Here is a 72,089-nt window from a genome sequence, read left to right on the forward strand (position 1 = left end):
TCTGACCTGGCTTGTTAAACGGGTCAGAGTGCAAAGCAGCAGATGTGCACAGTGGAGTATGTCCTCTCCAAGCATCTTGCAGAAAACCGCAATGTCATGGGATTGTGCAGACAGCTCCCCTTTCTTCCCTCAAATAAAAGCAGTGTGCACATTTCCTCTGGGACGGACACTGCTTCCCTCCTTTCCCTGTGTGAGCTGAAAACTCACCTCTGGGAGTCAAATATAATCAATTACACAAAACTATTTTACCAGACGGGGGTTGTGAGTTGCAGGTAAGGCTCAGTTCCATTTCTGAAGGAGTCCACAAGATTTGCTTCTCAGAGAAGAAATGAAAGTTAATGATAGGCCAGGTGCAATGTCTCACGCCTGTAATCCCAGCACTTTGGGAGGCTGAGGCAGGAGGATCACCTCAGGTCAGGAGTTCGAGACCAGCCTCACCAAAATGGAGAAACCCCGTCTCTACTAAAAATACAAAAATTAGCCATGCATGGCAGTGCATGCCTGTAATCCCAGATACTCTGGGGGGTGAAGCAGGAGAATCACTTGAACCTGGAAGGCGGAGGTTGCAGTGAGCTGACGTCGTGACATTGTGCTTCAGCCTGGGCAACAAGAGCAAAACTCAGTCTCAAAACAAACAAACAAAAAAATTAGCTGGGTGTTGTGGTGTGCACCTGTAATCCCAGCTCCTCTGAGACTGAGGCAGGAGCATCGCTTGAACCCAGGAAGCAGAGGTTACAGGGAGCCGAGATCGTGCCACTGCACTCCAGCCTGGGCAACAAGAAGGAAACTGTGTCCAAAAAATACAATAAAATAAAAATAAAGATAACGATACACAAATTTAAAGGCAAAAAACAAAAATCTAATAGAGTTACGTTTCTCTTGTTTCAGTTGGAGAGGAAAAGGAAGTAATAAAGATTCCTTGAAATCTATTTCAGAGCTGTTCCTTTGGGGCTATGAAATAAAAGGCAAGACTGGTAGAAATGACTTAAAATGCAAAAATGGCAAAGGTAATGATCACTGTGGGTAGGTTATAAACGACTGTGGAGATTTGGGGACGCTAAATCATCCAGCCAACGGAAAAGTAGTCATTTGAATCTGAAGACGGTGAGCCTCTGCCTGAGTCTGTCTCATGGATTGGAATATCCTCTTATTAAATTACAGTGTTTTATAACTTGTGAATAAAATTGGTATCATGTTTACTATGCAAAATCCCCGCTATTTTTCAAATGGATATATATTTAATACGAAATTGAAATGTAATATCTAAAGCACCAAGCAATAAAACCAATCCGCCTAGTTTCAAACCCTGCTTAAGTTATTTTTTTGAATTCTGTATCTAATAACATAGTACAATAACACTGAAACAAGATTAACACTATGATACTATTTGTTTAGGAGACCAAGAGTGTTGCTATGGAAACCGACCTTCAGTGTATCTATGGAAACAGTGACAGTGTTGTAAATAAAGGTACTGAAAAGAGGAACCTAGTAAACTTAGCATATGAATTCTAAGAAAAAGGATAAAGAATGAGGACCCGCGGGGAGAACATTTTTGTATTTTCTTGTAAGAAAAAAAGCATTGTGACGTATTTTATTAATCGCATGATAGAACTTTTAAGCTAAGTTTTCAAAACCTTCATTGTATCTTCTACTATCTTTTGTTAGTTTCTGTCTTCTTCTTAACTGTCCAAATCATAACCTATTTATAATTAACAAGAACATTTATTGAACATTGTTTTATATGACTCAACTTCACTATGATAGCATTTTAAAGGCCAACTTACTTTTTCTAAAAATGTTAACATGAAAAAAAAAATACAGAAAGCATATGTTTAACTCAGTTATGTTTTGAAGTTAAAAAGTAATTTTTTTAAAAGACTCATCCATAATATTTACCAAACACAATTTTAAACGGGGGACTATCGAAAGAAAGTTAGTTGGTTTTTTGTTTGTTTTTGTTGTTGTTGTTGTTTTTAACGTTGCAACCCTTTGAAATCATTATTAAAAGACACACAAACATTTATTGAGTTGTACTTTCAATCTTCTGGCTTCACTGTGTCCTGCTGGAAGGAAACAACTATGTCTTCCCTTTGCATCTCCTGATATTGATGAGACTGTTGTGCACATAGGGGAGAGCCACACATGGTGGAATGAAGGGATGAAGCTGTTAAAGGAATCGAATATGGTAAAACAAACAAATACACAAAAAGACAACAGAATGTAATGTAATGTCAAGTCCCTGGCAATAATTACATGAGCTGGCTCAGTTATGTGAAAACTGATCTCATCTCATTAGAAAAGGTGACGGTTGTACACCAAGTAAAGCAATGCAGAGGAAGGGAGGGATGCAGATTGGGGCCCGCAGCACAGGAGAGAGGCGCAGGGCCAACCTCGCCCGCACTCTCCAGAGCCACCCCCTCCTCCTCTCTCATGTCTCCGGCTATCAATCAAGTCACACAGAGATGGACAGAGCAGCCTTTTTGGAGCCAAGAGCCATGTTTCTCCTGAGCTGTTGGTTCCCGGATTCTTAAAAGATTTTGGTAAGTAAATATTTCATGTTAATATAGGACTATGTATTCTGGCCTTTTAAAAACTCTAGAATAGTGCTTTTTTCTTGTTTAAATGTGGAATTCTGTCATTTTTTAAGATCCCCCTCAGAAGGTAACAAATAAACATTTTGAATGAGGAGTTTAGACTAGATCCTTAGTCTTCAAATTCTGTTTCAGGCATGGGGGACCCCTGGGGGATGGCTCTAGTGAGGCTGCCTCCTTCCCTCGTGAGAACAGCTCTGCTCCCCTCGTCTAAACTTCTTCAAATGCTTTCGTTAAAGTTTTGGCTTCATCGCTCACAACAATCGACAACACCCTTGAACACTTCTGGAGAGGAAATCCCTTTCAGCTTTCTATTTCTGCGATTCTCTGGTTACTTTTCAAGGAATAGTAAATGATAAAAGAACTACTAAGAAAGCATTCCCAACCAGAGGACTTGTGGACCCACTTCAACGTCGAGCTAAGGGTCTCTCAATTACATATCAAGGCACATTTAACAGCTGGGGACATCTACTGAACATTTATCAGTTGCCCAGAGCAGTTGTTGGCAGGCGTCAAGGCTGAGCAAGGCTCCGGTGCTCAGCTCAGAAAGGAACCAAGAAACCGTCCAGAGCCTGGGTGGTTTCCCAGGTGAGTGGCCTCTGAGATCGTGGGAGCCCACGCTCGGGGATCCCCATGCTGGGCTTCGGGCTCTGCCACCTCCATATTGAATTCCCAAATTATTTTCTCATGGAATTTGGGTTTTTAAGTGAAGTCTGTGGCAACAAGGAAGCATATGTGTGATCAGAGGAGAGAGAAGGATGGGGGACAAAGGAGAAGATCTTTATGCACAGTGAGATTGTCTTAGGCAGCTCCGGCAGCCATGGCAAATACTGCAGACTGAACATCATTCAGATAGTCACCTGCAGAGCTGGTAGCTCTGCTCCAACAACGGCAATGTCCACGGTACAGTCTGGAGGTGGCCAGTCCAAGCTCAAGGTGCCAACCGTTCACTTTCTGGTGAGGGCTCTCTTCAGGTTGGTAGACGCCGCCTTCTTGCTGTGTCGTTGTATGACAGGTGGATCTGGGGGGAGACACAGAGAGAGAGAGGAACGGAGGGAAGCTCCTTCTCTGGAGTCTCTTCTTATAAGGACACTAATCCTATTGCGTCAGGACCCTGCCATTATGACCTCATTCTGAATTACTTTCTTACCCCAAATACAGCAACACCGGGGGCTAGGGATTTTGGCAGGGGTTGGGGAAACAACTTGGTTCCTAGCAATACTAGTCCAGCTTGGTTTTTTAGCAGTAAAATAAAATCGAAAACAGAAAAGAGGTTGTTAGTTAAAAACTGGTATAACCACTTTGTGGAAGCTTACATAGTCATTCAATATTATATTTTCCAAGGTTATTCCATGACATAGAGAAGGCCTTGAGTATAGGATAAGTGCAAATGGTCACATGAAATTTGACACATGAAGTGCAAATGGTACATTGAAATTGTACGTACACAGTTTATCGTAAACTACGTAGAGAAAGAGACAACTGCCTAGAAAAAAATGCTGAAAGGTGATACATAAAAATACTGATACAGGTATGTTTAGGTAGTAGGTGTATTTTATATATTTTTTTCTGTTATTCTGTATTTTCCAATATTCCTTCATGAACATGTACTGCTTTTTACTAAAAAAAAAAAAAAAACAGTTTGAATTATCCTATTACATTTATGGTCATGATTTTTAAGGATAAAATAAATATGTAATAGAACAATTTACACACTACTAAATTGATAAGTTAACATTTTCCTTGAGTTTATAAACTCAAATTGGATCAAATTATTAAAATTCAAACTTGAAAATTCTAAACGAAGGTTAATTTTTGAACTTCTGTTCTCAAATGTAATTTGAACCTATTAACATCCACCACTAGCAACAAAAATATCCATCACAAGCGAGAGTCGTTTGCAAGCTTTTGCTTTAGCAAAATAATCCCTTTTCAAGTGGAACCTTACACAGAATTCTGGTATAAAATTCAGACTGAAATGAAGCCCCTCTAGTGAACACCGATTTGGGGCCCTGTCCATGCCCATCCTCCTGGAGGCTCGCAGGGAACCTTTGTGGAACCTGGGCTTCCGTGAACCACAGTTCCAATGCTCTTGGACAGAGTACAGTGTGAGCCCCGGGTTTTAAGTCCCAGCTCTACAGGTAGCTATTTGCATGATATTCAGAAAGTTGTAGCATGATGTTGATGAATTACATTAACTCTGGGGTCTCCTCTGAGTCTGTAATTCTTGGAAACTGTTTGACTAGAGTGGACCATGCCAGTATGCATTTTTGTTTTCTTTTTTTTGAGATGGAGTGTCACTCTGTCACCCAGGCTGGAGTGCAGCGGCGCTCACCACAAACTCTGTCTCCCAGGTTGAAGTGATTCTCCTGTCTTAGTCTACCAAGTAGCTGGGATCACAGGTGCCTAACATTACGCCTGACTGATTTTTATATTTTTAGCAGTGATGGGGTTTCACCATGTTGGCCAGGCTGGTCTCAAACTCCTGATCTCAGGTGGTCCACCTGCCTCAGCCTCCCAAAGTGCTGGGATTACAGGCGCGAGCCACCGCGTCTGACCGCTAGTATGCATTTTTTAAACTATCAAATGGGAATCTGAAATATGGCAATGCGAATGAAGAAAAATCATCTTTCTTTATTTAGAAGTATCTTCAAACACGAGCCCTGGCGGTTGAACACGTTACTCCACTATGAATATAACCTGCACTTACTTCTGTGTCCTCAGCCAAATGCCTTTGTAAATTTTTTTTTTCAGCTCTTGTAACAAAAGAAAGCAGTCACACCGCTAGTTTGATGGTTAATTTTATGTGTCAACTTGGCTGGGCCATGGTGCCCAGATATGTGGTCAACCTTTATTCTGGATATTTCCGTGAGGGTATTTTTGGATGAGGTTTCCCTGATGTGGGTGAGCCCCGTCCGATCTGTTGAAGGCCTGAAGAGCACAAAAAACGGACCTCCTGCAAGTGAGAGAGAATTCGGCAGCAAACAGCCTTCAGACTTCATCTGCAACCTCAGCCCTTTCTGGCTCTGCACCAAACTGTCTTTACACTCAAACAGCAGCTCTTTCCTGAGTCTCCAGCCTGTTTACCACCCCCATCAGATTTTGGACTCAGCAAACCTCCACTGCCCCGTGAGCAAATTCTTTAAAATATCTACCTATCTATCTCCTGTTGGTTTGTTTCTCTGGGAACCCTGACTAATACAACCACCTTTATCATAAACTCGGAAGAGAATTCTCCATGAGTCTCACATTTCTGTACATCTTCTGAGTGGAGGCAGTGAGGGTCTTTGTCCTGGAGTATCTTGTCAAAGATAGTTAAATAGTGGACAGCTTTGGAAGACAGAGACTGTGTATCCTTCAAAGCAAAGGGCAGCTATGCCTACTGCTTCTTGTGAAAGGCGGCCTCCCATCCTCCAAGTTTAGGTTCACCTCCTGAAATGCAATCCACTGCATGTGCAAATGTCGCCTGACCCCCCTGCAGTCACCCCGTGGGAGTCGGGAGTAGGAGAACTAAAATTGCTGACACTCTGCCTACTGCTATTGCTTGAGTCATAAAGTCCTTTTGGTCTTTGACCCACAGCACTCATGTCTTCTGTCAGCATTCACAAACTGGGACAGGTTGACTTGGAAGCTTACAAATAGGGTAAAACATTAGATCCTTCCCAGTTTCTTACAGTCCACATAAAATCTGCCAAACGGTCTATAATCAGAATCTCATCAAATGCATTGTGTGGTGTCTTGAACATACATCTACAAATCCTTTGACAATCCTGCTTTGAAAAGGTGGGGTTCAATTCTGCTCCCCTGAGTGTTAGCTGGAACTTTGTATCTTGCTTCTAAAGAAATAGAATGTGGCAGAATGGGAAGCCAAGGTGGAAGGATCCCTTGAAGCCAGAAGTTTGAGACCAGCCTGGGGAACAGAGCAAGAACCTGTCTCCACAAAAAAGTTTAAAATTGGCCAGGCATGGTGTCTCACGCCTATAATCCCAGAACTTTGGGCGGCCAAGGTGAGCCGAATCATTGGAGGTCAGGAGTTCGAGACTAGCCTGGCCAACATGGTGAAACCTTGTCTCTACTAAAAATACAAAAATTAGCCAGGCGTGGTGGTGGGCGCCTGTAATCCCAGCTACTCAGGAGGCTGAGGCAAGATAGTCACTTGAACCCAGGAGGCAGAGGTTGCAGTGAACCGAGTGTGCCTTTGCACTCCAGCCTAGATGACAGAGTAAGACTCTGTCTAAAAAAAAAAAAAAAAAAAAAATTGAAAATTAGCTGGGCTCAGTGGGGTGTGTGCACCTGTAGTCCCAGCAACTCAAGTGGCTGAGGCGAGATGATAGCTTGGGCCCAGGTGTTGAAGACCGCAGTGAGTCATGATTGCACCACTTCACTCCAGCCTGGGTGACGGTGAGACTGTGTCTAAAAACAAACAAACAAAAGCAGAAAACAAGACACATGAGCCATTCTATGGATGTCTTCAAATAAGCAACTATTTACTCTTATTGTCTTTATATGTGACAATATCCAAAGGGCAGCCTATTCACTCTGGAGCTTCTTACATGGGCAATTATACAGTGAAAAGAGCAAAAAAAAAGAAAAAAATTAAAACCCTGAACACGAGCTATGGAATCAGAAATGTCTATTCTGTCTCTTACTAAGATGTGACCACATCCAAAGTCATTGAAGCGTGCTGATTTTTAGGTGACTTTAGATGACTAGTGTAGTGATACCTAGTTGTCTGGATAATTTTGATGATTAAATGAGAAACATAATAATAGCATTTGTTATCTACTAAACATTGTATAAAGGAATTTAGAGCTGTGATATCTTTTAACATATTCAAACCATCTAGAATTGTGCCTGGCACATGTTATGTAATTCGTAAACCTTGGTCCCTGTCTTCTCCCAACATAGAAAAGATTGATACTTGATCATGTGCCTATGATCTCAGTTTATGTGCCTTAAAATAAAATCCATTACTTCCTCTTGTTGTGATTATGGCAAACATCTACTTGTAACTGTGCTCTAGTTTAAAAAAAAAAAAAGTAATACTTCAACTTTTATGATTACAAAGCAATACACATTAAAATGAATCATTCTGATGAAGATATCAAAGTTCCTGCTATCCAGCATGACTCTACTTCAGTGATAAAGAAAATGTTCTCATATAGCCAGAGTTATCACAGTGGACAAACAACTTCACTTGTTGTTTTTCCACTGAGCGCTTGTGACAGCACCTCAGGCCTCACTGACAGGCTCAGGGGCCCCAAAGGTGAGGTGCACACACCCAAGGGTCTGTACAGAATGATATATTGCAATACAGGGAAAAGAACATTAGAGCTTCTATGCACATTTATTTTTAGCTGATTCATTTATTACGTTTATGTTTCTGTGTATCCTTTATAATGCTCAAAATATAACAGAAGACTTACCTGCCTCTACGCTGTTTGTTCCTATCACTGTCTAGTTGCTCATGGAAGCCACGCAGCAGGAAGGGTCTGTCCCTACTGGTTTTACACATCAGTAAATATTAATGTCTTTATATGTTCATGATCAAAAACTTTTTACTGATGAGGTGTGTATCCTCAAAATATTTGGAAACCTCTACTCCAGATCATCATTCAAATTAGAGTTGAAACTGACACTTAGCATTTAGATGAACTAGGACCAATTATGTCACCAATTTAAAACAAGAATATTTTACAAAAATAAAACATAAAATGGCCTGGCGTGATGGCTCATGCTTGCAATCCTAGGACTTTAGGAGGCTGAGGCAGGTGGATCGCTTGAACTCAGGAGTTCAAAACCAGCCTGGGCAACATGGCTAAACCGTATCTATAAAAACCACAAAAATTAGCCAGGTGTGGTGGCACGAGCCTGTAATCCCAGCTACTTGGGACTAAGGCAGGAGGATCACTTGAGCCGGGGAGGTGGAAGCTGCTATGAGCCGAGATCACAGCTGCAAACCAGCCTGGGAGACAAAGTGAGACCCTGTCTCAAAAACAAAAACAATAAAACCCATAAAATAACCGGATTTAAGGGCTGCTATAGCAATGCTTCTACCTTTCAGATATGTCTATGTAGTAGTGATCACCATGTGTGAAGTGGTAGTTAGCAACAACCAGCTAAAACTGTTCTTGAACTAGAGACTAATACAACCTACTTTCAGAACGTTATTTGCATGATGGTCTGGAATATTTTCTGTCTTTGCTGCTGGTTGAGTTCTCTGACAACCTGGGACAAGTGTCGAGGAACTGCTTCTATTTGGTCTCTAACATATGTCACATATTTCTGGGAAACATGATGAGCAACAGTACGGTCCTCGTGAGAGATGGTGTCACTCTTTCATTTGTGCCAAGATGCATGTTTCTACTGCACTGCAGACAAGTGGGAATAGCTTGAGTGTACCTTACTAAAATGGTGAATGTCCTGGGAGAAAGCAATGTTAAACCAGTAACAGTTTGCCAGGCGTCTGCTAAACAGGATGTCTCATACAGATTGTAGTATGTCAGGTTTATTAACTTAAAGATCCACTTTATCAGAGCTCCTCTGTCTCATCACTGAAATGATCATTCTCAAATTTAACATAGAGTTCTCTATCTATATTTTCACTACTGTAATAACATATTAGAACGACTCACTGGTAATTCTTAATTCAATATGCGAAAGTAAAAAACTGGTAGCCTTATAAGCACACATAACCTAGATAAAGCTCTTATATCCTTTTTTTGGTGCAGAGATGGGTGAAATATTATTATTTCACAATTATTCTGTAGACCAGCAAAACTGCCATCCCAGGAATCATTTGGTTATAGCAGACCAAGAGGTTAAAGGAAAGGTGAATTATTCATAGTATCCTTCACAATTATAGAACATCCTAAAAGAAACCATGAGAAGTATTAGAGATCTTTAATTATTTTTAGTGGCACATTGCAACTTCAAAAAGTCTCAGAATGAGTCAAATTTCCATTGTGGTTGCACACTATGGTCTCATCACACTAACTTTGGTATTTTAAGTTACACATTGAGAATTTCCTCTATGGAAAATAAACTTACGGTAATGCTATGCTCTGCACAGTAAAATTAGACTTGAATGAATTGTTGAAAGAATGATATTGACTCTAATATGCTACAGTATATGTGAGCAAGTGGTTTTGCCTGCCGACAGAAAATTAGTTAACAAGAAAAGCTCGCAAAACAAGGTAAAAGCTATATTTAAAGGAAATCTAAGTCAATTAGCTATTAAATACAATTGCCTTACACTACTTGTGATTGAATATTGAAAATATGTGTGTTTAAATTCTATAAACGGTAATAACTGTTTTCATCTTTATGAATAAAACTGAATATTCTTTAATGATTTGAAATGCTAAAGTCACTACTATGCAAGAAGCACATTCCCATGATCATGAGTATTTTATACAAGCTGCTTATACATTTTTATACTCCTTTTAGAGTTCTATGGAGGTCTCAAAATAAAATTTTGCATTTTGCTTTTCTGTTATTTCAGGTAGGTTATGTAGTAGAGTAAATGTACATCCTCCTGGAATTTTTTTTTTTTTTTTTTTTTTTTTAAGATGAAGTCTCACTCTGTCACCCAGGCTCGAGTGCAGTGCCACGATCTTGGCTCACTGCAATCTCCACCTCCCAGGTTCAAGCAATTCTCCTGTCTCAGCCTCCTGAGTAGCTGGGATTGCAGGCATGCACCAACATGCCCAGTTAATTTTTTTGTACTTCTAGTAGAGACGGGGTTTCAACATGTTAGCCAGGCTGGTCTTGAACTCCTGACATCAAGTAATCCACCTGCCTCAGCCTCCCAAAGTGCTGGGATTACAAGCATGAGCCACCATGCCCGGCCATCCTGGAAATGTTAAGTATAACAAATGGCCTTCTCTCCTTCACTATATATATATAAGCATTTCACCTCCCCAGGTGTGTCTGCTGCTACCCCTGGGCTTACGTTTCCCTGAAAGCCAAGCCTCTTTCTCTTGCCAGTGAGAGCCATGGGCTTTGCCAACTCGGAGGTGGGGTGTTGCTCCAACTTCCATCTCCAATATCATGGGGCTGTCCTCTCCTGCCCCACACATCCATTCAGTCTGTGGGACTCTTCTGGGAGGGCTTATTCTCTATTTGTCCCCTGTGACCTGCATCCTGAGGTGACTTACTGTTTGAGTTATTCCTGTGGCCTTCAGCTGACGATTTGCCTTCTGTTATCCCCGCAGGAGTCCTGGGCATCACACGCTAGACATGTCCCTGGAAGTTCTTGCAGGGACTGGGTTATGTTTTAGTGGTTTGGAGTCACTGTATGGCTAGCGGATTCGTTTCCTACGCTGCCGTAACGAAGTGCCACAGACAGGGTGCCACAACAACAGAAATGGACTGTCTCAGGTTCCAGAGGCTGGAAGTCCCAGACAAAGGTGTCGCAGGGTTGGTTCCGCCTGAGGCCATGAGGAAGAACCTGTTCCAGGCCTCTCCTCACTTCTGGCGTTTGCCGGTCCTCAGTGCTCCCTCCTTGGTGTGTAGAAACATCATCTCGATGTCTGTCTTCATGTTCACCTGGGCGTGTGCCTGTGTCCTAATCGCCGTTTCCATAGGGCCATCAGTCATGCTGCATTAGGGCACCTAGGACCTTGTCCTACACCAATCACATCTGTAAAGATCCAGTCTCCCAAATGAGGTCTCATCCTTAGGTACTGAGGTTTAGGGCATCAACATATGAATTTGACCCAATTCAACCCATAACACCTAATGACGGCTGTGTGCCTAAAGGATGCCTCCAAATCCTGCAAATGGCTCCACTTGCCCTTACAAAGGCCTCGCTGACCAATATGCCAACATTTTATTTATTTTTATTTTATTTTATTTTTCATTTTTTGAGACAGGATCTCACTCTGTCACCCAGGCTGGAGTGCAGTGGTAATCGTGGTTCACTGCAACCTCAACCTCCTTCGATTAAAGGAACCTCCTGCCTCTGCCTCCTGAGGCTTAGGGACCACTGGTGCATGCCACCATATCTGGCTAATTTTCAAATTTATTTGTAAAGACAGGTTCTGGCTCTGCTCTCAGAACCCCTGGACTCAAGTGATTCCCCTACTTTGGCCTTCCAAAATGCTGGGGTCACAGGTGTGAGCCACCATGCCCAGCCTGCCCACATTTGGATGGATTTTAACAGACTCTAATGGTTTGAAAAGCCCAACTCGTGTGCGTGTGATTTTGTTTGCATGATTTTGGCTTAATAATCCCGTTTTCCTGTTTCTCTTCATTCCACCTCCTTCAAGATGACAAAGGCAGAAATCATGGCCTTTACCTTCTCAATTATAAAATGACTCAGCAGGCGGGTGCAGTGGCTCACACATGTAATCCTAGCACTTTGGGAGGCCAAGGCGGGCAGATCACTTGAGGTCAGGAGTTCAAGACCAGCCTGGCCAACATGGTGAAACTCCGTCTCTACTAAAAATACAAAATGTAGCCGGGCATGGTGGTGGGAGCCTGTAATCCCAGCTACTCGAAAGGCTGAGGCTGGAGAATCGCTTGAAACCAGAATGTGGAGTTTGCAGTGAGCCGAGATCATGTCACTGCACTCCAGCCTGGGCGAAAGAGCAAAACTCCATCTCAAAAATAAAATAAAACAAAATAAAATAAAATAAAATGAAATAAAATAAAATGGAATAAAATAAAATAACTCAGCAAGATAGTAGGAGTGCTTGTTTGCTTTTGTTTTTCAATCTAACAGCCGATTTTAACTGGCAAGCCTAGCAAACTGAGCACTACATTTTTTTTTTTTCTTTTTTTTTTTGAGACAAGGTCTTGCTCTGTCACCCAGGCTGGAGTGTAGTGGCATGATCTTGGCTCACTGCAGCCTTGAACCTCCCAAGTTCAAGTGATTCTTGTGCCTCAGCCTCCCAAGTATCAGGGAGTACAGGTGTGCACCACCACACCCAACCACTTTTTTTATTTTGTAGAGACAAGGTTTCACCATGTTGGCCAGGCTGGTCTCGAACTCCTGGCCTCAAGAGATTCACCCACCTCGGCCTCCCAAAGTGCTAGGATTACAGGCATAAGCCACCGTGCCTGGCCCCAACAAGAGATGTGAAGTCAAGAGAATTGTCTTCTACTTCTCACTCTTTCAAAGTCATTATATTAGGTAGAATAAAATAAAGTACTTCTGGGTTTTTTTTATTTCAATTTCTTTTATCTAAGAGTTAATGAGTGCACCTGGGTTTAAGGAGATTTGTAATGGATTTTTAAATCCTTACTATTATTATTTTTATTATAATGTTGGGTTATTAATACTGAGCTAAAATGTCCTTCGATATGCAAAATGAAGTGATAAGTACCATTTAGCTTTTAAGAAGTACATTATATAAGGAGTCCATTATGAAAATAATCTCAGGTTATAGCCGGCTCTCAAAAGACCTAGGAAATAAGGTTTTAAAACTAAGGTATTGCACGCCGTTATAACAAATAAATTTGTAAAACATAAAATCCCAGCGTAATAAATAAGTGCTCCTTAGAGAATAGTGACAAATTGTATTAACACTGTATTTTCAAAAAAGTAAAAAAATAAAGACCCAGTCCCTTGAGGTGGCAATGAGTGACATCCAGGGATGCCAGTACCAGAGCTGCCTGTGTACATCCTGCTGGACAGGAGGGACTCTGGGCCCTTGAAGTTAGGGTCACCCGATGGCCATTTGTTGATGCCCCTAAGAAGTGACGACAGGGCGTGGAATCACCCCTGGGGTTCTCCTTTGAGCAAGGCAGACAGCAGCCTCCAATGGCCAGCAGTGCTGAGTGAGATACTGTGGAAAGAGCAAGGAAAACACTGGAAATGCTCTACTGGAAACGATGCGGATAATGGCAACCGAAGAATGCCACAGCAGGAACCCCCGGGAGCGCTAAGGGCAGCTCAGGAGGCTGTGGCCGCATTGGCCCCAGGGGACGTGCTGTCACCATGCCCAGACAGAATGTGGTCAGTGGGGGAGATCAGCTGAGGCAGCAGGAAGAAACCGCTGGACTCGCTATGAGGGCCCGGACGCCTGTGACGGTGGAGACTCAACTGTCAGGAACGGAGCGTGATCGCTGACTCGCACTGTGGCGCGAAGTGCTCAGGACAGCGTGGGGACTCAGTCCGATTTCCGTGCAGTGAGAGTTAATGTTCACCAGCAGGGATGGGCATGTGCTGAATGGGATGCCAGGCCAGGGACAATGAAGTCACAGAGTGTTGTCAAAAATAATGACAAGGGCTGGGCGCGGTGGCTCACACCTGTAATCCCAGCACTTTGGGAGGTCGAGGCGGGTGGATCACCTGAGGTCAGGAGTTCAAGACCAACCTGGCCAACATAGTGAAACACCGTGTCTGCCAAAAATACAGAAATTAGCCAGGCGTGGTGATACGCGCCTGTAATCCCAGCTACTCAGGAAGCTGAGGCAGGAGAATCGCTTGAAGCCGGGAGGTGGAGGTGGCAGTGAGCCGAGATTATGCCACTGCACTCCAGCCTGAGTAACAGAATGAAACTCTGTCTCAAATAATAAAAATAATAAGCATACTAGACATTTTGTATTCTGAAGTGGGTTTCCCCTGCAATCATGTAAAGTCCTGTGTGTGTGTGTGTGTGTGTGTGTGTGTGTGTGTGATCTATTTATATATAATCCAAAAAATGTACTTGTTTTGGTTTTACATTAATTTTTTAAATGGCTGAGTAATACAGTCACACGGTTTAAAAATTTAAAAATGTACTGAAAGGGAATCAGGAAATTCCTCTTTTGGAAATGTTTTCAGATTTAATTCATTACACAAGATGGGCAGGCGCATGACTTTAGAATCACACTTCAATGTTGTTGTTTTTATCAGAGTCAACATTCCCCGGATTAATCACCAGCTCTCAGTACAAATGAGCCAAAGACAGTGCCTCAGACGGAGATGATCATACCACAGACCCAGAGGCTGGGAGGACTCTGAGGGGCACCCAAAAGGAGTCTCCAGACTGTTTTGAGCAAGGGACCCACCCTTGACCTAGGAGTCAAATATTCTGGAATCTTCTCAAGTTGTTTGAAGATTTAGGCAAAAGTTATCATGCAGCCTATCATATAAATGTAGCCTTTGGCAGAACGAACCATGCAATGACTTCAATCCATTGTAACTGGTATTGTATTATTTACTGCATTGCTAATTTTCTCGATGACAGTTTTGAGTCCTCCAACGAAAGCAGAAAATACTCTGTGATTCTTACTCGCCCGTGGAAATGAAGAGGTAGGACAGCGTTCAGACAGCTGGGATCAAAACAAGACTTTAACCTCAATGGTTTGTTTCACCATGGCATACAGCAGTGGAAAATTGTGACAAATAGCCAGTTGAATTAATGTATGAAACTTTGCTCTTATCTGTGTGTAATATGACAAACATAGTGATGTGTTACTGGCTTAGTGGGTCTTTCCTCTTCTCTGCACTCACTGAAACCTCAACACAGGAAAACAATCATTTCTAAGGATCATTTGGAAATGCTTCTTAACCTAAGAGCAAGAGAGCCAGAAATACATGTACGTACATACATTTACATGTATTTGTACAGATATAAAAATCATATATAATAAATACATATAAAAGTAAATATTTTTATATATTTTATATGTTTATATACACTATATAGTTATACAATATAAATATATATTTATAATATAAATATATAGGTATTTATATATAGTATATTATATATAATATAAATATATAATTATATTATATATAATTATATATAAACATAAATTTTATATATTTTATATATTTATAAATTATATAAATATATAAATTATATAATATTTTTATAATTATTTAATATAATTATATATAATTATATAATATAAAATATATATTTATTTAATATTTATATAATTATATATTATAATAAATATACTTACATATATTTATTATAATGTTTAAGTTATATATATTATATATGTATAAATATATACATTTGTATAAATGTATATATATGAACTTTCGAAAAACATAAAAGCAGGTATTTATCTTAAGTCGCTTCTGGAAAGGCCAAATACAAATGTATGCATTTTAGTGCCTTACAAACACTCCAATACATGCATTTAAATACAATTATTTTTAATGAATTCAGTATTATTTCTACTATAAATTCTTGGCACAATTGGTGAGGATTTTGTGGAGGAGATTTTGTTCTTGCTCTCCGAACTCTGTGATGTTCTGAAACGTCTTAAAGAGCAGGAGGAATAAGACTAGGAGTTGCTTTAAAGGCTATCTTCATCTCTGCAACTTTATGGCCCAGAAACTTTTGGCATTAGAAAAAACTTAGTTCAAATCCAGGCTCTGCTATGTTTAATAGAACACTAAATGGGCCTCTAAGCCTCTCGGAGCTTCAGTCAAATGAGAGCAATAATACTGACCTTACTGTGAAAATTAGCTTAAATTAGGAAAAACAATTAAATGGGATAGTGGGATTGAGTGAAAATGAGGATAACTCTTACTTTAGTGGAAGGATTAAATTAGATAATGTCAGACCAGGTGCGGTGGCGGCTTGCATCTGTAATCCTAGCACTTTGGGAGGCCAAGGTGGGTGGATCTCTTGAGTCCAGGAGTTTGAGACCAGTCTGAGCAACATAGCAAGACTCCATCTCTACTACTACTACTACTACTACTACTACTAATAATAATAATAATAAATTAGCTGAGGGTGGTGGTAAGTGCTTGTAGTCTCAGCTACTGGGGAGGCTGAGGTGGGAGAATCCCCTGAGCCAGGGAAGTCGAGGCTGCAGTGAGCTGGAATCACACCACTGCACTCTAGCCTGGGTGACAGCGTGAGATCCTTCATAGACATTATCTGATTTTTTTTTTTAAGAAAATAAAATTAGATAATGTCCGTGAAGTGCTCAGCTCTCTGCCTGGCTGTTGTAGTCGCTGGAAAAGAGACACATCACCCGGTGGCACTGAAGGGGACTTTCGCCGAATGGCAGCGACTGAAGGGGACTCTCGCTGAAGGGCAGCGATGCAGCTGTGCTTCTTTGGCCAGCCTAGTTAGGATGGCCCCGGGCAGGCTGCAATAACAACTCCTCAGCGTGACCTCTGAAGACAGCATAGGCAAAGAGAATGTCCTAAAGTCTCCAAGGAGATAAAACAGATTTTCTAGGCAAAATTGAAACCAGCGTGACTTTAGACTTGCTAACACCAGGATGTGGAAAACAATGAAGCAATGCTGTCAAAACCCTAACATTCTATGCCCAGCCGCGTCGTCACTGTGGTGTGGGGACAGATTCACGACCTCAGCCCCTAAATCTGTCTACTTCTCCTGCACCTTTTCTCAGGAGGCAAGTGGAGGTATGGAGGGGCGCGGGGTAGGGGGGGCAGGGGCGCTAAGGCAGGCCTGCTCCTGGGACGCCTGTGACATGGCTGAAGGATGGCTTCAGCTCACACACATCCCACTGCCTTATCAAATGTTCCTGAGGACCACACTGAAGTCTCAGATGATTTCTGCCTCCTTCTCTCCCCTCTTGTTTTCCTTCCTTGTTCCCCTTCCCCCGTTTCCTCTCTCCTTCACTCTGAGTTACACCTGTCTTGCCACCTTTCCCTGCCCAGCCTCTCAGACTCCCTCCCTATGTCCTTCTCGGGTGTTTCCCCTGAATGCACGTCCTAGAGTCAGCTTTGTTGGGAACACAGACTAACACAGATAAGCTCCACCAAACTGAGGGAGTTAACCGAGAAAAAGGACAGCCAGAATCCAGAAAATAGAGGCACAACACAAAAGTGAGAAAAGGGTCACTTCATGATGATGGTAAATTCCAGAAAGAAGTTCTTCAGGAAGCCTGGGAAGTAACCCATGCAGAATGGTGCCAGCCGGGGAGGGGGTCTGCTGGGACAGCGTCCCCGTCCCCGGGAAGAGGGCGCGGGAAGGGTCATTAATAAGTGTGAACATTTTGGGAGGAGACTCATCAACCAGAGGAGAGTTAGGGAGGAATTGGGTTAAATACTTAAAAAAACTGAGCAAAGTAGAAACAAGCATGTAATTATTAACTGCAGAGAAAAGGGTGAGCAGAACGGGAAGATCCCACCGAAGGCGTCGTTACAGAGGGGAACAATTCCTCCTCTCCCAATGTGGGACTTCAATAGATGATGCCTAGAACTGGAAACTCAAAAGATAGTAATGCCAGGATGGCTTTTCGAGCTGTGTTAGAAATACCAAGAGAATGGCCGGGCGCGTGGCTCATGCCTGTACTCCCAGCACTTTGGGAGGCTGAGGCGGGCGGATCACCTGAGGCCAGAAGTTCAAGACCAGCCTGGCCAACATGGTGAAACCCCATCTCTACTGAAAAAAAAAAAAAAAAAAAAAAACACAGAAATTCGCCAAGCATGGTGGTGCGTGCCTGCAATCCCAGCTACTCAGGAGGCTGAGGTTGGACAATTGTTTGGACCTGGGAGGGGGAAGTTGCTGTGAGCTGAGATCATGCCACTGCACTCCAGCCTGGGTGACAGACCAAGACTCTGTTGAGACAGACAGACAGACAGACAGACAGAGAGACCAAGAGAGCCTGTTAAGAGATTTGAAAATAATTACCCCTAGAAGGAAGAACTATTAGAGCAAGGCTAGAAGCGACTCTTTTTTCATAATAGACCAGGTAAAACAACTATTTTCTTTCATACTACATGCATGTAGGACTTTTATTAATACAATTAATTTTTAAAAGATCAAAGAAAATCGAGTGAGTCTACACTGTGTTAGAATGTCTTGCTTCAAATCCCATTTTCTTAACTAGATCCAGGATCACTAATTCTCTGAACTTCAATATCCTTATCTTTGAAGGGATCACAGCAGTGCCTGCTTCATGGAATTGCTATAAGGGTTTAGGGAGAAAACATTGCTCAGCACGAGACATAGCATACATGAGAGGTCACCTAGCAATCCGAGCATGCTTTTCCGTCTCCTGGTTCTGCCGATATTTGAATTCCTATTTTGAAACAGCTCACGGAACTATCGAGCTCTCCGGTAAGAACGCTCGGTGGGAGGTGGCCACCTGGCTTTGAATACTGACCCATGATTTCTTCGGGCATGTAACCTTGGACATTGGCGTAACTTCTCTGTAGCAGGTTAAATTACCTGTGAAGTAGAGAAAATAATGGAATCTATAGCATAGGGCCACTGGGAAGAAAAAAAAGTACATACTGTGTAGCACTCTACGATCAGAGCCTGCCATGCAGTACACAATTACATATGTGCCATCATTTTTATTTCTATTTTATTTTATTTTATTTTATTTATTTTATTTTCAAGATGGAGTCTTGCTCTTTCACCCAGGCTAAAGTGCAGTGGCACAATCTCAACTCACTGCAACCTCTGCCTCCCAGGTTCAAGCGATTCTCCTGCCTCAGCCTCCCAAGTAGCTCGGATTACAGGCGCCCGCCACCATGCCCAGCTCACAGGCATGAGCCACAGCACCCGGCCTGCCGTTGTTTTTATTATTTTGCTTTAGAACTGTAGGGTATATGTCTATTATTATTATTATTATTAACAGAGACAGGGTCTCGCTCTATCACCCAGGCTGAAGTGTAGTGGTGCAATCTTGGCTCTCGCACCTCTGCCTCGCAGGTTCAAGCAATTCTTGTGCCTCAGCCTCCCAAGTAGCTGGGATTACAGGGGCCCACCACCATGCCAGGCTAATTTTTTATACTTTTAGTAGAGATGGGGTTTCACCATGTTGGCCAGACTGGTCTTAAACTCTTGACCTCAAGGGATCCACCGACCTTGGCCTCCCAAAGTGCTGCAATTACGGGCATGAGTCACCGTGCCCTGCCACCATGTCTTTAATTATTAAAAGAACTCTCTGTTAATATATTGACCAGGCCGGGCAACAAGAGCAAAACTCCATCTCAAAATATATATATTAATCCATCATTACATATATAGTAAAATATATAATTTTGTATATAATCCATCTTTATATATATATAAATATACTGATTTATGTATCTTTTTATGTATATTATACATATATTAAAATAGTTTAGAATACAGGTGCAGTTAGACTCATAACAGTGGTACCAATTAACTCTCCCTTCAACTTTAGAATGATTTTTCTTAGAGTATACATGCATTTAATTTATCTGCCAGCTTCTCTGTCCGAAAGAAGAATGCCTGTATCGGAATTAGGCAGCCTGGGGCCAACGCCCAGCTCTACCACTGGCCAGCGGAGTGACACTGAACAAATCGCAGAGTTTCTTAATTTCCCTGTCATTCTGTGTCCGCATTCGCACAATGCACATAAAATAAAGTCGGCCTCATCAGGCTGAGGAAAGGATTACATCTGACATTGCATGTAAAGTGCTTCTTTTCATTCCCAGCACATAATACATTATCGATAAATGTCAAATGTTAATAGTATTATTAGCATTAGCATTATTGAAATATTTCCTGCCATTCAGGACCTTGATCAAGGGATACATTTTCTCTAAAGTTTTTTCAGAAAATTGATACTGTTATTGATTTCCGATTTTCAAAATGTGCACTTATTTGATATGTTTCATAGAGAGGGGTCCCTGATCATTTGTTGATAGCCCAGGGCAATAAATGCATTGATCATCTTAAGTATGTTAACCAGAATGTAATTTTTAATCACTTATTTTTTTTAACATTTTTAAAAAATATTTATTGATATATTATTGTTGTACATATTTATGAGGTGCATATATTTTGATACATGTATACCATGTGTAATAATCAAATCAGGATAACCAGGATATCCATCATCTCAAACATTTATCTTTTTTCACATTATTCAAAATAGTTCAAAATATTCAAAATATTCAAAATAGTTACTTTGAAATATACAACAAATAATTCTTAATGACGAGGTTGGTGCAAAAGTAATTGCTGTTTTTGCCATTACTTTTTTTTTTTTTTTTTTTTGAGACAGAGTCTCGCTCTGTCGCCCAGGCTGGAGTGCAGTGGCCGGATCTCAGCTCACTGCAAGCTCCGCCTCCCGGGTTCACGCCATTCTCCTGCCTCAGCCTCCCCGGTAGCTGGGACTACAGGCGCCCGCCACCTCGCCCGGCTAGTTTTTTGTATTTTTTTAGTAGAGACGGGGCCAGGCTAGTCTCGATCTCCTGACCTCATGATCCGCCCGTCTCGGCCTCCCAAAGTGCTGGAATTACAGGCTTGAGCCACCGCGCCCGGCCTGCCATTACTTTTAATGTTACTTTTAATCTGTTCAGTGTCACTTTTAATGGCACCAACCTAGTATAATTTCCCTGCTATACTATCAAATACTGGAACCTATTCCTTCTATCTCCCTGTACTTTGGTGTCCATTAACCAACATCTCTCCATCCTCCTTTCCCTGCTTCCCTTCCCAGCCTCTGCTAACCACCATTCTACTCTCTGCCTCCACGAGGTCCGCTGTCTGAGCTCCCACAGAGGAGTGAGAATATGCAATATCTATCTTTCTGTGTTTGGCTTAACCCACCTAACATCATGACCTCCAGTCCCATCCATGCGACTGCAAATGGCAGAGTGTTGTTCTATTTTGTGGCTGAATGACACTCCATTGTAGAATGCAATATTTTTCTTTTTCTTTTTTTTTTTTTTTTTTTTTTTTTATGAGACCAAGTCTCACTCTGTTGCCCAGGCTGGAGTGCAATGGCATGATCTCGATATACTGCAACTTCCACCTCCTGAGTTCAGGCAATTCCCCTGCCTCAGCCTCCCTAGTAGCTGGGATTACAGACATGCCACCACACTCGGCTAATTTTCGTATATTTAGTAGAGAGAGATGGGGTTTTGCCATGTTGGCCAGGCTGATCTCCAACTCCTGGCCTCAAGAGATGCTCCTGCCTCGGCCTCGCAAAGTGCTGGGATTCTAGGTGTGAGCCCTTGTGCCTGGACGAGAATATAATTTTCTTAAAGGAAAGCCCCAGAGCACATGGCTCTAAACAGATTGTAGGTGCTAAGAAGGTAAGTGCTGACTTTTTCTCTAATTGACAAGCCCTTTTCCTGCATCTATCTCGTACAATGGAAAATAGCAATGACAACTATAGTCTTTTTGAGCGCTTGCTCTGTCCCAGGGATCTCACAGTCTTGCAGTTCCTCCTAGTAGCAATATGGAAAAGTGGATGTGTGTTTCCGTTTTCTCCCGCTGCCCCAACGTTAGTAGCTTAAGCCAATAATACCTGGGTATTTCCCACACACCTGTGAATTTTCTGCTTAGACCTGTGTGTGAAGCCTGAGCTCACACTGCAGCTGCAGTCAGTGCGCTGGCTGGCAGGGACGAAGGGCTCACCTGCATGCTGAGTGCATCGGGCAGAGCGGATGCTGTTCCTCTTTCTTTGCAAAGTCTTTCTCTCCAAGCTTCTTTGCAGAATGGAGGCTCGCAGCTGTGTCCCAAGAAGCCAGGCTCTGGGGTCTTGTGCTCCCTCCCTTGAACAATGTGTGCATCCTGCTGGCTGAGCCGTGTTTGCATCATGTGTTCCGAAGTCCCACTGGCCAAGCCCAGATTCAATGTGCACGAGACACACACAGCAAATGAGAGCTGAGCAGGGCTATTCCTGGAGTGTCTTCCTCTACTGGGGCTTCTATAACAAAATACTTCAGACTATTAGGCAATTTATGAACCACAGAAATGCATTGCTCACAGTCCTGGAGGCAGGACAGATCAAAGAGGCAGCAGATTTTCGAGCAGGTCAGGGCCTGTTTCTCATAGATGGTACCTTCTCTGCATCTTCTCATGGTGGGAGAGGCAAACACCCTCCCTCAAGCCCTTTTATCAGGGCACTAACCCCATTCATGGGTACTTCACCTTCATGACTTCATCACTTCCCAAAAATCCCACTCTTCATCTTCATGGGAGTTAGCTTTCAAATATGAATTTTGGAGAGAAACGTACCTCCATACCTCCAGATCACAACACGCAGTCATCTAACGAAGTGCAACCTTGTGTTTACAAATAAGGAAACTGTGGCTCATAGACATTAAGAACCTTGCCTGGCCGGGCACGGCGGCTCACATCTGTAATCCTGGCAATCTGGGAGGTCAAGGTAGAAAGATTGCTTGAGCCCTGAAGTTCAAGACCAGCAGGGGCAACATAGTGAGTCCCTGTTTCTACAATAAAGTAAAAATTAGGCCGGGCATGGTGGCACATCCCTGAAACCTCAGCACTTTGGGAGGCCAAGGCAGGTGGATCAGGTGCTTGAAACAACCCCTTCTTTGGCAGCTCAGGCTGCTGAAACAGAACACCGCAGCCTGGGCGCTTCAGCCAAAAGGAAAATGCATTTCCTCTCAGTTCTGGAGATGGAAAGTCCAAGATTGAGGTGCCAGCAGGGTTGATGTCTGACAAGGCCTCTCCCCTTGGATTCAAAGGGCCACCTTCTCAGTGTCCTCACATGGCCTTCCCTTTGTGTGCGTGGGAGAGAAAGAGATCTCTGGTCTTCTTCCTCTTCTTGTGAGGACACCAGTCTTGTTGGATTAGGGACCCGACCTTATGATATCATTTAACCTGAATGACCTCCTTAAATGCCCTGTCTCCAAATACAGTCACATTTAGGGTTAGGACTTCAATATATGGATTTGAGGGGACATGATTCAGTCCGTATTGTCTAGGAATGTATTGTCCAGAGGAATACAGGTTGTATTGTCTAGAGGAAGCTTGGCAAAGAGCTGGGCTGGTATCACTTGAGCTGTGTGAGGTCCAGGCCCTCGGAGGCCACTACTCACGTCCAAGCCTGAGTCTTGCAGGAGACCCTCAGAGGCTGACTTCCAGCTGCGGCACCCCTAAAATGTGTTCCCATGCACTCTGCGCCTTTGTTTTGCATTCAAACAACTAAAAACAGCAAAAGAAAAAAAACAAAAAAACACACAACAAATAGGGACTAAAATCTTTAAGACTTCACACACACACACAATTTCAAAAGGCTGTTTGTTAGTCAAGAGCTACTAGAAATGACTTTTCTGTTATTGTTATTTATTTTAAAATTACTGTACATAAGGGATCTCCTACATAGCTCGCATATACATTAAACTGAAATGGTTCTTCCCCTCAGCTCTGCACTAAAATCCAAGCTCACAAGAGCGGAGATTTTGTTTGTTTACTCATGTTGTAATCCCAGTGCAGAGAACATATTGCTCTGCACACAGTAGGCGCTCACTAGCTGCTGTTTGGCTGGAGAATGGACGAGTGCAGCGCAGAAACGTGCGTGTGCCTAAGTGCTTTCTGATTCTGTGTCTCTTCGGGAGATAGTATTTTGCTCTTGTATTGAAAATGACTTTGCATGTTTAACTAAAATGATGTGTTCAGGCAGACGCACGTTCATGTTGCTTGGCAGTGAAACACCCGTGCCTAGATGTGTTCTTAGACATTTGTTGAATAAAATGATGGGTGAAAGAGTCAATGAGATTGGAATAGACTAAGATAAGTGGGAAGACTTTCACTAAGTGACATTTTTGAAGCAGCATTTTAAGACTGACCGGGTCATTGTGTGCAGAAGTCTTGAGAGACGGAGAGGGGAGAGCATGACTGGAGGGAGGAAAGGTTGGAGGCAGAGCCCAGACCTGTCTGAGGCAGGGAGGGCAGAAGCGGGGCAGTGCCTGGGAACACCCAACAGAGGGGACATATCGGGGTGTCACTGAGAGGGCGAAAGGGAAAGTCGTCTTGGTTTTTGAGAAGAAGAAAGTATTTAGGTCGAGAGGAAGAAAGCAAACTCTTTTTTTTTAGACGAGGTCTCGCTCTGTCGCCCAGGCTGGAGTACAGTGGTGCCATCAAAGCTCACTGCAGCCTCGACCTCCTGGGGGCAAGAGATCCTCCCACCTCAACCTCCCTGGTAACTGGGGCCACCGTACCTAGCTAACTTTTTAAAAAATTTAATTTTGTGGAGATGGGGTCTTGTTATGTGGCCCGTAGGCTGGTTGCAAACTCCTGGACTCAAGTGATCCTCCCACCTAGACCTCCCCAAGTGCTAGGATTACAGGCATGAGCTACCTCACCAGGCTGGGAACAAGCTCTTGAACCTCAAGTGTGAGGCTCGAGGGAAAGCGAATACCATCAACCCGTTAACCAAAGGGTGAGGCCTTGTTTGGGCAGTTACAGCTCACCTGCCTACCTCCATCCTCTCACATGGGGAAGCTCTGCTGGCCTCATGATGGTGTTTGTCAGATCACACTGAGATTTTTCTATGCTGAGCAAGGCTGTGAAGGTCTACGGTTAAGGCATGGATTGCAAACCCAAGTGCTATCGACTGAATGTCTGTCCCCAACACCCCTGGGCCAAAAGCATATGCCGAAGCCCTGCCTCCTGAGGTGATGTATTAGGAGGTTCAGCCTTTGGGAGGGGGAAGGTTTAGATGAGGTCAGGAGAATGACGGCCTTGAGATGGGATTCTAAAGGAACCACAGGAGGCTTGCTTCTCTCTGTGCCACGTGAGAAGACGGTGGAAAAGCAGTCATCCCCAAGCCAGAAACAGAATCCTCACCCAAAACCCACCACACTGGTACCCTGTTCTCAGATTTCCAGTTCCAGAAGTGGGAGGAATAACTGTCTGCTGTTTAAGCCACCTGCCTCAGGTATTTTGTTATAAGATCCCAAACCGATTAAGACATCAAGACCCAGGAGACTGGGTTCTGAGTTGATAGTCTCCGGCTGTGTGAGTCTGGTCAAATCACCCTAGTTCACCAGCTCATATTTCTTTTCTCCTCTGTTAAAGAATAGACTCTCTGTATCAGAAGGTTGCTAAGAGAACTCAAGGCAGAGGATGGAACTTGTGTAGCACACTGCTCAGCACGTCATAACTGGCAGCCACAGTTTTCAGCCTCTCAGACTTTAAATTTAGGTGGCTCTGGAGAAAAAGAAGCCTCAACATCGTTTTCTTTTTCAGATGATCTAGGAGTCAGATCACCTGAGTCCTAGAGCCCAACCACCCTTGGAGGCCACGTGGTACAGAACAGCAGCCAGGCACCAAGGTACCTGACACCAAGACAATACTCCTGACCGCTATCATGAACCAATCTATGCCTTACGGACGAGCTCCCATGAGCCTAAGGAGGAACCACAGATGTGAGCTGGCTCGTATACCTTGTCCATTCCCTGCCTGCGAGGCCTCCTCTGAGTGCCCAGGTGAGGTTGCACAAGCCTCTGTGGTACTTCCTTCACGTTCCCTTCCCTTTTCAGCATCTATAGGCATTTATTCGCCAGGCATCTGAAATCCTAATGCTTTGGGTGGCTGAGGCAGGAGGATCACTTGGAGCTAGGAGTCTGAGACCAGCCTGGGCAACATAGTGAGACCTTGTCTCTACTAAAAATAAAAACAAAAAAAATTTAGCTGGGAGTGGTGGTGTGCTCCTTTAGTCCCAGCTACTCAGGAGGCTGAGACAAGAGACTCACTTGAGCCTGGGAGGTCGATGCTGCAGTAAGCCATGATTCCACCACTGCACTCCAACCTAGGTGACAGAATGAGACCCTATCTATCTCAAAATAAAGCTAAAAAGCCTTTATACATCTCTCAGTTTTCAAATGAACGCTTATATAAAAGCCTGCTGTGTAAAGCAGATTTAAGTAGATCTGCCCAATTTATGCACAGATCAGTGAGGGACAGAGCGGGGAACAGGGTGGCCCGGAGGAAAACACGGATACACGCACCTTCAGTCCTAGCTGCTGTCCTGGCTGGTGAAGGAGAAGGCGAGGCTGAGACTCTCAGACTCCAAATTCGGAACAATACCATCGGTCTCTGATTTGTTAGGGTGAAAAGAGAGAAATACAACGTGACCAATCTATTCTGGGCCCACAATGTATCAGCAATTACCCTCCAACCACCACCCTGCAACACAGTATTCAGATTAAATTTCCCTGGGAGAATAGACCGCAAGGCATGGAAAGCACCTTTTACAAAATTAGAGACCTGTGGATTTCCAGAAGCTAAAAATCACAATGGGCTTTTATCAGGGGTCCACAACCACTCCTTAAAAATCTTATGAGTTTGCAGCCCACGTTGGCATTCTGCAAAGAGACCTCCGTCCCCAGGGCATATTCCTTTCCCAGAAGTGGAGTGGACGGTGCTAGGACCCAACGGCACACATTTGCAAAGTGTTTGGCCAATGTTCTGGAACGCAGCCTGTGGCTGTTCAATAAAACTTTCCTCAGAGCAAACAAGCAGGTTCTAGAGGTAATCACACATAGCCTCTTATTCCCATTAGCAACCCCAAACAAGCAAGTGGCCTTACCTAAATAGTAGAGAAGCCTAGGTTATTTTTAAATGTGCTCACTTGAATGCGTTTCACAATTTGTGATTTCCTAACAACAAAAAGCATGGTACGGCTGCTGAAATGACAGGAGAATTGTGAAGCAGACAGAGCAAGTTGAGAAAGAGGCAACCTAGGGCAAGGCTCACATTACAGATGAAGACAAAGAAGGAAGCCCTATGTAGAGGAGGCTCTTTCTGTCTTTGGAAAGTCCGATGAAAATCGGGTCTAGAAAATTAGCGATGACTTTGGAGATGAGCGGAGGAATGCATTAGGCGGCTTTTCTCTCAACGTCTTTGGCTTCCTGTATATTTAAAAATAAATGTCTGCCGAGCTAGCTTTGAGGAGTGCATCTGCAAAAGCAGCCCGACTGCAAAGCCCAGGAGGTTGCAGCAAGTCAGGGAGGTGGAGGCCTCTTGGTTTTCCATCATATTTCTCTGAAGGCTTCAGGTGCTCCAGGAGGTCACCGCCTGCTGAGTCGGTTCAAGTCAACATGACCCAGCTGGAAACCCCACAGCCCGGGCGGTTGAGCCGCCACAGTGTGGTGGGAACACCGCACGCCTCCAAGCTCCGCCACCCAGCCTTCTCAAGCCGCGCTGCCACCCTCCTGCAGACCTGGGTGAAGAGGGGCACGAGGCTATCCTACAGAGACGCTGGGGGTGACAACTGCAGAATCTCCAAACCTTGCTTGGCTGAAAACAGAAAGGAAAGCAAACGTTAAGTCCACATTTTCATAAAACAGAAATTTCAATCTTCTGGACACCTGATTATACAAGTCGAGCTATTTCTTCTGAATCGCATCTGAAATCAGCAATTCTCACATATTTCAAGAGAAAATTGGACCGGGCTTTAAATGTATGATATTATTTCATAATAAAATTTACTTTTTAATATACCTAATAACTGACAACCTAATGTTACAGTCCGCCGTGCTTTAAAGAGACTCACGTAATGACCTGAAGGAAAATTCCCCTGGGAGATTGTCATTTCTTGGACATCTCCTTTCATCTGTAAAGGAGGAAATGAGTCAGCTTTGCTAAGCATTATCTCAAGATTGGTGTTTTGTTATTAAGTAGGGAGAGAACACATTTTGTTACCTATAAAGCCTGTTATTACCAAGGGTACAGGTCACTAGTGAAACCTCCTCTTCAAACAACTACAGGTTCTGTTGTCAAAGATCTTAACAGGCTCTGATTGGAAAAGCGCCTGGCTGGTCACAGGACTGCATGACTCACCGCTCTGTTCAGCATTAGCTAAACACAAAGCCAAAAGAACAGAATCAGCTTCATGATGTCACTTCTTCTCTATGTGTCTTTAACATCGCTGAGATATGTTAGAGGTTGTTGAGTAATACACGAAGCTTTCAAATAAGAAGAATGTGTCTGAGATACTTAGGGTGAGAACACATTTCAGGGTTATGTTTGAATACAAACACAAGACATGCTCCAGGAATTCGGGGTTTGTGTTACTTGTTGATACAAAGTGTTCCTCAAGGTTGTAGAGCGTATACACTAATCACCTAGGTTGGTTAAAGTTCAACTCAACTGAAATATTTTGGGCTTAAAGAACCATTTAAGAATATCAAGTTCTCAGAACGGATTGAAAAGAAAGAGCTCTCATCTACAGTTACCTGAAACTTACCAAAAAGTTCCCTACAAAGATCCTAAATGTGTCTCAGAATCAAGGAGAAATATAAACACTGTTTCTGTATAGGTGGTGGGATACGTAGTACCTTTCTATCTTCCTTCTATTCTTTTACATATATTTAAAGAGCAGGCATTGCTTTTCTAGTTTAAAAAAAAAGTGGAAAAAAAAAAACCTTTTTCGCTTTTCTCAGAGTTAGCTCTCTATGGTGAAAAACTCAAAAGCCAAAATGAAGGACAGAGTAAGTCGACAGCCACCTTAAATCTGTGTTGATACCTTTCTTTGTAATGTCAGCAAAACTGTGTGACTGAAGATGAGATCACTGTTTACCTAGCTCTGCTATTGGTCTGAAACGAGCCAGTGTGAAAGAAATTCCCATATTTATCTGTTGGTGTAACCCTTGCAGCAATCTCTCCTAAGATGTTGAATCACTCATTTTGGTAAGACCCAGCCAAAGATGAAGAAAGTGTATCTAATCCAGCTGATGAAATGACTTACTTAGGACAGATTTATTTGGAAAGTTGCATACCGGGGCAGGGCAGGGAGCGTTTCATTTGGGAAACGTTTGGTATCATGTGAAAAAGTTATGTTTCTTTCAAATTGAGCAAATCATTATTTAACTTCCTTTTTCCAGCCTTGCCTGTGTGCTTCTGGGAGGCCGTAAGAAAATATAGAAGGTGTGTCAGACTCAAAAGAGGAAGTTAAGAGTCTGTAATGAAATGCCACGTTCCCCTTCCTTACTCCCAACTAATATAGCTTGTTTTTTAAGAAACTTGCTTCTATACACACTGTCCAGTTTGTTCTATGAAAGTTGTAGGATTCAAATAATGGGTATTTGTCACTGAGTTGTACTTTCATGGAAATATCACTTAAGCAATAACTGTTTAATTTTTTTTTTTTTTTTAAAGACAGGATCTCACTCTGTAGCCCAGACTGGAGTACAGTGGCACCATCTTGGCTTACTGCAGCCTTGACCTTCTAGGCTCCAGCAATACTCCCACTTCAGCCTCCCTAGGAAGTGGCACATGCCACCATGCCCAGCTAATTTTTGTAGAGATGGGGTATCACCATGTTTCCGGGGCTAGTCTGGAGCTTCTGAGCTCAAGTGATCCACCCACCCTGGCCTCCTAAAGTGCTGGTATTATAGGCATGAGCCACCACGCCCCGCCAAGCAAGAACTTTTGCCCTCTCAGTCCTCCATGATCAGACAGAGTTCTGAGTCACTTTTATGCCCCATTCACGCAACTTCACATCGGCTGTTTTTCCTTGGGATATAACCTCTGCTCCGTGCCCTGACTGAATGCCAGTTCCCAACTTGCAATTGTATTCCTTGGTGTGACGTCCTATATGCTGTATGTCCAGGGAGAAGCATGGCTCACTGTAACCCTGACTAATTACTACAAAATAAGTCCTCACAACCTAAGATGGGCGTCATGTTAAAAGACAGCTTTCAACACAATCCACGTAGCCCCAAGGGTAATACCAGGTACACCAGGTGTTCCCCATGTGTGCTTTCAGACAGATTCCAACAGTCAGTCATGACCAGACAAATATGTTTCCAATACGGACGTAGGCTTGGGATCACTCTGAAAAGCGAGGAAAATTGTATCACAGCACGTTTATGTAAACTGATCTTGGACTTAGGACAGTTTAAAAGAGATGAAAGCACCAACTAGAGTAACTTCATTTTTTCTAGCAACTCATTCAAAATGTATGTATTTTGCAAAAAAAAAAAAAAAACTTTTTGAGACGGAATTTTACTCTGTCGCCCAGGCTAGAGTGCAGTGGCCTGATCTCGGCTCACTGCAAGCTCCGCCTCCCAGGTTCACACCATTCTCCTGCCTCAGCCTCCCAAGTAGCTGGGACTACAGGTACCTGCCACCAAGCCTGGCTAATTTTTTGTATTTTTAGTAGAGTCGGGGTTTCACCATGTTAGCCAGGATGGTCTGCAAAATTATTTTTATGTAGACGTTCATACAGGCTACAAAAGACCTTTGCAGGATTAGAGGCATTCCTCCTTTCTAGCTGCCCAGTGAGTCTTGGTCTCCCCAGCCCCTCTCTCTGCTGCTCCCCCACTTCACCCCATCAATGGTGGGTCCCCTTCTTACTCCTCCAAGGTCCACTGTGTGCACAAAGCGTCTTCCCATATTCAAACCGGTTTCCAATCAAACAGGTGACAAATTCTTTCCAATGAAATTATCTGTGACCATTCACCCCTCCCACGTGCACCAACATCTTAAGCCGGAGAAGCAATACTTGTTTGACTCCAGTGAGTAATAAAAGATCATTATAAATGGAAGAGAGAGGGTCTTCCCGCAGCCCCAGAAGTTCAAACACAGGATTTTCCAGCTGCTTCTGCCACTTGAATGCCACATACATATTTTTCTGAATAAAAACCAGACCAATTATTTTTTCAGGTTAGTAATTTTACCTATATATGAAATGCCTTACAAACGTGCAACATTTAAATTGCAGGTACTATACATTCAATTTTCTTTCATCAAGTGGTGTAAACTCACTAAAAGTCAATATTCTCGTAGAAAACACAAAAGTCCTAGTAGTCATCCCAATCAGTAAAAGGGATGGCCATGAAAAGGGGATGTGGCTATAAAATCAGCAATAGCATTTTCCTGGCTTTATTGCCCCTCAGTGAAGCTATGCTGCAAACCACCCTCACTGACATGTGCTCCCCTGTTTCAAAGCAAACTTCAATCTCCTCCGTAACCATGCCCAGAAAAAAACTTTTCTGTAATGAATGGTATATTTTTTTGCAATTTAATATAACTATATGTATATATTTTTAAATATTCAATATCTCATTTTTTGTTGATATTTTATGTCACATTCTCAACGCATTTGGCACACCTACTATAAGAGTGAATGCATATTTTTTTTTAAAAAAAAAAAAAGGAAGAAAAGGAGGAAGGGAAGGGAAGGGAAAGGGAAGGGGAGTAGTGGGAGTGGAAGGGGAAGAAGGGAGGGAGAGAAGGAAGGCAGCGATCTTCCAAAGAAGTGAAAAGAGATACTAACCCCTGCTGGTAATGCTAGTTGACACATTTTCAAAAAACTGAATTACCATAAAAGTCACTGCCAAAAAAGCTACTGATATGATTTGGTTCATTTTTACTTATTAGAAAATGGGTTAAATTAGAGTGAAATCACCTCAAATGTCCATGGCAACTCTGAGTCAGGCTGCTTTATGCTTTTATCATTGTCTCATTTAGTATGAAACAGAGAACAGTTATATATATATATCTATACATGTGTGTATAGATATATAAACTATATATAGCTACATATAGAGTTATATACACATATATATAGTGTATGTGTATATATATATAGAGAAAGAAGTAGGCTTTTTATAAACTATCTTGAGCTAAAAATAGAAGTATAACGCTATTCTGTGTTTGAAGAAAGACCATTCTGTCATGCCGTGACACCAGTTAAATATTGTGCAATTATTTTTTCAGTGAATTTGAGACATCTGATGATTATTGATCTCCTTCCAAATATCTCAACATCAACATCAAACAAAGCTGCTGAGAGGCGGTGATCCAACTTCAGAGCCTTGTAGAAGGCTGACTTCTATCTGGTCATCCCATTCTTAAATCACAGCAGTGGATTCTGGACAAAACTGTAGGTTTCTTGTCTTTTGAAGCACATGGATCCCATATAACCAAGCCTGTAAGTTTCCTATCAGTTAGAGACCAGGCTGAAATAATAAGCAAATTAGGGAACAATTAGTGTCTTCAGGTACCTACACAGTAGCATATGTGTGCAATTTCATATTCCGAGGACACGATCAGAATTTGTGAATCACTCAGGAGTTACAAAAAGTCAAATCACAAAAGGCATGCTTTGCTCTGCCTTGCTTGCTTACGAAATCATAGTTTCTTAGAAGGATTAAAAATATTGATGTTAACCCACAGAGTATGTGAGGTAGACTTACCAAAGCAACAATGACATCTATCAAACAGACACACTCAGTACAGGCATGAGACTGCCTTGAAACATTATTAGCTGATGTTGAAGATAACACGCTCACTGTGTCCCATTTCTAATTTATTTTTTGAAAAGGAAAATGTATTTGATATTTGATCATTCCTAATGATTATATCTGGTTAGGTTACCACCACATTGCTGAAGAATTTTGGTACTTGCTGGTGTCTTAAAACAATTTAATATTCCATACTTGAGGTGTAGCTCTAAACTTCAGATTCTTTGTTGTCTGAGGAATTAACTCTTAAAAAGAAGAAAATAGGCCAGGTGTGGTGGCTCATACCTATAATCCCAGCACCTTGGCAGGCCAAAGCGGGCAGATCACAAGGTCAGAAGACTGAGACCATCCTGGCCAACATGGTGAAACCCCGTCTCTAGTAAAAGTACACAAAAAAATAACGGTATGGTGGCATGTGCCTGTAATCTCAGCTACTCAGGAGGCTGAGTCACGAGAATCACTTGAACCCAGGAGGCGGAGGTTGCAGTGAGCCAAAATCACACCACTGTACTCCAGCCTCCAACAGAGTGAGACTGCGTCTCAAAAAAAAGAAAAAAACAAAAAGAAGAAGAAGAAGAAAATAAAGTTATAGTCTATTTGTGCAGCCCACTCAAACTAAGATGCAAATTTTGTGGTGAATGATAAATATTCTTAAGTAATTTATAACACAATATTTAAATATACTTCATAATTAAGAGCTGGAATAAAATGACAAAGGGAAGAATCTGCTTCGATGTATTCTGTCCATGCATTCAAGTTCTTTGGAAAATCGGTGTTTCTGATATAGGAGATAATAATTCTCCTCTGTGTGGATTGATAAAAAGGAAAAACCCCAGTTCTTTCAAGTTATGGTCATATTTGTTTGGTCCAAATTAAGTCAAAATCTTCTTTTGATAGAAAAAGTTAGATGAGTAGGTAAAGCATATCCCTTAAGCATTATGTGATGAGGAAATAGACTGAAAAGGATAAATGCTAGCCATAACATTTACTGTATCCAAAAGCCACATCAATTAGCACAGGCTTATAGCACCAATGAAATCATGTAACCTGGAGAAAATAAGACATTTTGATAATGATGAAAATATGATTTAAACATTTCTGGGTGACTAATGTTTATAAGAACAACTGGAATCTCCACTGAAGTAATACCAAAGGCAGATTGACAGGGAGAAAAACTTGCATAATGATCATACACAGTGTTTAATGCATCATCTCAAATGCACTTCTTTCAGGGTTTAAGAGTTTCTAATTTCCAATGAACAGTGGCATTGATAATCCAACCCTTTGTCCACTAGCAATTACAGTCATTGGTAATGTGGCACATCTAAAATAACCTCAATCACCCCAGAAACTCAGCATTCATGGCTAGCTCAACAGCAGAACAAATGAATAGCCTAGAGAGTTGACTATTCTACTGAGCGTTTCATTAACCCAAATATGTCTCAGGACATAAAAGAAGAAAGAAAAGTCTACAACTAAGTAACTCTCAAGGGACTGATTAGACAATAAAGTGCTTTAAAATTTCTGAGTAAAGCAGTTATTACACGATTACAAACTTAATAAATCTGCCTAATGTACTGAATAATTCTGCCTTAAAAAATCACCAAAGAAGTAATAAGAAAATGAATTAACTTTAAAATGGCATCAAAAATATTTTCCAACATCCAGGAATATCACGCGGCTTCAATCCAGTGACCATTTTGGTTGAAAATATTGACAAATCATTTTGTATGAAAGCCACTCGAATGAGATAATATTTGCAAACAAAAATTAAAATGTGGCTTCTGTATCATCTGTCACCCAGGCTGGAGTGCAGTGGTACGATCTGAGCTCAATACAGCCTCAACTTCCCAGATATATGTGGTGCTTCCACCTTAGCCTCCTGAGTAGCTAAGACCACAGGCCCAAACCACCACATCCAACTGAAAAGTAATTGCGGTTTTTGCCATTGAAAGTAATGGTGAAAACCACAATTACTTTTGCACCAACCTACTAATTATTTTTTGTTTGTTTTGTTTTGTTTTGTTTTGTTGTTTGGTAGAGACAGGTTTTGCCATGTTGCCCAGGCTGGTCTCAAACTCCTGGGCTCAAGTGATCCATTTGCCGCAGCCTCCCAAAATGCTGGGATTACAGGTATGAGCCACTATGCCTGGCAGGTAATTTTAATCCTATCCAACTTTTAAATAACATAGTATTATTATTAGATATTCTTATTTAATTTAATAATGTAGTTAATACAGTATTTTTTTTACATCATGATTACTGTACACACATACAAGTATAGATATGTATATAAAGATAGAGACAAATTTAATTTTCAGAGTATAGACTTCCTGCAGACAAACATTCTTTCTGGCTTACTCAACACTCTTCCCAACACCTAGCAAAATGCCTGGCACATGGTCAGTCCTTGAAAGTATTTGGGGTGAATAATATATATTTAGGACTTGCATCTATTTGAACAGCCCTAAAAGTGGAATTAAAGTTGTACTGGAATCTCAGCACTGTAGAGCCTAGGAACCAACGTCTAATGCAACCTTGGAGGATCCGCCATACCCTCTAGATCCTCATGGGTGAAAGCGTCATAAATTCTGCATGGGTTCTGTGGTTGGGGAGTGTTTAATTGAGGTTGTCTTTGGACAGTACAATTGATTGTGTGTCTTCACGTCTTTGTACCAAATTGCATTGCCATGGGGTCAATCTCTGTGGATTAGTGCCTGACTGGCCAGGAAGATGACTGAGAACATATCTCCTTCCTCAGCCAAGGGAGCTTCCACAGGGAGCAGTTGGAGGCTGTGCCAAAAGTGATTGGGAAAAGAGGGTATTTTAAATTGGAGAATCAGCCAGCAAGGGACACACTGTGAACTTGAGACTAAATTTCTAAGGACTATGATTAAAGAGCTTTGTCCATATTTTATGGACAAATAGAATACTTCAATTCTTTTTCAAAGATCAACAATATTTTCCATAGCAACTATGTGTGCTTTTGATTAAGAATTATGTATTTGTCAGTCTTTTGCAGGCACACTAAGCATCGTGAATATCATCACCGCCAAGACACAGTTCCTACTTCGTGGACTTTCTGTGCGTGCAGGGCCTACAAACAACAGCCTTAGGACAATTCTAGCCTGCTGCCTGTTTTTGTGTGACTGTGATCAAAGAATGAGTTCTATGTTTATAAATGGTTTAAAAAAATCAAACAGGGATACTATTTTATGGCATAAGCATTATATAAAATTCAAATTTCTGTGTGCAGAAATAAAGTTTTGTTGAAAAATAGCCACATTTGGTTTACATATCGCCCATGGAACTTTCTGCTATAATGGCAAGGTTGAGTACTTTCAACAGAGACTTTATGGTCCACGAAGCCAAAAATATTTACTATCTAGCACTTTGCAGAAGAAGCGTGGTGACCCCTGGAAAGGTTGAAGAGATAGTTATGTAAGTGATGAGTACAGTTGATAACTCTTCACTGTTTGTTACAGCAGCAAAGACCACCTAGTAAGAATTCTACAAAATTTTACTTAAGCCTCACAAAACTAGAAGATATGGCATGCCTGTATATTTTCCGAAGATATCTGACTTCTACTAATTCAAACAGATTGTTTTCACTTTTCCTAAATAGCGAGAAGCCATCATCACTCAAATCACATGATTGACTATAGATCCATCTCTATTAGGTCATCTTTGAGGTGACCCAATAGTGTTCCTCGTTTATATTACCCAGTGGTTTGATGATTGACCAGCAAATATGCAACTGGAATCAACAAATAGATATATTAAAACTAAACTAAATATCATCATGGCTGCATCCTGTTGCATACAATTGACTATAACAACATAGATATTAAATGATAAAAACATATAGAGTTCATTAAGAAGAATAAATTACTGATTATAGGGCCAGGCATGGTGGCTCACACCTGCAATCCCAGCACTTTGGAAGGCCAAGGCGGGCAGATCACCTGAGGTCAGGAGTTCGAGACCATCCTGGTCAACATAGTGAAACCCCATCTCTACTAAAAATATAAAAAATTAGCCAGGTGTGGTGGTGAATGCCTGTAATCCCAGCTACTCAGGAGGCTGAGGCAGGAGAATCACTTGAACCTGGGAGGCGCAGGATGCGGTGAGCCAAGATCATGCCACTGCATACCAGCCTGGGCAACAAGAGCAAAACTCCTTCTTAAAATATATATATATATAAAATATAAAAAGAAATTACTTATTATAAGATGAAACAAACTTTGCTTATCTAGGTAGAAGGGTTCAGAGGTTAGGGTTAGGCCAGCCAAGGCTGAGATCTCATGCTGTTATTTAGCATCTGTGTGACTTTGGATATGTTACTTAGCCATTCGCCTTTCATGTTTATGTCAGTAAACCAAGAATAACATTTTTCAACCATCAAGCTTATTGTAAGGACCATATACAAAAATCGGCTCAAAATGGATTAAAGATTCAAGTTCCAAAACTTTGAAATGACTAGAAGAAAACACAGAAGAAATTCTTAAGAACATTGCTCTGGACAAAACAGTTATGTCTGAGACCTCAAAAGGAAACAACAAAAGCAAAAATAGACAAATGGGATTATATCAAAGTAAAAGGTCTGCACAGCAAAGTAAACAATCAACAGAATAGAGCAAAATGGGAGAAAGTGTTTGAAAACGATCCATCTGACAAGGGATGAAATAGCCAAGAAACAAATGATCCCATTAAAAAATGGGCAAATAAGCTAAATCCCTCAGAAGAAAACATACAAATGGCCAATAGATATATGAAAAAATGCTCAACATCACTAATCATTAGAAAAATGCAATTCAAAACCACAATCAGATATTTGTCTTACCCAGTTTAGAATGGCTGCTATCGAAAAGACAAAAACTATTAATAGCAAGTTGACAAGAATGTGGAGTAAGGGGAACTCTTATACATGCGTAAGAATGTAAATTAGCACAGCCATTGTGGGAAACAGTCTGGAGTCTCCTCAAAAAAACTGAAAATAGAACTGCCAGAGGACTCTGCAATTCCATTATTGAGTATATATTCAAAGGAAAGACAATTAGTATGTGGAAAAGATATCTGCACTTTCATGCTGATTGCAGCACTATTTACAATAGCCAAGATATGGAACCAGCTTAAGTGGATGGATAAAGAAAATGTGACGCGTTTACACAATGGCATCCTATTCAGCCATAAACGGGAATTAAGTCCTGTCATTTGCAGCAACATGGATGAGCCTGGAGGACAGGAAGTAAAATAAAATAGGCACAGAAAGAGAAATACTGCATGTTCTCACCCAGATGTGGGAGCTAGAAAAGTCATCTCACAGAAGTCGAGAGTAGAAGAGTGGTTCCAAGAGGCTGCAAAGAATGCTAGGATGGGGATAATGAGACGTTGGTTAATGGACACACAATTATACCTAGATTAGAAGAGTAAGTTCCAGTGTTCTATAGTACTGTAAGGTGACTATAATGAATGACAATTTATCGCTTTGTTTGGTTTTGGTTTTGAGATGGAGTCTCGCTCTGTCTTCCAGGCTGGAGTGCAGTGGCATGATCTCGGCTCACTGCAACCTCCACTTCCGGGGTTCAAGTGATTTTCATGCCTCAGCCTCCCAAGTAGCTGGCGTTACAGGCATGCACCACCATGCCCCACTAATCTTTGCATTTTTAGTAGAGACAGGGTTTCACCATGTTGTCCTGGCTGGTCTTGAACTTCTGACCTCAGGTAATCCACCCCCCTCAGCCTCCCAAAGTGCTGGGATTACAGGCGTGAGCCACCACACCTGGCCTGTATCTTTTCAAACAGCTAAAAAAGTAGATTTTGAATGTTCCCAACACAAAAAAATGATCAGTGTTTGAGGTGATGGATATGCTAATTAGCCTGAATTGATCATTACATATTGTATACGTGTATCAAGCTATCACACTGTACTCCACAAATACGTACAATTATTACAGGTCAATTAAAAATAATAAAAATGTAAAAAAAGAAAATAAAGTAAAAACAACCAAAAATAACTTTCATAAAATCTTTATTACCATGCCCAGCCCAATGCAGGTCCTTGAAAAATGGTCACAGTGATGGTGATGATGATGATGGTATGAGTATGGTCGGTTATATAAAATAATTCATGATAAAAGCTTGGGCATAAAAGGAGACAAGGAAAAAAAGAGAAGATAGCAAAGACGTTCCAAATGTAAAAATAACTATGCCATGGAATATTTTTCACTGGAAGCAAAGAAGGGCTGTGCACTTAGGGAACGAACCGGAAGACCTGCTGGAGAGTTTTAATGTCTAATTTTGGTAACTTTTATGGATAATCAAAAAACATCTTAACATTTCTATAGAAGGTACAACAAAAAACAGTATTTTTCTCTGAAACTATCATAAAACTCTAAGAAATCAATAGAAAAATTAGTAAGTCCTTCATTAACATGAAAAACTGAAAATTCTTTAGTTTTTCAGTCTGATAAAAACACTTTTGCTTGAGTCTAAGAAAAATTCTTGAAACTTTGTAACGAACTCGAACCCCCCACTTCTCCCTTTGATCCCTGTGCGTGAATTACAGCATTGATTTGTAGTTGTTTTTTTGTCTTATATTCCTGTATATTTAGCTCCATCCTATAAATTATTGTTAAATTAGATTTTTCTAAAACTCCATCTCATTATTATGAAATTGTTATTTATTAATGATGAATAATTATTAATATAATTAATAATACTTTTAAAAAATTTTTTTGAGATGGAGTCTCACTCTGTCACCCAGGCTGGAGTGCAGTGACGTGATCTCAGTTCACTGCCGCCTCCACCTCCCTCCACCTCAAATCATTCTCCTTCCTCAGCCTCCCGAGTAGCTACAACTACAGGCGTGCACCGCCATGTCCAGCTAATTTTTGTATTTTTAGTAGAGACAGAGTTTCACCATGTTGGACAGGCTGGTCTCGAACTCCTGACCTCAAGTGATCCACCTGCCTCGGCCTCCCACAGTGCTGGGATTACAGGCGTGAGGCACCCCGCCTGACCTAAAACTCCGTTTCATTATGCAACTCTGCCATTCCAGAATTTCCATGGGCTTTTATGTTGGTTGCTACACTCAGTTAACTTCTTCATCACTTCCTATTGTAACTTAACTTACAATCTTTTCCATTATTCAGCTGTTGCTCCTAATGAACCTCTTTCATGTTAACTCTTCTTTCTACACATGATTATCACTCCCAGAACCGTGTTTTCTCTGCCATGTTCCTCTGGGTGGGCTCCACCCCCACCGTTTTCTTCTCTGCACAGGCATTTCCTGAGCCATGTCTTCCACAACACAACCTCTCCAATGTTGGTGCTTTTAGCATTTGTTTTTCTCAGTCATTTCCCCTCCTGTATTTCCAGTAACACAGTTTCAACTAGGAATGATCTCAATGGAAAGTTACATCTTGCTATCTAGTGAGTATGAAAAGAGTGACTCAGTATCATTTACTCTGCGTCATCAAAATTAGTTCTGGCAAATCACCTCCAACACTTTTCTTCAACAATGCCTTTAACAAGTCCCACATTTAGTTAACAAAATAATAAGTTTTGTGTCTGGTTCATCTTGGAGGGCCCTTTGAGGCAAGTATGTTGCCAACAATTAAACATTTTCTGAGTGCATGATTCAGGGATCTTGTTCTCATTTTTAGGAAAGCTGGAGCGAATTGGCAATACCTATTTTGAAAAATCTCCATTTGAAGATTATTATAGATATACCTCCTAGCTTAACTGTTGGGGCCATGGCCACCCATTTTTGTTTGCTTGTTTGTTTGCAGTGGTTCTCCACTGGAACATTAAATAGTCTTCCAGTTAGGCAATGTTCTAGTCAGTTTCTTCATCTTCATAGGGAAGCATAAATCTTGCCTTCTGTTTTGATTAACATAAAAGTAAATAGAGTTCTTATTAGCAGAAGAGAATTTGTGCATGCTAATATTGCCAGATAATATAATCACTAGTTTTCTGCTGGTTGTTATGAAAAGGCAGACGCATTGGGAATTCTGGGAAGATATGGGGTAATTCTATCCCTCTAGATATTCTGAGCCATACTCTGAATACAGACGATCAGAAAGCTGTACATTTGAGCCATATTATTTTGCATTTTTTAACTAAATTATGCATGATTTTATTTCTTTTTTCTTTTTTTTTTTTTTTTTTTGAGATGGAGTCTCGCTCTGTCGCCCAGGCTGGAGTGCAGTGGCCGGATCTCAGCTCACTGCAAGCTCCGCCTCCCGGGTTCACGCCATTCTCCTGCCTCAGCCTCCCGAGTAGCTGGGGCTACAGGCGCCGCCACCTCGCCCGGCTAGTTTTTTTTTTGTATTTTTTAGTGGAGACGGGGTTTCACCATGTTAGCCCATGTTGGGATGGTCTCGATCTCCTGACCTCGTGATCCGCCCGTCTCGGCCTCTCAAAGTGCTAGGATCACAGCGCCCGGCCGCATGATTTTATTTCTTTGCCTACATTGATGCACAAGAAACAGGCTATTGTTCATTGACAAGAGAATGGAAAATAAAATGTGCTCTATTAAAACACCAAAATACCACACAGCAGTGACAATGAATGAACTACCACAGTCAGCAACATAGGTAAATATGAAAATCTTAATGTTGAAAAAAGAATTAACAAAGGAGTACAAATAGACCAATTTCATTTATATGAAGTTCAAAGCTTATAAAAGTAGATAATACACTGTTAAAAAAAATGCCTGTGAAATAGATAAAAAATATTTTATAAGTCAAGCAAATAATAAGCACAAAATTTTAGCAAGTGTAAAGGGGCGTGCTATCAGGGAAGGGAAAACTAAAGACCTCAAAATATTGGCAAAGTTCTAATTTTTATGATGCATAATGATATACTTTATCAGTGTCTTTGTGGCTTTCATATATATGTATATATTTATACCATAAAATTTGTATGTGTATATATGTATGTGTGTGTGTGTAGTATAATGTAATAAACAAGAAGACCGAGGTGTCTCAAGCAATCTGCTCTGACGTCACCCATGGGGGTGTTTGGGGGCGCTGTGCTGTTATCCCACATCCGCTGTCGGAGGCCTGTTGAGATGCTACGCACAGGTCTTAGAGCCAAGAAAAGTTAGTGACTCTACTGAGCAACAGGTTTGTTTTGAACTCTTGAACTCTTACAATGACACTTATTTCTTCTTTGTTCTAGTCAAAAAAGGAAGTTCAGAATCAAATCTATGGTTCCTCATAATTAATGGAACAGGATTGTATTGTGTGCACTTGCCACACCGACCTGAGTCTGACTGAGTAAACAAGAGCAACCCTTTGCGTTGCCTGTCATGACAAGCCCAGGGCGTTTGGCCCTGTGGAATATTCAGGCTATAGTTTTTTAATGTTAAAACTTTTTGGAGAGACGGGGTCTCCCTAAAGCTGGTCTCAAACTCCTGGCTTCAAGCGATCCTCCCATCTGGGCCTCCCAAAGCCCTGGGATTATGGGTGTGAGCCACTGTGCTGGGCCATTGAACTTGAATGACCTTCATCCTCTCCTCTTTCCCAGAGAAAGAGACTCTTCCTCTTTCCTTCCTCTTCTTCCAGAGCAGGTTGTGTTAGGTTCTTTGAAAGCTCTGGGTTTGTCATGAGACACCTGGGAGAAGAGGCTGCAGACAGAGTCTGCGGCTCACCCTTGCTGTGACTTTGCGTGAATCACCCAGCCTTGCTGCTGTGCATCAGTTTCCTCATCTGCAAAACAGGAGGGTTTTAGAGCCTCTTCCTCATACACCGATGAATATTTAAGTTAGGTGTGTCAGGCAAAGCACTCAGGACAGCCCCTGACCAGCCTCTCCTGGTCTCCTAATGGTCCCATTGCTTCTTGTGTGCATGAAGCAGTCAGTGCCCCAGTTCCTCAACACCCATTAAGTTGCTATTGCTGCAGCATTTCAGTTATTTTAATCTTTGTTGCACTTTTCTAAAACATCTGTCGGGTTACACTGCATCTTTGCATATAATCCTGCAAACGCTGCCCGTCCTCAAGATCGAACCCAGTCCTTCATGGCCCTCAGTCAGCCACATCCAGCCTCTCTAGTCTTGGTGTGGGCTGTCTTCCTTAGGCTGGCCTTGGGTTTGAGCCTATCAATGAAATGCACAGAGCCCTGAGGGTGCCAGGCCTCTTCAGCCTCCCTCAGGACAGCTGCGCACTCTGCCTTCACAAGCCTCGCCCACCCTCACCCAGCCCCTACCCCGGCAAATCCAACCCCAGTAATGTGCTGTCAGCTCCCGCAGCCCACAGCCCCAGGGCAGCGTTTCTGTTCCTGTGCCCCTCGTGTTATGTTGCACCGGCTCTTCGTATTTTCTCTCTCTGGGACTAATCTTGCTTTGTTTGTATGTCAAGTGGCCGGGCCAGGCTCAGCCTGCATATCCATGCTGAATGAAGAAATACACTGAAAGGCACAAGATATTTACACAAAATGTACATATTTGCAGCACTTTAATTATCTCAGTCCATTAGCATAAATGCTGACAAAATTATAATAATGCCATTTAAGCATTTTGAAGACACTAGAAGCACAATGTATTCTTATTAGACTAATGTCACCATTATACTTCATGTAATGGGCATTATCTGCCCTCTCACTTCTCTGAGTCACTAACATGCAGCTTGGAGGATTTGCGATGCATCGCATTTAGAAGAAATAATGTTTAAAGTGGGGTGAAATGATGCAGAAATGGCTCTGACCCAAGTGGACAAATACATCATTCTAGAAAATCGTGTCATCTCAGAACCGGACCCTGAGTTTCTTTTGCCCAGTTTAAACCAAGAGAATGAATGGCTTTGAGGGCTCCCAAAATTATCTGTGTGACTCTTCTGTCTGGGAGTTAGAAGCTAGACGAAAATTCCCAGAGAATCACTTAGGTTTGAGAAGTGTGGAGAAATTACTGCAGAGCACTATTACACTAATAAGAATGATTGAAACCATGCACAGATGTCAGAAACACACCATCAGTCACAAACACATGAAACAAATATGTTACATAAAAATGTTCAAGTGATGTGATTTTAATTTAATTTTTAAACCATTCTGAATAATTGTGAGATAGTGAGGTTTTTTTTTTTTAAATTGGGGGGGATGAAAAACCAACACAAACACAGCAATTACTATATGCCAGGCATTGTTTAATTGTTTTGAATATACTAACTGATTCCATCCTTACAAGAAATCCAGGAGGTAGGTGCCATATCTTGTGTAAGTAAACTGAGGCACAGGGAACTAAGTATGAACAGGTGAAGCAGGGATCCGAACCAAGCCCTTGACTTGAGAGTGTTTCCCTTCTCCGAGGAAGTGTCGCCCTCAACAAATACTGGAAACAGTTGGGTTGGCAACTTAGTGCTTCCATTAACTCCCTGTGGCTGAAACAGGGTTGGCAAATCGTCAAAGAAGGTAGAGAAATGGTCAATTACATGTGAGACTTGTGCATATGTGTGTGTCTTGTGAGTGTATTATTTTGTTGCGGGAAGAAAAGAGCACTAAATTACTTAGCTTGACAGTTAAAAAATACAAATAATATTAACAAATAACAAATGAGTGTGTATGTAAGACGGCTCTCAAAGGAAAGATTTATTTCAGTATGAACTTAAGTATTATAGAAATGTTGCATTATGAATGCCTTATTTGGTCAGGGTGAGACTGAGTTCTTTTACAGTGGGATTTTTCCCTGGGTAATTGCAAACCACTCATCCCAATTGTGAGCACTGAAGGACTTGACAAGTTGTGTGGCTCCGATTTTCAATTTAACACAGTTGGATCAAATCCAGGAAATGCAGAAATGCTATTTTCCATGAAGCTAAGATTGACGACATTCCTACCCATGTAGTTTTAAAACAAAGTGAAAAATATCAGACAGTTTCACATTTACTCTAGCTCTAGATAGAAGCGCTTTACAATACAAGAGAGCTAGAGATACAAACGCATATGAACATAAATACCTTTAAAAATAAGTATGAGTTTTCCAGAAAGTATTTAGGCAGAGCAGGAATACAAGAAAAAGACTGAGGCCACACTGTAATCTGTACAAATTGGGGAGAGAAAAGGCAGCACCATGCTGTTGTTGACATGTATTGATGAGAGAGTAGCTGGCATGGTGGAATTCTGTGGCGCAGATTTAAACACCCTTGAGTCCCATAACTTTTAAAGATGTATGGGGTCCGCCATATACACTGAACCAACCAGGATGCTCTGAGAGAGTATCAGTAGCAAGTCCAGCCACTGCTGCGTTGTTGGCAACAGCATCCATGCTTCGAGGGAAATAGTCAGCTGCCAAACAGGAACTTCCATGGGGAAGTCCTGAGAAGCAAGCAGAGTGGGGCCTCTGTGTTTTCCTGCTTTTAATAGAGTAGCTTATCTCTGCCCCATTGTCCTCAGCCTGTAATTTGTAAACTTGCTTTTGCTGATTGTCATCCTCTATAAAATAGGCTCCTGCTGGAAGCTTCTGCCTGCCTTTGACAAGCAGCTAACTAATGAAGTGACTAGTTTATTTTTAACTAAAAATCACAATTCAACAACTAAACAATCTCAAAAACACGACTTGAAAATTCAGAAAGTAGTTTGGTGTTGTAAAAAACCTGTATGTATTTTCTGTACTGGAGGAAGCAGGAGGGAATTGTTTATTTAAATTTTGTTCTTCTGAGAAGGAAGTCACAGTTAAGTTGGTGTAGTTTTCAAATCCCTCATAGAGGAAACACTTAAACAAATGGGTTAATATTACTCAACAGGTCAGTCTATTTACATAGCTATTAACACTTATCAGCAGACTTAATACATTTTTTAGAGATTTAAAAAACAATTGGAAATTATTAATTTGAACGAGTTTAAAAATCAGTTTTACAGATGTATGACTGATGCTAGAATAACTCACAAAGATTCAATTATATATGTATAGAATACAATTTTCTAAGAGGAATATATGTAAGACATTTTACGTCCATATCATGGGCAATTTTCAGTTCAATATAACAGATATTTAAGACAGATTTAGCTCAAAGTTTTATTAATTAGAATAAAAAAGTTAAAATGTGTTTAATACTAAATGACATCATTAATTCAACCAATTTAGTACCTATTGCTGAAAACTGTTGACTAAATATGCTAATTGTTTTGTGATTCTGTACAGCTTCATTGAGGTCTCTTAAGCTTTTGATCTTCATTTTCTTCAAAGACTATAAATCATGATACTTTTTAGTAATTTTTAAATTTTTACCTAATCTTTTTAATTTTAAATTTAATCCAATAGCAAGAATGTTTCCTGAGGGTGCAAATGAAAAAGAGCTGTGTGATATGCACATTTACTGAAACAAAGATGAATAAACCTGATGGCTTCCCTGCACAAGATTATAATCTAGTCTGCAGAAATTGGCAACCTAATATAAAATAGAGCAGATGATAATTTCACCATAGAGATGTCAATGTTTCGTGAATATCTATCTATAATTCTAACCATTTTTTTGACCACAGTCAGGGAGACAATAAGACCTAGTTTTAGGAATGGTTCTTACAGATAATGAAAACTTGTTTGACATCTATTAAAGGAGCATTTATTAACCGCCTCTGGGCGAGGTGGAGACTGGCCCTGGGATGAAGATATGATGGTGACAAGTGTGGTCCTATCACATGAAGGACAGTTGTACAGAGGAAGGGTGAGAGCCAGTGCCAGCATCTCGACACCATATGTAACACTTCTTCCTCTGCTCCAAACCAAGAAACAACCGCCCGGGTTCCTTCTCAGGAATCTCAGACAGAGGGATCAGGTGTTGCTGGGGAGGAGGGATACACAGAATTCAAACACAGATGCACTTAATCCTTCTCAAAGTCTTTCCTATGAGTTCCTACGGTATGATGGCAGGATGTCCTCAAGAGCTACTCTAGAAACCATCTTTGGATCTCAGAAACTACTAGGGATCCAGCTGGCCCCATTCTCCCCTGCTACCCTCCTGCAGATGTACATCTGTGGATGACACTTAGTTTTCCCTGGACTGAGGGTGATGTAATACTTACCTCGTTGCATTAAACTGATGACTTACTGATACAGCATCAAAAACAGAAGCCACTACAGTGAACCCTTCTTAGTCCTGGGTGGAGAGTCGTGCATTGTACGCAGGTTGGCTCCTTTTGTCCTCAGAATAATCCATGAAGTAGATAGTTGCATCATCCTCCCTGCAGGTTGGCAGCTGGAGTTCACATGGCTTAAAGAAATAATGTGCCCCAGACTATACCACGCGTGGTGACCAAGTGGAACCCCACCGGGGCAGCCTCTCTCCAGGTCTTGGGGGATCACTATTACTCCCATTCAGAGGCTACAGGACAGCCCTGGCAGCATCCTTGGGGCGTAACAGCTGCTCAGAAGAATCCTTGTAATCCCCAGCTCTGAATGAAGGATTACTGGAGCAGTTCAGGACAAGCTGGAGGCCTTCTGAACTGGTGTTGGTCTGAGTCAGGGAGCCTTGGGAGCACTTTAGGTAAACTCTGGAATATCGGTTTTTTGTTTGTTTGGTTTTTATTTTTTTTTTCTTTTTTCTTTCTTTTTTTTTTTTTTTTTTCTGAGACATGGTCTTGCTGTGTTGCCATGGCTGGAGTTCGGTGGTGCAATTGCAGCTCACTGCAACCTCAACCTCCAGGGCTCAAGCAATCTTCCAGCCTCAGCCTCCCAAGTGGCTGGGACTATGGGTGGATGCCACCGTGCCTGGCTAGCTTTTAAATTGTTTCGTAGAGACAAGGTCACACTATGTTGCCCAGGCTGGTCTCAAACTCCTAGGCTCAAGCAATCTTTCCACCTCAGCCTCCCAAAGTTCTGGGGTTACAGGTGTGAGCCACCACACCCGGCTACTTCAAAATATTTGATAGTACCTGTGCCCACGACATCTCAGGGCACCACCCTCCCTGACAGACTCCCTGGTACAGGCACGAGATGCCGAAGGGTTTATTTTCCACCTGCCAGCTGTTTGATAGTCTAGCTTTCCAGGAACGCGGCCTCCCGTCTGGATGCTGCGTGTCTTTTCTAAACTGTTCCATTCATGTCAGCTCTGGTTGTCTACAGACCTTTATTTTTCTGCCTCTATAAAGATTCTGTCTTTCCCAGTGGGATTCTCAGAAAATGTCTTGTCTCTTTTTCAAGACTAGCCAGACACTGTCTTCAGAAAAAAAAATCTCCTTTCAATTGATTTCAAATAATGCTTTATACTTTGATAAGCATCTTTAAAAGAAAGACATAAACTTGCCTCCAGGCTCTGCAATATTAGCCAGTGTTTAGAGAATAAAGATACTGACAGAAAGAGTTTTGTATTTCAGTGATGGTCTATTACATTTCCTTAAACATCATCCTCATCCACTTGATGAGTGGTAAGATATTTTCATCTCTTTCCTTTCATAAACTATTACCATTGAATAAAGTTAAAGCACTGAACAAAAAGACAGGATACTTGGCTGTGGTCTTCATCATGAAGAAAGTGATTAACCATAAGACACTTTTAAATTTAAATCTCTGTCTCTTCTTTCGTAAAATGGGAGTTATAGTACATGAACTTCTTCACAGAGTAATTGTATGGAAAATGATTAATTCACATAAAAGTTATGAAAATGGAGACACTAACACCAAACTGTTATATATGAAACTCCTTTCTCTTTTCTGTTTCTGTTTTATTTTTGTTGTTTTTGAGATAGGGTCTCACTCTGTTGCCCAGGCTGGAGTGCAGTGGTGAGATCTCAGCTCACTGCAAACTGTCTCCTGGGCTCAAGCGCTCCTGCCTCAGTCTCCTGAGTAGCTGAGACTGCAGGTATGCACCATCATTCCTGCTAATTTTTTGTAGAGACAGGGTTTCACATGTTGCTCGGGCTGGTCTTGAACTCCTGGATTCAAGCGACCTGTCTGCCTCAGCCTCTTAAAGTGTTAGGATTAGAGGCATGAGCCACCACCCCCGGCCGTTCCTTAATTTTTGAGGAAATTGGCTGTCTGGTCACTTTACTGTAATTACAAATTGATTCTCATACTTCCATTGCCTTATACCTTTGCTGAGCAGACATTTAGTAAGCGCTTACTAAACAAAACGAAGCTGTTTTATTTCTATGGTATGTCGTGACTTTTCAAATGCACCCAGGCAACCTAAAACTGCTCCGACTACAATTTCTCCCAAAGCATACATTTAATTCAGGTTCAATTGGATATGAGAACAAATATGAGACTTAATTTTTAACATCCAGAATTCTTCAGGCTGTTACCTAAGTTCATGGCAGGATCATTAGGCCACCAATAAGAGGGGTACAAATAACAGATTCTAAAAGTCATCACAATGATATGATTGCCTGTGTCCCTATTATGTCATTCATCCGCAGAAGGGGCTCTTTTGTACCCTGTGTAATTTCTCCACGTAGAAACAATATGTCGAAGACATCATGTTAATGTAATGCTCAGTGCTGTTTAGAAAATGTTGATGTAGATGTTCTTTCAATAGAAAATGGGAAATTCTCTCTCTTCTGTCCAAGCCTGATGCCAAATGAAGGCATGTTCCCCGCCTTCATTTTCTGTGTTTCCAGGTTCCAGCTAAATCATGGCAGCGGAATACAACAGAAGTAAAATTGGTTTATCTTCTGAAAGAAAGCTAATCTCAAACAAAATAACCGCTTTTGCAATATACAGCTGATCTTTCCAAATATTAAACAAATAGGAAAAAATAAAGCTGTACATTTCAGAATGTTGTTTTTTCCCCTTTCATCGCCTGTTACAAAAGCCCGGGAGTGGTATTAAAATCAGTTGGCATTCTGTGTATGGAATGCTATAAATAGCTAATCTGCAAATCCCTATTTAGGATGCAAATAAAATCTCTTTACAGATACTATTTGAAATAGGAATTGCTTATAATCTTTGGTGGCATTTTGCAGAAAAACAGCTCCTTTTCTGGGGAAGGGGTTACTTCTGTAGAAGTAACTTCTGTGTAGAAGTTCAAACATTTCTCCATCATTTTGAAAACAGATTCAAATCGAATCTCCCTAATGGAAAAAAATTGATGTCCTGATTTGCATGCCCCTGCCCTGTGTGTGTTTGGCTCACAAACTGTTATCAGACTCTAACATTTCACTGCAGGACTCTTCTGAGCTCAGTGCAAAGGACGGCATTTCAGATGAATGTGTTGTTTACTTTTTGAGTGTGCTGGGGCCTGTTGTCTGGAACTCTTTGCTAATTGGCTCTGATGCTTGAGTCAATAATAGAAAAGCAAACAAAGGGCATATTAATATTTTTAAATAGATGATATTAGATTCCTCATCTAGATGACAGGTGTTTAGAGGTGCAGACAGCCAGTCTGAATGCCTTCATACAACTGGTTAAAAAAAAAAAAAAAAAAAAAAAAGCCTCTTTTATCAAATCCATTTTAGCATTCTCTGCAGCTCTGTTCCCTGCCGGTATATAGTATACGACATGATTACTGCGTTCTAGGCATTGTGCTAGAGTTCCCACGTGTTGTTTCTACCTGCTAATCTTATCCACATGTTGCTGAGAAGATACAATACATGCCAAGGGTCAGGAGGTGTGGGGAGCCTCAGAGGTGGGACGCAAACCAGGTCCAAATTCCACATCCTCTTAGGTGAGATCATGACGTCACTTCCTCCTCTTCCACGGGAGCTGCTTCCAGGGGATTAGAGGTGTGTTTTATTTTTATTTTTATTTTTTTGGAGACAGAGTCTCGCTCTCTCGCCCAGGCTGGAGTGCGGTGGCGTGATCTCGGCTCACTGCAACCTCCACCTGCCAGGTTCAAGCAATCCTCCTGCCTCCGCCTCCCGAGTAGCTGGGACTACAGGTGTGTCCCACCATGCCTGGCTAATTTTTGTGTTTTTAGTAGAGATGGGGTCTTGCCACGTTGGCCAGGCTGGTCAGGAACTCCTGACCTCAGGTGAGCTGCCAGCCTTGGCCTCCCAAAGTGCTGGGAGCCACCAGGTGTGAGTCACTGTGCCCAGCCAAGAGGTATTATTTTTTTTTAAACAGCTCTGCATGGTCAATGAATATGGGAAACACTAACTAAAACAATGTTTAGCAGGTTTTTGTGAATTCTTAGAGCCCCAAAATATGCCAGGGGCATTTTGAGTTTCTAAGAGAGGGATGAGCTAGGGAGTAGTCCCCAGTTCATTTTCTCCACCCCTGCCTCCCCCACCTCACCCCCTGCAGAGGGCACTCACTTTGAGAATGGCCTCGGAAGGATATTCTCCCCAGAAGCACAAGGCTTTGATCCTCAGCCCCCGAGACGTAGGAAACCACAGCCCAGGGGGCCACGTAACTCCAGCACCAAACCCCTGGGCCTGGTTCATAGGACAAGCATGGATTCACCGGCTCTTCCATATCACCTTAAAACACCAACCAGCCCCTTTTGTGCCTGGTCCTGCTTTAGGCACTGGGAACCAAAGAAAAATCGTAAGGCCCTCAGCCTGGGGCGGCTCATTCCCCTGCTGGGCAGTTTTCAAGTCCAAATTAGGGATGAACGTGGAGTTCTGTGGTGGCACAAAGGAAGGCCAGGCATCTGCCTGGGAGGATGGAGGCAAAGTCGGTCCCCCTATCTTCAAGTGCCACGCAGCAAGAGAATCTTTGAGCTACAAGCTCAGGGAGAGCCTCTCCTTGGAGACTGAGGCATCCTAAGCATTGTCAGGAAACAGCCTCCTCAGCCCAGCTCTCAGTCCACAGGGACACAGAGACCCCAGACAGTGCTCAGGAAGTGCAGAGGGAGTGAGTGCAACAGGACAGGCCCTCCAGAAGCTTCCACATGTGCCTGGTCCTATCAAACACCAAGCTCAGGCACTGAAAGACACCCTCATGGGAAGCTCTTGTACTTTCTTGTTTTGTTTTTTGAGAAGAGAATACGGTTTTGTTTGTATGGGTCTTTTCTATTGAAGTTCCCAGCCAAATGCAGTAGAATATAACTACTTTCTAAATATGGTACTTAGCGGCTAGGAATATACAGAGGTGGGTGTCTGCTTCATATCTAAGTCATTTTGACATTCTTTCAAAATACATTCATGTTCCTTAGGCCTACAGTGTGAATATGAAAATGCCAACCCCCCTTTAAAAATCTCTATACATTTATTTTTCGTATTTTATATTAATAGAAACTAAACTAAGATTTGATGTCAGGTTTTGCATATATAATATTTTCTTCATCATAACACTATTGTGTTTTTTGACAACAGTCTTCAGAGTTTTATTTTTTTTTTAATGGCTTAAAAGACAAATACTGACATCCTTGAGTTTTTCTTCATTTCAGTTTCAATTCTTATTGTAGTTTAAAGGGAAACAAAGAACTGCCCATAAAAACTTCATGTGACTAAATGAAAGGTCAAAAGACTCACTAGTCATTTTTTTTTTTTTTTTTTTTTTGAGACGGAGTCTCGCTCTGTCGCCCAGGCTGGAGTGCAGTGGCCGGATCTCAGCTCACTGCAAGCTCCACCTTCCGGGTTCACGCCATTCTCCTGCCTCAGCCTCCCGAGTAACTGGGACTACAGGCGCCCGCCACCTCGCCCGGCTAGTTTTTTGTATTTTTTTAGTAGAGACGGGGTTTCACCGTGTTAGCCAGGATGGTCTCGATCTCCCGACCTCGTGATCCGCCCGTCTCGGCCTCCCAAAGTGCTGGGATTACAGGCTTGAGCCACCGCGCCCGGCCTCACTAGTCATTTTTTTAAAAAGACGGGGTGGGTGCTGAGAAGTTTCCTTACATACCAAGTTTCTTGAGGGATGTCTGTTATTTTAACATTGAGTTCCAGCTGGAACAGCATTCTACAGATCTTTGCCTAGTCATTGTTTTATAAGTTGCTTTAAAACAGGTTTTTGTTAATGTTTATGAATTCATTCATTACATTATACACAAAGTGGTGTAGCTTTATGTCAAAGCAATCCTGTGTTTCCGGATGAGGACAGCTTCACTTATCTACTACAATGGACGTCAGAATCATTCCAAGAACTCAGAGAACTCGTGCCCTGCGGTGAGATGTTTGCATGTTTCCAGAGAAAATGCCGCCTTCTTCTACCTCCTTCCTCACCCCATGCACACATGCAGTGACCCACACGATCACACACACACACACACACACACAGAGACACAGGTACACACACAGAGTCTCACACAGACACACACCTACATATACAGGCACAAATATACACAGATATACATATGGCCAAGCACATGTATACACACACATTCACAAAGACACGTGCACACACAGATACACAGTCACATAGATACACATATGCACACCCTTATACATACCCATGGACATACATCTATACACCTACATACTCACAAAGACACACACACATACACACATGCACAGCCATACACACACAGACACATGCACACATATATACATGAACATACAGAGACATACAGCAGTACATATATACACATACACACCAAGTACACACAAACACACATGTACTGTACACACATACATACATACCCACATGCACATGATCACATACATATCCCCAGAAACATGTGTGAACACAGGCACATGTACATGTACACACGGACACACACAGGGTCACGCACACCTAAACACATACGTGGAGACAGAGAACCACACAGACACACATGCACACGACATACAGGAACACACACACAGAGGTTTCCTTTGGGGGTTGGAGGTGGGGTGTTGAGCTCCCTCTACTCAGCTCTCCAACCAGTGCTTTTCCCGATGCCTCTGGCAGGATGGCCACCAGATGTTACAGTCCAGTTGCTCTGAAACAAGGACCCTGTTGCTGGAATTTCCCAACAGAAGATAAGTCTAGTCGGGAATGAAGAGCAAGGAATTCAGGAATCAGATAAAGAGGGTTCGTTGAGCCAGCGTAACGCCAGAGTCTCCCCTCTCTCAGACTCACCTTTCCTAAGGCAGGGAATACTGTCGTAATTATAGAAGCAGCTCTGTCGTAAGCAAAAAACAGCAAAGATGAGTCCTGAAGGCAAGTTAGCGTAAGTTAACCTGTGTCCATACGGCAGCCCCTGTGGCCCTGACGCCTGCCTCTGTGTAGACAGGCACGCACACTCGGGAGTGAATTCCTGTGCCACCAATCACTGCCCTGTGTCCCCAGGGAGGTCACTTGCCTTTCCGAACCTGAGTCTGTTTCTTAATCCATAAAAGGGAGATGATAGTGCCACATACCTACATTGCCTGAGTAGGCCGGCTCCTTTCCCTTCACCCCTTCCCTCTGCGCCCCGAGAATGTTTCCGGTCCCCTTCCCTCTGCCCCCCGAGACTGTTTCCGGTCCCCTTCCCTCTGCCCCCCGAGAATGTTTCCGGTCCCCTTCCCTCTGCCCCCCAAGAATGTTTCCAATTGCACGGGTGCTTCTCCTCAGAGCTGTCCCACTTTCCAGCCTACTGTCTTCTTCCATCTCTTCTGTGACAAATTTCTCTCTTTTTTACTGCAACCTTGTCCATGGAGGCCACAAAGTGAGTTCGTGTGTGTGTGTGTGTGTGTGTGTGTTGGGAGGAGTGAAGTGGGGAGGAGTCTCACATCACATGGAAATTAGCAAGCCCATCCTCACGTTTCCTAAGGAACGGATAGTTTTCTCTAACAGAAAGCCTCACTCCCCCAGCAGTCAACTCACACCATGACCAGCTTCAAGATATTTTTAAAATAAAATATCCTCTTATTGCATATGATTGCTGAGAAACTCCCCTTTCTCCCCTCCCTGTTACTATCTCTTCCTATGTTTTAAGAAGGCGGCAGTCAGTTTGAAGCGTTCTTGAATCAGTCGCGCAGGGTCCTGGTGGTACCGGAGGTCCTGTCATGAGACCTAACGGTTTCAGTCTGGTTTTTAACAGGTTCCTGGACACCAGAGGCCCGGGAAAATGTTATCTGGAGGCAGGTCTGGGGTGAAGGCACGACCCTGGAGCCCATCTGCAGAATGGCTTGAAATTGTGAGCCTGTCTCACGTGGCGGGGACCCCATCCCAGAAAGCACTCGCTGCCCTCCAAAAGATTCTAGTTTCACAAGAAATCCCACTGTCTCAGGTTTGGAAATTTCCAAACCTGAGAAAACTGAGAAACATAAGTACCTCCTACCACCAAACTGCCAGGATGCCAGCATGAGGCTCCATATTGTCCCCACCAGGGTCCACAGCCTGCCATCAGTTGTGAGACTGGAAGAAGCTGGGGTTGATAAGCAGTCCTGGGGGAACCAGCTATAAACGCACACATGGAGACAGAGGAGCACACAGGAAAATGGAAGAACGTCAAGGCCCGTTTATTTGTAACCAGAGCCAAAGCTTTGAGCCAGCCATGCCGGCCAACGGTCAGCTGCAGTCGGCCTCACTGCCCGGCAAGAGCTGTGCCCACCACATCATGGAGGAGTGGGAGGGGAAGGAAGGAAGAAGGGGAAGATGAGAATCAGAGCCAAACCCCCGTGGCCCCCCCAGGCCGTGAGGACGCGTCCCTGTGGGTCAGTTCCAGGCCTGAGCATCCCACATTTATTAAAATGTCCAGTTACTAGAACACATGTGTGTCTGTGCTTAGGGGGTACATTATAGACCGTGTGTGATGAGCCACGCGTGGACTCCAGACTCATCACCAAGGTGGTCTTAAGCAAAGGTTTGGGAGTGTAGCCTTCTCCGAAACTCCTTTTAGCACAAAGCCACTTACATAGGCTGATCGGGTTCAGGGGTGGTGACTTGGTATAATTTTCCTATCATTGCATGATTCTATTTTATGCCTTTACATTTTGTAACAGCCCCCATTTCCCCACCTTACGGAATTTCTTGATCCCATTCCGGAAGGCGCTGTGATTTGTACCTTTTCTACCATATCCACTCTGCATTCTTCAAACACTTCATTTAAGGCAAATTGATTCTCCCACTGCCGCCTCAGGTTAAGTCTGCTGAAGTCAAATTGCTCAGTCCAAATTCCAAGGTTTCTCCTAATCCTTTGCCACACGCCCTGCAACTTTATCTCTCCCTCGGGCAAGAGGCTTCCTCATGACCTCACGGCTGAGGCATTGGCTCCTGGGCTTTGCTCAAATCCTTGCAGACATGGGGCAACTGTGCAAGCAGGGAGTGGCCCTGTTTCGAGGGCCTCGGAATCAAATTCCCTTTCTCTAGTGATTGTCTGCCGGGTAGAGATCGAACACCAACATGGTAATAGAATCCAGCCATAAAGGCATAAAATAATACAGCCTATTTTAATTATTTTATAGCTCGCCAATATCAATATTACACACAGATGCCAGTCATCAACATGTTTTTTAACTGAAGTTTCTTACCTTAAATAAGCCTCATCCTCCATTTCTACTAGATTCTTGTCATGCAGATAAGAATAAAATACTCAGCTTGTACCTAAACAAAAGTATAAACAAAAATAATTGACGTTTTAACCAAACTGTCTTCTGAAAGATTGGAAATGTCTAGTGAAAATATTATTGGGGAGAAGAATGAGGTCTGTGGAACTGCATTTCAAACTCCTTCTTAAAACATTTTCAGCTTAGGTGAACAATGACAGTTTCTGTAAGTGTCCAGAATTGTAAAATTTACAAAAAATATATATATATATATAAAAATTTGCAAATATCTAAATACAAAAATATGTAAATATAAAAAAGGGTGGCCATTTTGAATATTGTTCTTATATAACAGATTTAAATAATACAAAATTATAACCTGGATCCCAGAACCACAGGATAGATTTGTAGTCAATAAAGACTGCTGTGTGAGACATCATTAGGCATAACTTTTAGAAAGTTCCTCCTTTGATATACAAAAGCAACAATGGAATCACCTTTCCTTCTATTCATACACAGCTACAAATAGAATCTATTTTTTTTAATATTTGGACTATGTGCCACTTAGAGAAGGAGCATTAGCAGATCTAATTGATCCAACTTCAAATTCTGCACTTCACCAACCAAGTGGCCCCAAGGAAGTCACTAAATTTCTTGGGCTCACTGTATTCTCTGCTGTCTCACAGGCAAATTCTGCTTAGACATCTGCGCTGCTCTTGGGAGTCTTAGTGAGATAAAGAGGTTGAGAGCACCTTGAAAACATCACCCAGGAAACATAAAGACCCTGTCACATCCCACATTCATTCCTAAAAATCTTCACGTCTAACCTAGAAAAATGAAATCAATGTTGGAAAGATGAACCAAAGCTCTGTGTTTTGAGATTTCAGCTGATGTTAAGACTTTCTTAATATAGGTTGGTATTAAGAAGAATTCAGGTGGGTCACAGATGCAAGATTAATCTTCATCTCTGTTAGGAGCCTCCATTGTGATCTAATTTGGCCTCCAATTACATGGCAGTGTTTTATCACCAGAACACCTTTCTCTTCATCTAGACTGTTTCTCTTTGAAGATCGCAGGGCTGTGACTTTAGCTTAATCTACAGGTTTGGCCAACTATCTAATCAGTGAGTCTGATAATGTTTACATCATCACCTTGATAAAGAGGAGAAAAGAATAGCTGCATTTCCCAGAAACCAAGTCTAATTAAAATAAAAATGTGTCACATTCCTCCTCTTTAAACAGAGGCCCAAGCAAAAGAAATGGTGTTGATACCAAGAGAAGTAACGCTATGCCTGACTGCAAGAAGAAAAGCCATATATGACGTTGTGATTCCTACAACATGGTATGACTCTTTATTGAAATGTCAGTGTTTTCCTGTTAAAGTCTCAGTAACGGCACGATGAAGGATCTTGTAATTTTTAATTCACACCAAACATTGTGCATATTTCAATTGGTCAAATGTAGATCAACAAACAGAACTGCTAGTCAAATGGGAGATGAAGAAGTAATTCCAATTACGTCATGCCAGGAGTGTGGATATATACAGAAGTGGTTCAGATCCCTTCACATCAAAAGTGGTGATAACTTGATGTGTTCAGAGAAAGATGGCTTTTTTTTTCCTTTTTTTTTTTTTTTGATGAGGTGGGGAGGGAAAAAGACCCATATATGTTCATGTAATTTTAGCAGTTTACATCTCCACCTTCTCTGACTGCAAATCCCAGAAAGAGAGAGTCAGAGAGGCCATTCTCTGAAGCTGACAATTAAATGATGTCCAGGTATTCTTCAGGAATAGATATCGTCCTTGGATACTTTCCATGGAATTTTGAAAAAAACACACATTTGCATAAAATACAAAAATACTGAAGGCATCACAACATCACAGAGCTGGTCGTCTTCCTAAATACATGGGGTTATATCATGCTGTGAAATGGAAGGCCCTGCAGTAGGTTATCTGCATGTCAGCATGCATTCTCCTGTCCTATTACTAAATCTGCCTCTGACTGTGTGTCTCCTGACTTGGGGTGTGCATGGACACTGCCTTGTGACCCTTCAAGAAGGAAGTTGACTTACAAAACTATTACGTTCGCATCCATCTAGCACAGCATTTCAACGTCACGTTGAGTCTACCTAAAGAATAGCCATGAGAAAAAATATCTTCATTTTATTGATTTAATATATACTATAAAATTTTAATACATTTCCCCTCAGTGGCATTTAAGAGAATACATTTCAAAGGGAATTATTACACCATTTCATGGGAAAGGAATTCTCATGTTGACCCCAGATCTATGGAGAACATGAACTCAAGTCAGCTTCCTGCTGGGCTCTGTCCACAGTTAACCAGAATCATCAATTCCTTAGCTTGGAATTCGCTTTGTTATGGTTGTCTGGTTGTCTGGTCTTTATCTTAAAAAGATCTCTTCTGCCATAATATAAGTTTGCAGGCGTAGTGTCTGGATTCATGGTTATTGTAAGTGGGAATACTAAGGGCCAACATCTATGAATAATATAAATTGAAATGGCCAATACTGGAAACCTGTCTTTCCAGAGATAAAGATTATTAGAATGTATGTGCCTAGCACACAAGGAGAGAAAGTAACTTTTTCATTTTGCTTAGAAACTAGGTTTCAAAATAAGTGAAGTTTGTACTCAGTCATGGATTAATTCAGCAAGCACAATCTACCAGGCACTCGTCTACACAGAGAAGAGACAGAGGTGGCCACAGGACCCCTGAAGGCACTGACCAATGACTTCCCATGACATTCCCCACCTCTGACTGTATCAGAATGGATCTTGCAAATGTGCTTTTTCTTTCCTTTTTTTTTTTTTTTTTACAGAATCTCCCTCTGTCACTCAGGCTGGATTGCAGTGGTGCCATCTGGCTCACTGTAACCTCTGCCTCCTGGGTTCAAGTGATTCTCCTGCCTCAGCCTCCCAAGTAGCTGGGATTACAGGCATGTGCCACCATGCCGTCTACTTTTTGTATTTTTTAGTAAAGATGGGCTTTCTCCATGTTGGCCAGGATGGTCTCAAACTCCACCCCTCAAGTGATCCACCCACCTTGGCCTCCCAGAGTGCTGGGATTACAGGCGTGAGCCACTGTGCCAGGCCAGATTTGCATTTTCAAAGATGGGTTTGAATGATCTGAACCTTGAGAGCAGAAGTGAGATTGGGTTATGTGAGGCAGGACTTTCCATCTCCCTATCCAACACTCCTCGAGGATATGAAATTTCTCCTCATAACAGCCTCACTTGAGAAGCCTTCATAGCTACCCAGAGCCTCCACGATTAGACCCCAGCCCTTCCGCGGGACAGAACCCATGCCTTTAACATCCGCCTCCCTTTAGCTGAACTGGCCTGGGCGTAGCAGAGAGGAGAGCACGTGCTGAACGGCTCAGCACCGCCAGCCATGCTGCACCTGAGCATCCGGGGCATCTTCTCCTTCCTTCAGTCACCACCGTGCGCTCATCAAACCGGTATAATTTTTGCGACCAGTACCGTGGAAGTGTAATTTGTTTACTCTCAAGTGCATTTATCCTCAAGGCACAGTGTGATGAATTTTTTTTTTCTTTTTCTTTTTTTAGACGGAGTTTCGCTCATGTCGCCTAGGCTGCAGTGCAATGGCGTGATCTCGTCTCATGGCAACCTCCGCCTCTCAGGTTCAAGTGATTCTCGGGCCTCAGCCTCCCAAGTAGCTTGGATTACAGGCGCCTGCCACCATGCCTGGCTAATTTTGTATTTTTAGTAGAGACGGGGTTTCACCATATTGGTCAGGCTGGTCTCAAACTCCTGACCTCAGGTGATCCGCCCACCTTGGCCTCCCGAAGTCAGTGTGATGAATTTTAAGAAACGCATGCCCCTACCCCTGCATAGCCATCCCCAAATGTGCAGCCAACACTTCTGCTAACACGGAGCCTCTGCATGCAGATTCTCTTCCCGCTCTGCCTCCAGCAAGCCCTGATGGGGTTTCTATCTCTAAAGATGAGTTTGGCCTGCTCTGGCTGTTCAGGCAGTGAACTCAGACCCCACCTCTCTTTGGTGTCTGGCTTTTTCTACTCAGTGTGAGACCGAGATTCAAGAGCCACTGGTAGGCACTGGGTAATTTTCCCACCAGATATTGCTGCTTCATCAAGTAGATTCTGAACATTTTAATTACATTGAAATTCCATTCATGACTTAAGAAAACAAAACTATTTAACATAGTAGACACTGGGGTGAAAACTTCCAGTTTAACTTACTAAATGGGTAATCATCTAGCAATCATTTTGCAAATGATGAAATATTAGAAATACAACATTTTACATCAGAAATAACCATCTAAATCTTAACCGTATAATATTTGCTGAAAGACTGAAGTTTCAGATCACTTACAACTCTGCCCCCTTCTTATTCAGCTCAAAGAAAGCCTAAGATGAAAACACATAAAATATATGCTTTTTTTCTTTTTAGAAATGCAAGTATGTGGAATGAAACAACCTCTAACTCACAGGAAGGAAATAATGATGGCGGCGGCCGTCAGCACGGCCTGACCCAGGGTGGAAGGCGGTGTGTGGGCTCCCAGGGGGAAAGGTGCTGCTTTTATTTCCATTTGCAGTGAGGGGAATGGAGCCTCACTCAGGAAAATAACCTGATTACAGTGGCAGAGCATCATGGTCAAATAAATGTCAGCAACAAAATAAATTCTAATCTGGAAGCCCAGTGTATGCCTATGTGTGTTTATTTGCACATACACCCGTGCATGCATGTACGCACACGCACACACCTGGGTGGACTAAATCCAGGCTTCTCTCAATGAATTTACCAGTAACTATTCCACGAGGGGACCTCCCTCATCAGCACTAGCTGGGATCCTGGATTACAGAAATCGTGGGCTTTGCCCATGGAGGCAGAAGACAGCAGGATCCCAGACCCCACGGGATCTGAGGAAGGGCCCTGCCTCCCTCTGGATGACTTCTCAGGCTCAGGCGCTGATCTCTCCTGGGGCTAGCATTGCTTTCTGCCCTTACATTCAGCATCTTCCAATATAAACTTGTCAGCGGGTTTGTTTGCTTGTTTTAACATGATTTGAGCAGGTTTTGTTTTGTTTTGCAACCAAATATCCCAGACCAAGTCACATGCTCAGCTGATAAAATGGAATTTTTCAGCTGAAAAGCTATGTCGACGTTTAACTAGAACTCTGTCTGACGTCCTCCTTCTGCAAGGGAAGACCGTGGGGAACCACTGTTGTTCTCATCACGGTCACACTCTCTCCCTGACAGAAAGGTGCCGATGCTGTGGGATTGGAGCTCCTGTTGAGGGTGTGGTCTCTGATGCCAGGCCGTCACCACTTGGAAGGCTTTTTTGAGTAATCCAAGAAGAACGCAGCACTGCAGATAATTCTGTGCAAAATTAACAAAGCTCAGCAGCCCCCGCTCTAAAGATTAAAGGCGCATTCAAGGGTCTTGCATCATAAACCCACTGACTTCACTCCTGTCACCTCTGAAAGCTTGAAATCATTTTTGTCCAGCTCTCTACCTCTCCCATTGTGGGTTGGACCACGGGTCACCATGGTGTTGTCCTTACAGATTTTGCTCTGGCTGAGCCACGTTTTGAAGGTGACATCAGATAATGATCATTGTGATTGGACCTGGGATCATCTCAGTGCAAAGATGGTTCTTAAACACACACGATGACAGAGATAAATGGTGTTCACCAATGGAGGTAGTTGTGATTAATAGTACTTCTTAGTGCACTGTCAACAAAGCTGCAAGTTCAATAGATTCCAGTCAATTAGGAAGTAATAGTGATAGATCCAGGCAGCCTTCCAATGAGCGTGAGGGCAGCGTGTTCACCAGTATGGAGTGAATTTAAGTGTTTGCCTTAAGTCTGATTGAAATCTTTCTTTGAACCTTCCATCAGGCCTCCGTGCAGTAGGCCTGCCAGAGACAACCAGCCCAGCCAGGCCCTGTGACACTCCACAGATGTAGCTTCAACATATGCAGTCAATATTGCTAAAGAGTCATAATGAGCTATCTAGACTATATTTATTGTGGAGATAAATGTGCTGGAAATCCCACTTCACTCCAAAAGGAGCACAGGCTCTCCCTGTGAAGATGTTATGAAGCCATGACATGAGATAAGGATGTGAGGTATTCTAGAATATTCTTAGGTGGGGCTATTTGGAATGAGATGGTGTATACCCCGAGAGCATGAAAGTGTGATCCGAATGGATGGTGAATGGCTATTTTCCTAACTATTGTAATTTCCATTAATCTTCATTCTCTTGCTGAGCAGTACAGTCTGTTGTTTTTATTTTTTAATTTTTGAGATGGAGTCTCCCTCTGTCACCCAGGTTGGAGTGCAGTGGTGCGATCTTGGCTCACCGCAACCTCCACCTTCCAGACTCAAGCGATTCTCCTGCCTCAGCCTTCTGAGTAGCTGGGATTCCAGGAACATGCTACCATGCTTGGCTAATTTTTGTACTTTTAGTAGAGATGGGGTTTTACCATGTTGGCCAGGCTGGTCTCGAACTCCTGACTCAGGTGACCTGCCAGCCTCGGTCTTCCAAAGTTCTGGGATTACAGGCGTGAGCCACTGCCCCTGGCTGGAATCTGTTATTTTGCTATATGTTTACAGATGTCCCCAAATTTCCGTGGGGAGCTGTGACTTTTTATGTCTAGAAACTTTGTGACCACAGGCATATGGGGATGGCAAACAGTGGAATCCCTGAGTGTATTTTTCAGCATCAAGGTCCTCATGGATTACAGTGGAATCACACGTTCTCCTCCTTGTCCTGTGGGAGAATGGAGGTCTTCAGAGTGAGAAACGATGTCACAGCGGCCGGACAGCTTGAGGATCTAATGATCAGAAACCTTAGAGTGGGAGTGGGACTGTGCTTAATACAAAAAAAAAAAGAAAAAGAAAAGAAATGAATGAACACTTTTTTTTTGAGACAGAGTCTTGCTCTGTCGCCCAATCTGGAGTGCAGTGGTGTGATCTCAGCTCACTGCAACCTCTATCTCCCAGGTTCAAGCAATTCTCCTGCCTCAACCTCTCAAGTAGCTGGGATTACAGGTACATGCTGCCACGCCCGGCTAATTTTTTGTATTTTAGTAGAGATGGGGTTTCACTATGTTGGCCAGATAGGTCGAGAACTCCTGAGCTTAGGCAATCCACCTGCCTTGGCCTCCCAAAGTGCTAGGATTACAGGCGTGAGCCACCACGGCCATCCTGAATGAACACTTTCTATGTGTCAAAAGTCCACCCACCCCATTTCCCCTGATGTGATTAGTCCTCATCACATGCCTGTATCAAATTTTCTCACGTAACCCATAAATACATAGGAGAATCGTTTGAACCTGGGAGTCAGAGGTTGCAGAGACCAGAGATCGTGCCACTGCACTCCAGCCTGGGTGACAGAGCAAGACTCCATCTCAAAAAACAAAACAAAAAACCAACAACAACAAAGATGATGTCAGGAAAGACAAGGAGCAGGCAACAGCTGCCTTATGTTTCAATCTTTCCTTAAAACTCAAGTCTATAGAGGGGATGGGGTGAAACTGGATCTCTGTGCACTGTTGCTGGAAATGTAACACAGTAGAGCCAATGTAGAAAACAGCACGGAGGTTCCTCAAAAAATTAAAAATAGATTTATCACATGATGCAGCAATTCCACTTCTGGGTATATATCCAAAAAAATCGAAAGTAGGGTCTCGAAGATATATTGGTGCACATAAGTCTACAGCAGAATTATTCACAAGAGCAGAGAGGTAGAAGCAAGCCAAATGCCCTTCAAGAGATGAATGGATAAACAACATGTGGTACATATACACAGTGGAATATTATTTAGCCATGAAAAAAGAAAGGAAATTCTGACATATGCAACAACATGGATGAACCTTGGGGACATTCCAGTAAGTAAAATAAACCCATCACAAAAAGACAAACGCTGTATGATTCTGCTTATATGAGGTACCTAGAATAGTCAAATCATAGAGACAGAAAGCAGGATGGTGGTTGCCAGGGGAAAGGAAACGGGGCATTACTGTTTAATGATATGGAATTTCAATTTTTCAAGGTGAAAAGAGTTCAGCAGATGGAGGGTGGTGGTGGTTACACAACACTGTGAATGTATTAAATACCCCTTAACTGTACACTTAAAAACGATAAGATTGTACATTTTGTGTCAGGTGTATGTTACCACAAGAAAATAAAATATTTTTTATTTAAAAAAGAAAGCTTAAAAAAAAAAAACCCAGAAACTCAAGTCAAAAACTGGACAAGTACCTGAGGCTTCAGGAATAAAACACATGTGGATGTATGCGTAAAAAGGAGTGAGGCTAGTAAATTCTACTTCGATGTTCATCTCCCAGGAGAAAAGTGACTCTAGGGCTGTCACGGAAATGTTCTCTAAAGCGAATCCATGAGACAAGTAATTTATGTTTACCGTCAAACGCTTCCTACATAAAACTGAATTGTAATTAGCAAATACTGACCCCCCAACCTGACACATGTGTCATATCAAGAAGCAGTACCTACCAGTCCAACAGCCCCGAGTGGACAATTGCCATGGCTCATAACAACAGGCTCTGATTATTTCAGTTCCGGTATGCAGTGCTTATAGACAGTTTCTGTACAGCAAGCGTTTGACAAAAGCTTGGGTCAAAAGTGTGCAAGGAATTCAGCTGAGTAGAAGTGGAAGTTGGTTCGCAGACAAGAGAGACCAGGCATCATGGAGCACTGGGCAGGTCATTGCACTTTTTGAGCTTCAGTGTCTGTTCGTTGGAAACAGAATAGTCTGTACAACCCTGAGTTGGAGTGAGAATCACAGAGATAACATAGTTTTCACGTTCTTTGTAATCAATGAAGTGATATCAATGTCTCATTACTCTGTGAGCAGAATTTCGATGGGTAGGCTGACAGAAGAACCCATCTCCACACACTAATGTCAAGTTGATCACTTAAAAAAACAGGTAGTTTACTTTGGAAAGTGCACAACATAATTTTCTTCACAACTGCTTAAAAAGTACCAAATTATTTGATAATTCTCCCACTGGCATATAGGGGTCTATGATTTTTTTTTGCTTTGACCCTGGCTGGACGTGTGACTGCTTCAAACAACAGATTGTGTTGGATGTGACACTGTAGGACTTCCAATATGAGGTCAGAAAAAGCTGTGCAGCCCTTATCCCACCCATGATATGCTTGAGATGTTTGCTCTGGCAAAAGCTAGCAGTATATAAGAAGTCCAATGACCTTGAGACCACCTTTCTGGGAGGCTGCTGTAGGGGCTTCAGTCAACAGTCCCAGCCGAGCTCCGGCCAACAGGCTGCATCAGATGCTCAGCCTGCGTCTGAGCCACTGTCCAGCCTTCAGATGACAACAGCCCTGAGAGACCCCAGCTAAGAAGTGTGCACTTGAGTCTTTCCCATGGTTCTGACCCACAAAATCGTAAGAAAAAATAGAATTGTTGCTTTAAGTTACCAAAATTAAGGGATAACTTGTCATATGGTGTCTTTGTTTGGTCTGCTATAACAAAATATCATAAACCAGGTAGCTGATAGGCAGCAGAAATGTATTTATCCCAGTTCCAGAGGCTGAGGAGTCCAAGATGAAGACACTGGCAGGTTCTGTGTGGTGAGGGCCGAATTTCTGGTTCATAGATGGTTCCTTCTCACTGTGTCCTCATATGGTGGAAGGGGTGAGGCTGTCCCCGTGACCAATGTTTCAGAAGGGCACTTATTCCATTCACAAGCACTCCACCCTCAAGTCCTCATCACCTTCGAAAGGCCCCACCTCCTAATACTATCACTTTGGAGGTTAGGATTTCAACATAAGAATTTTGGAGGGGACGTAGACACTCAGGCCATACCTCAAAGCAATAGTGGCTAGTATGGATTAGCATCATAAACATAAAAAACCACAGGAGTGCAGCAAACATCTTTCCTTAACTTAGGTTTTTCCAGATGCCAGTGGGAGACGGGTACAGATACTATCCAACCTCTTGGGATTTCTTTTAAAGGAAATGTGGAAATGTGGAAGAAAAAAATTAAAGGTAACAGATTCAGTGCTATTCCTAGAACGTGTTGCTATAACCCCGGCTTTAATTCCATATCCACATGTCTTAGAGCATCACCTTGGATGATGATGCCCTGAAAAAAAATTAGAATAAAAAAATATATATCTTATGAATTGAACTACTTCTGGATCACCTTAGAGATCACCCGTCAAGGTGATCTGTTGAGGGGTTGGGTTTTCCTTCTTGTCACTCTGTTAGTTTTGGGCTGCATCCTGATGAAGGTGGAATAACACTAAGCCCTTTAAACTGTCTGAGTGTGTAGGAGCAGATGCCATGTCACTTACACAGCTGTGCCTTTCACCATGCATCTCGCACTGTGCTGATGTGAAGCAGCAAGAACTCAAAACACAGAATAGTTGGTTTCAGGGAGTTGAGATCGTGCCACTGCACTCCAGCCTGGGCGACAGAAATGGACTCCATCTCTTAAAAAAAAAAAAAAAAAAAAAAGAAACAAAAAAAAAACAGAGTAGTAGATTCTTTTCAAATAGCTTTTTTTTGTTTTGTTTTGTTTTTGCTCTGTGTATTTGCATAGCCAAAAAAATAAAGCAAAAGAAACACTTCTATTCACCGGTTGCACATGTGACTATATTGCAACAATAGAAAAGATGTATAAGGGACTTCTCAGAGCACATCCCAGTATGCTAAAATATTCTACACCAAAAACCACATCAAAAAATATCCTATGGGCTGGGTGCAGTGGCTCACTCTCAGCACTTTGGGAGGCCGAGGCAGGTGGATCACTTGAGGTCGGAAGTTTGAGACCAGCCTGGTCAACAGGGTGAAACCCTGTCTCTACTAAAAATACAAAAATTATCCTGGCATGGTGGCAGATGCCTATAATCCCAGCTACTTGGGAGGCTGAGGCAGGAGAACCGCCTGAACCCAGGAGGCAGGGGTTGCAGTGAGCCGAGATAACTTTGCTGCACTCTAGCCAGGGCAACAGAGCGAGACTCCATCTCCAAAAAAAAAAAAAAAAAAAAGAATGAAAAGAATATGTATATCCTATGGATTGAGCTATTTCTGGATCATCCAAGACTGTTTGCATGCAGGAGCCTCTAATGTTCTGTGCATTAAAAATGAATCTAGTCATTGTGTTTTAAGTGCTTAAGTGAATCTGGCCAACGGGACAAAGTCAAGTGGTCGGAGCTTGTGTTATTTAAGAAAAAGAAGGTGACCAAGGCTCCCCCTCAAGATGCACCCCATATGTCCTGGTGGAGCTGGAGGGCAGGGGAGGAAACCATCAGAGACAGAGACGACGGGCTGTGGAAACCAGGCCTTTGGCCTTGGGAGTCAACTCCCGGGAGCTTCAATTCGGATTTTGGACTTTACCAGCTACGTGACTTGGGGACGATTTCCTAACTTCTCTTAAGTGTTGGTTTCCCTCACATATAAATCGGAAATAATAACAGATTAGAGAGGAACATATTTTAATTTCAACAGCAGCGATTTCTCTCCAACCTCCTGAGTCACCAGAGGACTTTGTGTGGCTTGATCATTGTGGTGTGCGTTCTTGTACTGGCTTAAGCCTCAGAACAAACTCTTACTCCTCAAACGCCGGCAGATTTGTAAAATCAACGCCCTGTGTCCACTCCAAAATGCAGTTGATGTGAATGCAAACTGATGTCACCTTTTAAGCGAATTTGGGAAAATATATAGAAAGCCTTAAAAATGTATATGTCCTGTCTTCCAGCATTTAGAATCCCAGTCTTCCCCATCAGCGATGGGGATAGTCACTGTAAGCCAAGAATGCATTCATACAATGTTTTCATACAATTATGTAGAACTTACAATTAAAGAAATAGATATTAATTCATTGATACAGATAATATACAGGCTGCATTCTTAGAAGAATTAAAGCAGGTTGCCAGACAGTATAGTAGACACTATTCCACCTAGGTAAGTTAAGGATGTGTGTGACTGTGTAAATAGACAGCTAGAAGCCCCGTGAGTGCCCCAGGTGTCCCAGCAGGGGCTGGAGGGGAGGAAAACACCAGAGACAGAGATGACGAGCTGTGGAAACCAGGCCCCTGGCCTTGGGATTCAACTCCCTGAAGCTTGAATTCTGATTTTGGAATTTACCAGCTGTGTGATTTGGGGAAAATTTCCTAACTTCTCTACATGTTGGTTTCCCTCACATATAAATCTGAAATAATAACAGATTAGAGGGGAAGATATTTTAATTTCAACAGCAGTGAGCCAACCTCATTTCTCTCCAACCTTCAGTGTCTATAATGAAGGTATGAGGCATGAGTGAATAAAATGGACACAAAACCACTGATCTAGAAGCCTCTGTTGAAAACTCTCCGGAGAGTGACCTACACAATGGCCATGTGGCCACACAAGAGAACCAGAGTGTTAACAAGCAGAACCCAGAAACCAGTGTTCTTTGGGATCTGAGGTTATGCTGTTACCTTCACCTGCAATTTCCCTTAGAAGAGGAGTCAATGTACCTTCATTTGTATTAATAGCATTCATCAAGATACTTTGCACATTGTAAATACTTATATATTTATTGTCTAAAAAACAAAATCAGTCGCCTGCATTTTGAAGTTGCTTCAGAATTGTTCACGTCCTTTCTTGGTCTCCCTGACTTCCCACGACTGATACTCACTCAAAAATCCTCTGTATGTATTTACTGATACACCAGTATGACTGACTTTTTCTTTCCTCTCCAGCTAGGAAGAAACTGATAGGCTCACACAGGCTGAATATTGCTTATCTGAAATGCTGCGGACCAAAGGGTTTTGAATTTCAGATTTTATCAAATTTTGGAATATGTGCATTATAAAAGGCCGTGTGAGCAACCCAAGCCTGAAAATCCACAACCTGAAATAGAGAATGGACACCTGCAAGGCCACGTGCTCTGAGCACTCACAGCGGTCATTGCATCCGTGGGTTCTGCAGATCACATTGTCCATTAGGGAAAAGCATAATGTTTGTCTCCCCCGCCCCCGCCCCCCACCCCCCGGAAGCCTCGGCTTCACAGGAGTTAGTTCTGGCTCTCATCCCCTCGGCCAGGCGCTTTTCTCAGCGACCAGTTACGTTTAGGTTGTGATTAGAGGTTAATTTGCAGGATCTTCTCTTTGTTCAGCTATATTTTCTAATTTTTCTATACCAAATAAATATCACGACCTAGTTTTTTTTTAATTGGGCCCTGAAATGCCCTTGTGCTACTTGTCAAGCCCCGTCAGCACTGCCTCACTATCCCACAGAATCAGAGTTGTGATGTTAAGTCTGGGGTTGAGAGGGCTTAGCAAGGTCCCCTATGTGATCGCAGTCATGTGTTGCCACTGTGGGACCTGTCTGGCAAGTCGGTTGCTGTCTGTTAACGTGACCTGAACAGCACAGAATCGCGAGCTGGGTGGAAATCACCAATGGGCAGCTGCAAGCAAAGAGAAAAGCAAGTCAGGAATGTACAGGACACGTCCATTTCTTATTGACCAGGAGCACGGGCTGATCTGGATCTAAAGGAAGTGGCTCTGTCTTCCTCCAAATTCTTTCAAGCAAAAACAATACAATTTTGTTTCTTGCCTGGGTGTATGGCTAACAAGATATTAATAAATAGTCTTTTTGTCTTCAGCTACACGGAAAACAGTGTCTGGGGAAATTACCTAGACCAAAAATATGCCTATCCCACTGGAAATGTACACATGTAAAGTGACAAGATAAGATTCTGCATAGAGAGATGAGGTGGAAGAGCAGTGTCATGAGGGTGACACTCTCAGCTTTCCACGAAATGCTAATGTTAATTAATATGAGATCAACTCATGTGCAAGAATTCACCGTCAAATCAATGAGATAGCAAATTCCTGGGATTTCCATCTATGGTTCCGTATTGTGATGGCATCAGCCCTTTTCATCTGGCATAGCTACGACTGCATAACAAATTATCCCTCAATTCACTTAATGACTTAAAACAACAAATATTTATTATCTGGCAGTTTCTGTGGTTCAGGAATCGATATGCAAGTATGTTTTTCTCCTATTTAACTGAAGAGAGTACAACCTTTTTTAGAGCCTTTAACAACGTAAGCGTACTAATTTGAACTGTCTGGACCTCAGATATTTTTCGGAAAGCAAGTGAATTTCAATCTGCTCCAAAACACACACACAGAAAGCAAGCTGGGTCACAGAGCCAAACCATGGTCGCAACTGAGTCTATGCTTCCTGCTGTCAATTATCTGTGACGATCTGTGACCACCATCCCGGATGTTTGCCCTCTACCAAGAAACACGCCAGGAAGAGTTAAAGCCAGTTCAGAAAGGCGGACTATGTAAGGACTTGTGAGAAGATGCAGTGGCTACATTTAAAAGCAACATAAACTCATTTTATCACTCTGATATCATCCTCCTTTTCTCTCGTACATGGGCTTCGAGGGCTGGGGAGGCTATAAACACAGGTGGATGGGGTGTGTAGAGCAGGCCTGTAGTGCTCAGTGACAGCAGACCCCTGAAAGAGAGGCCAGAAACAATGATCAAAAAGCAGCTTCCCGTGTGCAGAGTGACGGACTCCTCTTAGGCAGAGCTTGTTCTCTTTAGCCATCTAGAGACATCATGATTGCCAGCACAGTTGAAACCTGGGAATTATAAAAGGCAGCAACAGGAGATAGATGTGTTTGGGGGGTACTATTCTGACGGCAGCATGATACAGTTTGGTTCCGTTTCCGCCCCAAATCTCAAGTCAAGCTGTAATCCTTAGGTATCTGGAGGGAGGTGATGGAATCATGGGTTTTCCCCATGCTGTTCTGATAGTGAGCGAGTTCTCACGCAATCTGATGCTTTAAATGTGTGGCACATCAATTAAACTTCTCTTTATAAATGACCCAGTCTCAGGTAGTTCTTTATAGCCGTACGAAAATGGACTAATACACAGCACCAATCCAAGAATAAGGGTGAAGAGCCACAGAATGAAAACCAACCCAGCACATGGGATCCTGAGTGCTTATGAAACTATCATTCGCATCTACAACAGTGAATCAATTGGCTTTCCGTAGTGCTCAGCATAACTGCGAGGAGGGGGCAAACGAACTCAGGAGCCCAGATGACAGGTCAGCACACAAAACGTCTCTGGGCAAGATGTATCAACACAGGGCCCCTTCTGTAAATGAAGAGGTCCAGTTCTTACAACTTCTATGAAATGGAAGGAAATGTTAGTTCTTATGTATCTATAAGTTTTAGATTTATGGGAAAAGGGTTTTTAAAAATTAATTTGCACAAGTATGTTATCATTATGTGCAACAGTACTTCGTGTTCGAGGAGTCTGAAGTAATCTACATTGCAAGTGGTGTCCCAACGAGGCCAGAACTCGGGGAGGGCTGTTTTCTCAGATGAACTCTTTCTTTCCTCTCCAGCTAGAAAGAAGTTCATGTCGTTCTGCCCCATGAAGTGGTCCTTGGCCTTGGTGAAGAATTTTTGCAGGAATGAGAAGTGTTACTAATGAAGATATGAGGCATGAGTGAATAAAATGAACACAGAACCACTGATCTAGAAGATTCCATTGATAACTTTCCTGGTAGTAACACAAAGGCCATGTGACCACACAAGAGAATCAGAGCATTTACAAGAGGAATCGAGTGTCTTTTGGGAGCTAAGATTATGCCATTACCTTAATCTGCAATTTCCCCAAGAAGAGGAGTCAATGTACCTTCATTCATATTAACAACATTTATCAAGATACTGTGCACATCATAAATACTTCCATATTTACTGTCTTTAAACAATCAGTTACCAGGCCAGGTGTGGTGGCTCATGCCTTTAATCCTAGCAGTTTGAGAAGCCGAGACAGGAGAATCACTTGATCCCAGGGGTTCAAGTCCAGCCTGGGCAATGTGGCAAGACCCAGTCTCGGAAAAAAAAAAAAAAAAAAACCAGTTATCTGCATTTTGAGGGTGCTTCAGAATTGTTGATGTCCTTTCTTGGTCTCTCTGACTTTCTACAACTTGTACTTACTCAGAAATGCTTGGTACATATTTGCTGATATATCAGTGTGGCTGACTTTTTCTTTCCTTTCCAGCTGGGAACAAATTGATAGGTGTATATAGGTTGAGCATTGCTTATCTGAAATGTCTGGCACCCAAGTGTCTCAGATTTCAGATTTTATTGGATTTTGGAATATTTACATCATAAACATACCATTCAAACATGCCAAATCTGAAAATTCAAAACCCGAAATGCTCCAATGAGCATTTCTTTTGAGCATCATGTTGGAACTCAAAACGTTTCAGACTTTGGAGCATTTTTTACTTCATAATTTTGGATTTGAGATGCTTAATCTATACTATCTTCTAATTATTATCATAAACAGGTGAATGA

Source organism: Papio anubis, chromosome 11 (assembly GCF_008728515.1).
Source record: "Papio anubis isolate 15944 chromosome 11, Panubis1.0, whole genome shotgun sequence".
Taxonomy (NCBI): Eukaryota; Metazoa; Chordata; class Mammalia; order Primates; family Cercopithecidae; genus Papio; species Papio anubis.